The sequence below is a fragment of the Rana temporaria genome, chromosome 11, assembly GCF_905171775.1.
Source record: "Rana temporaria chromosome 11, aRanTem1.1, whole genome shotgun sequence".
Classification (NCBI taxonomy): domain Eukaryota; kingdom Metazoa; phylum Chordata; class Amphibia; order Anura; family Ranidae; genus Rana; species Rana temporaria.
In genome coordinates this window covers 40,192,182-40,264,270 of record NC_053499.1, presented here as the reverse complement: position 1 = coordinate 40,264,270, position 72,089 = coordinate 40,192,182, and the positions used below count along the sequence as shown (strand labels likewise).

Below are 72,089 nucleotides of genomic sequence, written 5' to 3'. Positions count from 1 at the left end.
ACAAGTTTGGGAGTTGTGTAGCCATGATCTTACAGTACTGTATATGACAAAAATGTTTCCCCAAAATAATCAGAGGGCATTCCCACCATAAATGTGTCATGTTCCATCTTGAGTTGTGACATTTCCAGCAAGCATTAGCGAGAGTAAGGCCTTGTACTCACGGCAGGACATGTCCGATGAAAACGGTCTGCAGACCGTTTCCATCGGACATGTCTGGCCGGGGACTGCCCGGGGACTTCTGTTCGATGGCTATACACACCATCGAACAGAAGTCCGCGCGTAAACAATACGCGGGGCGTGTCCGCGGTGTTGCCGCGTCGATGACGCGGTGTCGCCGCGACAATGACGCGGCGACGTGGGCGGCCTGCCTTTAAAATGCTTCCACGCATGCGTCAAAGTCATTCGACGCATGCGAGGGATGGCGGGCGGCAGGACATGTACGGTAGGTCTGTACAGACGACCGTACATGTCCGGCCGGACAGGTTTCCAGCGGACTGTTTTAAAGCAAGTCCAGGAAACAGTTGTCCGCTGGAAACCTGTCCGATCCGCCCGAAAATGGTCCGCTCGGGCCAACACACGGCCAAACATGTCTGCTGAAACTGGTCTGCGGACCAGTTTCAGCAGACATGTTTGGTCGTGAGTACGGGGCCTTAGATGGATACGATTAAGAAATTCAGGGCATGTGTATCATTTGGTTATCCATTTGAATTGCTTCTCCTGAAATTTATTGGCCACTGATGATTTATAGACGTGCATTCGTTTTCGTCCGAATGCATTTTTGTCTGAATTTCGGGTATTTTCCTTATCGTTTTAACAGACGAAAACGAACGTGCAGAATCCAAAATCCAAAAGATCCGACATAAAAAAATGCTTTATTTTCGTTTTCGTTGCTACAACAGTTCGATATACAGTACAGACCAAAAGTTTGGACACACCTTCTCATTCAAAGAGTTTTCTTTATTTTCATGACCATGAAAATTGTAGATTCACACTGAAGGCATCAAAACTATGAATTAACACATGAAACACACAAAAGGAAAACATGTAATTTAAAATTGCTTGTGGCTGTAATGTATTGCCAGCTCCTGGCAATATAGATGAAAAATCAAGGAAAAAAACGGCATAGGGTCCCCCCCAAAACCCATACCAGACCCTTATCCGAGCAAGCAGCGTGGAGGCCAGGAAGGGGGGCCACCCCCCTCCTGAACCATACCAGGCCACATGCCCTCAACTTGGGGAGGGTGTTGATCTCGCCCCCCCATGTGAATGAGTATGGGGTACATCGTACCCCTACCCATGCACCCAAAAAAGTAGAGTAATGTGAAAAAAGACAATAGCCAGTTTTTGACAATTTCTTTATTAAAATTGTCTTCATCCCCGCTTCTTCCTCCGGTCTTCTCCTTCCCAGCATTCTTCCTACAGCTTCTCCTTCCCCGCTTCTTTCTCCGTCTTCTCCATCTTCCTCCGATCTCCCTCCAGTCTTCTCCTTCCCTGCTTCTTCTTCTGGACTTCTTCATCTCCCTCCGATCTTCCTCCAGGTTCTTCCCCTGCTTAGTCCTCCGGTCTTCTTCTTCTTCCGTCGCCACTACCGCCGCCGCTCCCGCTGAAGATTTAAAAAACAAACCTCCTCCAATGACGCGATGGGGTGGATGATGTTTTTCAGAGACCCGGCCCCTTGTGACTTCCCCGCCCAACCATTATTGGTCTGTAATGTCACAAGGGGGCAGTGGGTCTCAGGATGATGCCTTATGGTGGCCACGCCCCATAGTTATAAATGACATGACATGACATGGAAGCAGATAGATTGGTGTGCTGAGCTTTTTAATAAGGGACTTGTCAAAAACTGGCTATTGTCCTTTGTCAGACTACACTACTTTATTTGGTGAATGGGTAGGGGAGGGGGCTGGAAACTGGGGGTGTCCTTAATAAAAGGGGATTCCAGATTCCAATAAGCCCCGCGCCTGCAGACCCTGACAACCAATGCCAATGGCTAGGGTTGTTAGAACAAGGCTCTTGTTCCCATGGGGACAAGGTGCTTTGGGCCTAGTATGGTTGTGCAGGTGGCCTGGTATGGTTCAGGAGGGGGCGCTCGCACGTCCCCCCTTTTCTTGACCTCTAGCCTGGATGCTCAGATAAGGGTCTGTTTTGGATTATGGGGGGACCCCACTTCAATTTAAGAAAAATATATATTTTTTTCCTGATTTTTGAATAGCCAGATTTTTGGAATTCCACACCATAATATTATTGAATAATTACATACCATTGCATGCATTTGAAGGGTTAAATTAATGGAAAGTGCATTGGCTAATTATGGTGCTGAGTACAATGCAAGTTTTCAGGAGGCGATACCATCAGTGGGATTTGAACCCATGGCTTGAACCTTTGAAGGTAGAAGGGCATACAAATATGGTACGGAGCTGAGAACAATCATACCTAGAAAATAAAATTTATTTTCATTCTATAAAATAATGTTTTGCATTTGAGGCATTATTTTATGGTACCAACCATGCTCATGTGGCATTGGTTGTTGGGCATTTGCATTGTGAGCATATGCTGACAGACTATCATGCTCCTGAAGAAGCGTTATGATACGCAAAACATGTCAATTTTTCTGCATACCGGACCCATGTTTAAGGCTATTCACTCCATATTTATATTGTTCAACCATTATTGTTTGTTGGTTGTGTATTTCTCTTATTTGAGTGTACTAATGTTACTGTCGTTTCTGCAAGTGATATTAGAGCATTATTCTGGGCCGTGTACTGATAATTACTACACAAAATATTTTTGATTGTATCATTGTATTTTTACAGATTTCTACAATAAAACCCCTAGATTTTTATATGAATTACCCATGTGCCGTTTTTAAGTCCAATTTCTTAGCGTCATTAGTGTTCATTTTCAAGTATCGGGACATTGGCACATTTATACCGGTGCATCCACAGTGTTACCCTGTGAGGATGCACATTTGAGCAATTCCTTTTAAAATGGTAAATATTCCAACCTGCACAGCCTATAGTAGAGTAATTCATCACATTCCCGTGTCAACATGAGGCACGTGGCATGACACTGCACAAGTTAATGCATAACCTCTGTCTGTAGTGTGAGACTTTGAAGTGGTGATTTAATGGAGTGAATAGAGCTTTTGTGCTTAAAATAGATTTTACCACAACTGTACTGATGGTGAGGCACTGCAGCAAATGAGCTACTTTCATGCACCAAGGAACTGCCTGTATTTCCCCATGACCTCCAGAGACAGGGAGGGCTGACATTTTACCTCAAGGTGCAGGCTGATAGGCATGGGTGGGTAGTGTACAAGGCAGAAAAGATGGGTGCCAGTTACTTTTATGATTAAAGGAGTTAATTACTCATAACAGCAAACAGGGAGAGAGGGGTAGGGCACAGGACACAGGTCAAATAAAGCAGCAGACTAGCAGACCGACAGACTCCTTAGATTAGGGTGACCAGACTTCCCTGATTTCCGGGGACAGTCCATAGACTGAGGACACTGTCCTCGGACCAAGACTGTCCCCGGTTTTGTTCTCAGCAGGGGCGTCGCCAGGCCTGGACAACTTTACAGAGAGAACTCAGCTCTGCTGAGAAAAAGACTGTTCAATAAGAATGAGTCTGGCAGTCTGCTCGGTTAAGCCCCTCAAGTTGATTAATAGATTGACTATGGCTGGTCTCTGCTTAATTGGCTTAATTAAAATTAATGTATGGCCCACTTAACCACTACGCAGTCCCTAAACATCCTTCCACAAACCTTTACATTTTTCCTTCCCAGATTCCTCCTCACCTGTACATAGTGACCACTGTCATACCCTCCACGCTTCTCTCCTATACATAGTGCCCATTGTCATACCCTCCACACGTCTCTCCTATACATAGTGCCCGCTGTCATACCCTCCACATTCCTCTACTGTACACACTGCCCACTGTCATATCCTGCACACTCCTCTCCTGTACATACTGCCCACTGTCATACCCTCCACACTCCTCTCCTGTACATACTGCCCACTGTCATACCCTCCACACTCTTCTCCTGTACATACTGCTCGCTGTGATACCCTCCACACTCCTCTCCTATACATAGTGCTCACTGTCATACCCTCCACACTCCTCTCCTATACACAGTGCCCACTGTTATACCCTCCACACTCCTCTCCTGTACATAGTGCCCACTGTTATAAGCTCCACATTCCTCTCCTGTACATAGTGCCCACTGTTATACCCTCCACACTCCTCTCCAGTTCTTTAAAATTATATTGAATAGGCTCAATGTTACCAACTCTAGAATAGGCACACTTTTGTTAGTTCAACGAAAGGAAGTCTTCTTACGATCGGAATTTCTGACAAGAAAAGTTGTGAAAAAAAGTCGGAAATTCCGACCATGTGTAGGCCCCATCAGACTTTTTCTGTTTTCTGAATTTCCAACATCAAAAATTTGAGAGCTGGTTCTCAAATTTTTCGATGGGAAAAGTTCTTATCAGAAATTCCGATCGTCTGTATGCAATTTCGAAGCGTAAAAATCCTAATCATGCTCAGAATCAATCATACGCATGCTCAGAATCATTGAACTTAATTTTTCTTGGCTCATCGTAGTGTTGTACGTCACCGCATTCTTGATGGTCGGAATTTGCAACAACATTTGTGTGACCGTGTGTATGCAACACAAGATTGAGCCCAAATTTTGTCAAAAAAAATAAATACAGATCGGTATTCTCTGATTTATGCGTTCCCTCCAGTTCCGCTTTTCCCACAATTGCTTCAGAGTCAAGAGGAAAGGAAAGCCGATGGTTTTGGTTACCTTGGCCCATGAGATCCTGGTATGCGGAAATAGTAAAGATGGCAGAGGGGAAACCTTGGGTTCTCCCACTACGCTCAGATCTACCCTCACAGGGTCCAATATTCCATCCTGCCTTACAAAGTCTAAAATTTGATGGTTTGGCTGTAGAGACCCACATTCTGAGAAAACGTGGACTCTCAGGGCCAGTCCTCTCCACTCTGGTTAATGCCAGAAAGCCGGCCTCCAGGCTTATCTACTATAGAATCTGGAGGGCATATGTTTAATGGTGTGAACCCAGGGGGTGGCATTCTAGGAAGTATGCCATTAACAGGATTCTTGCCTTTCTTCAGTCAGGCGTAGAAATTAAGTTGGCCTTGAGCACTATCAAGGGCCAGATCTCGGGCTTGTTTGTATTTTTTCAAAAACCGCTTGCCTCTCATTCCCTGATCTGGGCCTTTGTTCAAGGAGCACTGTGCTTGAATCCGCCGGTTAAGTCTCCCGTATGCCCATGGGACTTAAATTTGGTTTTATCTGTTTTACAGAAAAAAACCTTTTGAACCATTGCATCATGCTTCTTTAGTTCTTTTGACAAAGAAACTAGTTTTTCTTGTAGCCATATCCTCAGCAAGGAGGGTGTCGGAGTTGGCGGCTCTTTCATGTAAAGAGCCATATATGATTGATTATTCATGAGGACAAGGTGGTCTTGCGTCCTCACCCAGCTTTTTTTACCTAAAGTGGTTTCAGGATTCCATCTGAATCAAGATGTAATCCTACCGTCCTTTTTTCCAGATCCACAGTCCGCAGAGGAAGAGAATCTACATTCTCTAGATGTTGTAAGAGCAGTAAAAATGTATCTGCAAGCTACGGCTCAGTTAAGTAAGACTGATTGTCTATTTATTCTGCAACAGGGCCCAAGGAAGGACCAGGCAGCGTTGAAGTCCACTATTGCGAGTTGGATTCGACAAGTCATTATTCAGGCCTATGCTTTAGAAAAGAAGATTCCTCCTTTTCAAGTGAAAGCGCACTCGACTAGAGCGGCTGGTGCTTCATGGGCAGGCCTCCATGACTCAGATCTGCAAGGCTGCTACTTGGCCTTCGGTCCATACATTCACTAAATTCTACCAGGTAGATGCGAGAGGGCATGAGGATGCCACCTTTGGGTGTAGTGTACTGCAGGCAGCGGTATAGATCCTCTGACCCAAAGGCGGTCTATGTTTCTGATCTGTGTCTTCATCCCCTCAATTTAAGCATTGCTATGGCCTATGGGACATCCCACTAAGTAATTTTTTGTGATATGACACTGCGTTGCTTTAACCGACAATTGCGCGGTCGTGCAACGCTGTGCTCAAACAAAATTTATGTCCCTTTTTCCCCACAAATAGAGCTTTCTTTTGGTGGTATTTTATCACCTTTGCAGTTTTTTTTTGCGCTATAAACAAAAAAAAAAGCGATAATTTTTTTTTTTATAATTTTTTACTTTTTGCTATAATAAATTTCCCCCCCAAAAATGTTTTATTTTTTTTACTAGTAAAAGCCATTGGCTCCCACAGCTGTCAATAAAATTCAGTGACATGGCAGCGGTGGGTGCAGCAGCAGGACTCATGAGCGAGCCCGCACAGGTGCCCTTATGGAAAGCTGCAATAGAAGAGGTTCGGGGCTTCTCTGTGCAAAACCCTTGCACAGGGCAGGTAAGTATGACATGTTTGTTATTTAAAAAAAAAGAAAAAAAAAACCTTTACAATCACTTTAACCCTTTTAAGCCCTGGACCATTAGGCTGGCCAAAGACCAGCCCATTTTTTTCAATTCGGTACTGCGTCACTTTAGCTGACAATTGCAGGGGCGTGCGAAGTGGCTCCCAAACAAAATGTACATCCTTTTTATTTTGAAAAAAAATTCAATATATTTTTTACTTTTTGCTATAATAAATATCCCCAAAGAATATATATATACAAAAATGTTCTCAGTTTAGGCCGATACATATTTTTGGTAAAAAAAAAAAAATCGCAATAAGCGTTTATTGATTGGTTTGCGCACAAGTTATAGCGTCTACAAAATAGGGGATCGTTTTATGGCATTTTTATTAATAATTATTTTTATACTAGTAATGGCGGTGATCAGCGATTTTTTTTATCGTGACTGTGACATTATGACAGACACATCGGACACCATTTTGGGACCATTGTCATTTTTACAGTAATCAGTGCTATAAAAATGCACTGTTTACTGTAAAAATTACACTGGGGGTTAACCTGTAGGGGGCGCTGAAGGGGTTAAGTGTGACCTAGGGAGTGCTTCTAACTAATAGGGGGAGTGGCTTGCCATGACATGTCACTGATCGCTGTTCCCGATGACAGGGAGATGTTGTGTTTACATTAACATCTCCCCGTTCTTCAGCTCTGTGACCCGATCGCAGGACACCGGCAGACATCGAGTCCGCGGAAGTATATATACGCCCATTTGCCCAGCCGTGCCATCCTGTCTACGTAAATAGGCGCGGTGGTCCTTAAGCGGTTAAACTATTAAAAAGATTACTGTTGAGAATTTTGCTGTAATTTTCTTCAGTTTATGGATTAACAGAAAATTACAAGAGGCTTTTGGGGTGTGGTTTTTTTAAAAGAATGTTTTTTAACCTATGGTGGTTAATGTGGTTGAAAAGGACGCTAATATCTCATTAAAGAAAATTTTAACAATGCAAATTACTAGAGACCCTGACTTCAAATATGCTACTAAACTGGAAATACAAGGCGGGGACAGAAGTATGACTGGACAATAGACACTGCAGAAGACAAAGTGGCTATTCCAGTCACGCTTCTTCACCCCCATTGCTTGTAATGTACTTCTATCTTCACATTTACAACCATCTTGTTTGGAAATCCCTCCCTTTCACACTAGGGCGGGAGGCGCAGTGGCATAATTAACCCCCGTTAGTGGCCGATAAAGGGTTATTATTGACCGCAATGTGACTCTACAGAGGCGCATTGCGGGCGATATTGCCGCGGTTTCCCATTGTTTTAAATGGGAAGGAGCGGTATACATGCCACTCCTCTCACCGCTCCAAAGATGCTGCTGGCAGGAGATTTTTTTCTCTCCTACCAGCGCATCGCCTCAGTGTGAAAGCCCTCGGGCTTTCACATTGAGTATGCAGTGCAGGAGTTTTTCAGGCGGTATAGCAGCGCTATTTTTAGTCGATGTGGCAGTCGGTGCAACAGTGGAACCAGATGATCCAGGGCAGGATGTGTGAAATTAAAAATAATAATAAAGATGATCGAAGTGCTCTCCGTTACGAACGTTTTATTAAGAAGTGATCCACAATAAAAACTGTTAATGGCCATACATAAATAAGCGATATAAATAGCCATATTGAGGCCGAAAAAACTGGCACTGTAAAAGCAGCAGTAAAAACACGGCATGTTAGAGACGGCTGCGGGTGACGTCCGCCAGATAGCTCCTCCCCCTGTATGCTTTACGTCCGTATGGGACTTCGTCAGCGAGGGCGGGGCTATCACGTCACCCAGATGTTTATATACCCACCGGATCACCATGGAAAATGTGAGATCCGGAAGTTCTGGGATCGGAAATCCAAGAACTGGTACTTACTGTAAAGACAAACAAGCTCAATCTCCTATGGGGACACAGGTCAGCAAGTATAAAAAGTATATATGAATATAATAAAATCCTATAAATATTAGCTGAAAGGAAAACAGTTGCAAAATGCAAAACAACCTTAAAAGCAAGTGTAAAAATGTAAAGAAATTGAAAAAAATGGGACAAACAAAACCCATGGCCATCTCCTAACATAATACATCATGGTTATAAAATACATTAAAACAACCAAAACTGCTATTTACCTGATATAAAACAGTTTAAGTCAAACTCAACGTTTAAAGGGGTTGTAAAGGTTTGTTTTTTATTTTCTAAATAGGTTCCTTTAAGCTAGTGCATTGTTGGTTCACTTACCTTTTCCTTTGATTGCCCTTCTAAAGGTTTTTTTTCTTTGTCTGAATTTCTCACTTCCTGTTTCTCCTCAGTAAACTTTCCACCATCATCCGAGCGGTGGTTAGTCAGCCAGAACAGCTTACTGAACAGCTCACTGAGGAGGAACAGGCAAAGAAAACAAAGGAAAAAAACATTTAGAAGGGAAATCGAAGGAAAAGATAAGTGAACCAACAATGCACTAGCTTAAAGGAACCTATTTAGAAAATAAAAAACAAACCTTTACAACCCCTTTAACTCTCCTGGAACCAAAACTTGTGTCTCATGGATCCAGAAGGATTCTCGCTGACTCAAATGGCGTTTGAAGTTACCTCCTCTCCAATGTTTGTTAACCCTCTCTAAGCCCTAACATTTTAGGCATTTAGGATCTTTATTATGACAATTTCTTAAATGTTTAGAAACATTATAAGCTAGATTCAGCACAGGTTTACGTCGGCGTATCTATAGATACGCCGCGTAAGTAGAAAGATGCGCCGTCGTATCTATGCGTGCCATTCTGGTAGCTAGATACGCCTGAATTATAGCTTCCTCCGACCGACGTAAGTGTTAGTACGCCGTCGTATCTAGGGTGCATATTTACGGTGGCCGCTAGGGGCGCTTCCGTAGATTTACGCATAGAATATGTTAATGACCTAGATACGCCGATTCACGAACGTACTTGCTCCCACTACGCCGTTTACGTAAGGCTTACGTCCGGCATAACGTTACCCCTGCTATATGAGGCGCAGCCAATGTTAAAGTATGGACGTCGGAACAGCCGTCAAATTTTACGTCGTTTACGTAAGTGGTACGTGAATGGGGCTGTGCGTAGGTTACGCTCACGTCGAAAGCATTGAGCCGACGTATCTTAGGGAGTATATGCGACGTGACTCTGAGCATGCGCGCGCATGCGCCGTTCGTTTGTGAAAAATTTTACATGGGGTCACGGCTACTTTGTATACAACACGCCCACTACCTTACACATTTAAATTAGGCGGGCTTACGCCTGCCTATTTACCCTACGCCAGCGCAACATACGGCGCCAGATCTTGCTGAATACCGTTCTGGGCTCCCAGATTCACGCCGGCGTAGCGCATATGAGATGCGCTACGCCGGCCAAAAGGTACGCCGCTGTACCTGAATCTAGCTCTATGTGTTTTTAGGCCTTTTTTAATGTTGTTGACATGCTCGGCAATGCAAACACTTGGGGGTCTCAAAGTTCTTCCCACGTACTGGAGTCCGCAACCGCACTCCAGCAGCATGTACACAACCCCCATCGTGTTGCACGTGATAAGGTTTTTAATAGGGTAGGTTCTATTGGTGGCAGATGCCACAAAATCCATTCCTTACATCTTTTCACATTGTGCTTGCATTGCCTACACGGAGGATATTTACCACATGCGTAAAAGTCAGCCAAAAAATAAAAAATCCTTATTGTTCTTAATCACAGGGGGGTCTACAACACTTGGGGCTAAAATATCTCTCAAAGTTGGGGCCCTTCTGTAATTGAACCTTGGGCGGGGTAGCACTGTGCCTAAAACCCTGTCTTTCTTGAGAATTTCCCAATGTTTCATAATAATTGTTTCCAATTTTTTGTGTTGTATTTCAAAATAATTTTATATTCAAAATGTATCCCTCTGTTTGTTAGTATTTTTAGAATCAGCCACTAACAGTGTTGCATACAAATTGAAACTCGGACTACTTCCTGATGATGGCTTTGTGATTAGCCGAAACGTCAAGGTATTACCGCGTCATCACGTTACTTCCGCACAATTCAATATAAATATATATTCAATCGTGCACCAGGATGCCAAATAAAGGGGCTTTTTCGTTCCAGGGCCGATTACCCTTCATTTTATATATATATATACTCGCCAGCACACCAGGAATCATAACGTCCAAAGATTTAATGCATATCTATTATGTCAAAAAGAGCAACGTTTCGAGGCCACGCAGGACCTCTTCGTCAGGCAAAAAGATACAAATACAATAAAGCAAACAAATATATAAGAAGCTGTCACCAATGAAAATCTTTGAAAAATAAAACCCACCCACCCCAAACACCTCCTCCCTCTACCCACCCATCCAATCAGGAGTCTACATTAGGTATGTTATGCAAGCACCTATTAGTGATCAGTTAATCACAAACAGGCATGAGCAAAGAGTCACATGGGGTACATACCCCCAGCTGTGTTCACGATCAAAACAGTGATCGCATAGCTGCTCAGTTGTACATTGCCAGAAAAAATGTATAATGTGACAGCGCGACTTGTAAAACAAGCCGCTGTGATATGGTTCAATGGGAGGTACTAGAGAGGAAGCGTGCTATATTCACCCAGGATAAGATAATAAGTGAAGAAAAGAAGAAACTTTTTATAAAAAAAGGTAAAATGACTAATAATAAGCACCAATACAGAACCATACACCTACATAGATAGACAAAAAAGAAGAAAAAAAGGAGAAAAAGAATAAAGAAAAAAAGTAAAATTAAACAATAATAAACAACTAGAAAAAATGTAAGAAATAAAGAATATAAATAAAAATAAAAATAGATGTAAATTAACATAAATAAACATAAATAGAAAAAAATAAAAATAAATATAAATAAATATAAATAAAAATAAATATAAAAAATGAAAATAAATATAAAAAATAAAAATAAATAAATAAAAATAAAAATAAAAATAAATAAATAAAAATAAAAATAAAAATAAAAATAGAAAAATACAAATAAAAATAAAGATAAATAAAAATAAATATAAAACAAAAATAAAACAAAAATAAAACAAAACAAGGAGGGACGGGTTTACCCTTGGATATCAGGTGTCACTCGTGCTAGGAGGCGACTCCGCACACGTGGTGGTGGCACACGCAAATTTGGCCAACCACCAACATCTGAGAGTGACCGACCCACCGAGAATCCATCGAGCGACAGTGAGGCCGGAACCACTGCAGGCAACAAACACACGGGAAACGCCAGTAACGGAAACCTTTTTCCGGTTGCCGGCGGAAACGCAGATCCAGGAGGGGCGTCAAGAAATCCGGTCCCCCCCTTACCTCGCATGAACACGAGACGGGGAACCGGGCGTGCCCGGTGATTAACCTCTCTTCAAGACCAATCACTGAGGGTGAATTCAAATTGTTGTCCAAGGGTCTGTCATTTTGCCCCGCTAACAGATTAAATTTATTTGACTTTGAAGTAGAGATGTTCAAGTTTGAACGTACCTTGAAAATTAAACAATTCTTTCACAATCAACCTATGTCATTATCTAAAGTACCGTCTCCATTTAGACTAAAAAGTAAGTTTATTCCTCCAGGACAATTTCATTCGATCAAAAGCTACATCAGAACGATCAAACATGATGTCGTTCATAAAGCCTCCAAAAACGCACAGACCAATTTGGGACCTATGGACTTTTCAGCATTGAAATCCCTCAAGAATGACAGAAACATCATAATTAAGCCCGCCGATAAAGGCGGGGGGGTGGTTATCATGGACTATAGTGATTACAGGGAGGGAATGCTTTCCATGTTGGCTGACACGTCTAGTTATTTATTATTGGGGAGTGATCCCCTATTGAGTACCAAGAATAGTTTGGCGAGACTGATCGGTATCGGTCGGACCAATGGCTGGTTGACAGACGAGGTTGCTGATTTTTTGTACAACGAATTTCCTCGTACACCTGTTATATATGGACTGCCTAAGATCCTGTACTAGATGGTCTCGTAGCGTTTGTCCTGCGTGGCCTCGAAACGTTGCTCTTTTTGACATAATAGATATGCATTAAATCTTTGGACGTTATGATTCCTGGTGTGCTGGCGAGTATATATATATATGATTTGCTTTCCGGTTCCCAGCCGGTGATCGTTTCAGCACCCTTTTACTACTTGGCCATTTTGCCGGAAGGTGTGCAATCGGAATATTTTTGAGATTACCCTTCATTTTAATCGCCTGCTATACACGCCGGGTGCCAGGACTATCAGGCACTCAGCAATGTAAGTGTGATCTTTTTATGTTTGTGGAATAAATAATTATTTTATACGGCATTACGCAATGAGGCTCTCTTCCTGTTCTTATCATCCCCATCCATTCCTATGAGGCTCATCTCAACTTCCAGATGCCATTTCTAAGGAATTGATGTTGGGGTATTCCCACATGCTTACCAGACCATACTAGCGATAGGTGGTCAACACCCAGGGGTGAGTGTACATCTAAGTGGGGCACCCAGTCTGAGCACCACTCCATAGGATACATCTATTGAGCACAAGCACCATATGGGACTGTTAATGATCTAATTCCAATGATATATACGGTATATCTGTTTGATGATATTGTTTTGTCCAGTTCATATATTAGACTATTTCTAGCTCAATATTTTTCACTCACTGTTTATTGCTTTTTTTTAGCAAGTTTATTTTGCAGCCGATATTGTCACTTTAGTACTTATTTATATCCAAAGGTTTATTTATTCATTCAAGAATTTCAGATGACAGGCCGTCGAGCAACAATTCCCTTCCGAAATTCGCATTGTGTGTACATGCCTTTAGTGTGCTGGAGGGTGTGGTATCCTGAATCAGGGAACCTTTAGGGCACTTGCTTCAAAACAAGGCTTCAGACAGGCTTTGGTAAAGCTCTTTGAATGCCATTCAACGATCCTGTCACTAAATAAAATGGTTAGCTGACAGTCCTATTTACACCTGCTTTTACTTGGTGCTTCATTGAGGCTTTGTGGGGCTTCGATGAGGCTTCAATCGAGCTTTGCCATAGACTTCTATGGAGGCTTTGAAGATGCTTTGAAGCACCACTATAGCTACATGGGGTAATATTTTTGAAGCAAACCTGAAACAATGCAAAGCAAAAGCAAGGACTGTAAGCTAACTATTTTATTAAGTGAGAGGAGCTTTGACTAGTGTTCAGAGAGCTTTAGAAAGCCTGTCCGAAGCCTTGTTGAGGCCAAAGAAAGTGTAAATGAGCCCATACTATACATCAGCGGTTCCTCCAGAGGTATTTGCTACATTTAAGATTAGCTTTTTCTGAAGGCAAGGAAAGCAATGAGAGACAACAGATTCCTCTTAGTACAGGTTTTATTTTTAATAATCAAATCAGCAATTATGTGTAATAACTACTGGTGACAAGATTTTAAATGTTCTCTTAGTAGATGTTTTCTTTTTTAACAACCAGCAATTATGTGTATTAACTACTGATGACTAGAGTTAAAATGTACCAGTACTAATTTTAACAATTATTAACCACCACGTTCATTAAACAGTGGCTGCCTCCAGGTGCCTACAGCCAGCTTCTGCTATGTTCTACAGTAAAACAATGGAGCTGTATTCTACAAATGAAGACTGAAATTGGTTGGTGATGTGACGGGAAATAACAGATATGTACAAATAGAGGGGCACATAAGGTAAGAAAGGGCAGAGCTATGCCAAAAACACATTTAGAAAATTAAAACCTGCACATCAAAGTGCCCGGGGGTTAGAAAGCTCTCTTGGTCTCTTTATGAAGTTACAAAAGCCTCCAATAAACTTCTGGGATGCCTGCTCATTTGGCTGTTCTTCTCCTGGATCACAGTGTGCAGTTCGTTCTGTACTCCTGTTGACCATTTTCAGCAGAGAGCGAGGGGGGGAGGCAGAGCAGACAGCGGTGACTGGCAGTCACCAGCTTTCTGCTTGGAGAGCCCAGCGAACTGAGCGATTGGTGGAGTTTGATCGCTCAGTTCTCAGTGTTAGAGCCAGCAGAAGATCAATGATGCATCCACCTAGGCAAGTATAAAAAAAAAACCCACAAACACAATCTCTTTTAATGCAAACGTGCTAGGTAGAACGTGCTAGGAGTATATAGGTTTTCTTTAACCTTTTATCAGTTTATAGCCAACAATGAAAGTCACGGTTTTGGTTTTGTTAGTACACTTTGCATATCCCATTAGCCGTCCTAAAGATCTTTATGACAAATGTTGTAAACACTATACTGTATATATAGAAAAAAAAAGGTAGGTCACAAGCTGGACACAAATACTAATTCTTTGGCAGGTGAAGATACTTCTGTTAGTATTAAAGCGGTAGCAAACTCTCCTAATGATACAACACTGAGCCCAGGTTCACACTGGGCTGCGGGAGTGAAGCCATGCAAGTTCAGCTGAATTCGCACGATTTCACTCCCGCTGGCAGTCCCGATTTCGGCCGCGATTTCAGAGACATCTGTGCAGGTTGTCAATGTAAATCGCTGCCCGAAATCGCAAAAAGTAGTACAGGAACTACTTTTTGAAATCGGTGCAGCGCCGCAGATGCGGCGTCGCACCGATTAGGACGGTGCCATTGCCGACAATTGCCGGCAAGTGCCGCCGATTTGAGATGCCATTTGACATGCCAAATCGCATCTCAAATCGTACCAGTGTGAACCAGGCCTTACAGCCGGTTCACACTGGGGCGACACGACTTTGGGGGGCGACTCGTTGAGGCGATCTCAAGACGACTTCAGAGGCGACTTGCAAAATGACTTCTGTATAGAAGTCAATGCAAGTCCCCCCGAGTCGCCTCCAAAGTCGTACAAGAACCTTTTCCTAAGTCGGAAGCGACTTGAGTCGTTCCTATTAGAATGGTTCCATTGAATGGAGCGGAGCGGTACTTGTCAGGCGGCTGAGTCACCTGACGAGTCGCCCCTGTCTGAACCGTCTCTTAAACAAGATTCAACTCTAAAGCCTAATACACATGCTCGGTTTACTCGGCAAGAACCAGCAAGAAAACTACTGGCAGAGCTTTCTTGCCGAGTTTACCGAGCGTGTGTACGAGGCTTTCAGGTTTCTCGACAAGAAAACTGCCCAGAATCTAGACGAGAAAAATAGAGAACATGTTCTCTATTTTCCTCGTTGTGCGATTCTCTGCAATTTCCTTGCCGAGGAACCCGAGAGTGTGTATACTCACCTGTCGCCGTGGAAACCCGCGCATGCTCGAAATGACTGACGCATGCGCGGTAGCTTCCTAGGCATAGGTAGAGTGCAGCAAGATGGCGGCGATGGCATCTAATGTGACGAGCGCGTGCTCGTCGTACACAATGACGTCACCGCGTTCTTGCCTTTCAAGAGAACCGCGGTTCTTTTGAAAGGAGAGTCTGTACACTCGGGCGGTAAGAGATTCTTACCTGACGAGATTCTTGCCCGTGTGTACGAGGCTTTATTCGTTATTTGCAATGAATATGCCACCAACAGTATGCTCAAAAAGCTTTCTAAAGCCATGTACACGCGATCGGTTTGTCCGATGAAAAAAGACAGATGGACTGTTTTCATCAGGCAAACCGATCATGTGTGGGCCCCATCGCTCTTTTTTCCATCGGTGTAAAAAAAAACTAGAACATGTTTTTAAATTTTTCCTATGGATAAAAAACCGATAGGAAATTCCGATCGTCTGTGTGGAACTCCATCGGAGAAAAATCCACGCATGCTCAGAATCAAGTTGACGCATTCTTGGAAGCATTGAACTTCATGTTTTTCGGCTCGTCGTAGTGTTTTACGTCACCGCGTTTTGGCACGGTTGGAATTTAGACTGAAGGGGGCAGATCCACGTACCTGCACGTAATCTTCCGCCGGGCGCAGCGTATCTAAGATACACTACGCCGCCGCAACTTATTTTTTTTATTTCGAAGCCACAAAGAATTTGCGCCGTAAGTTACGGCGGCATAGTGTATCTTTGGCGGCGTAAGGGCGCAGAAATTCAAATGGATGTAATGGGGGCGTGTTTTATGTTAATACGTCGTGACCCGACGTAGACGATGTTTTCTTTTAACTGCGCATGCGCCGTCCGTGGGGGTATCCCAGTGCGCATGCTCGAAATTAACCTGGAACAAGCCAATGCTCACGACGGTGACGTCATTCTGCGCAAATCCCTATTCGCGAACGACGTAAAAAATTCAAAATTGTACGTGGGAACGCTGGCCATACTTAACATTGAGTCCGCCTCATAACAGCAGCTTTAACTATACGCCGGAAAAAGCCGAACGCAAACGACGTAAAAAAAATACGCCGGCTGGACGTACATTCGTGGATCGCCGTAACTAGCCAATTTACATACTCGATGCGGAATTCGACGGAAACACCACCTAGCGGCCGCCGAAAAATTGCATCTAAGATCCGACGGCGTACGAAGACATACGTCTGTCGGATCGATCCCAGATGCCGTCGTATTTTGTTTTGTGGATACAAAACAAAGATACGACGCGGGAAATTTAAAATTACGCCGGCGTATCAATAGATACGCCGGCGTAATCCTTTTGTGGATCTGCCCTATAGTGTGTATGCAAGACTGATGAAAGTCAGCTTTATCGGATATCCGACGAAAAAATCCATCGGATTTGATTCCATCAGAAATCCGATCGTGTGTACAGGGCTTTACTGTCATAAATCATTAGTTGGTAAACGCTCACGCTTGCTGTTTGCCCCCCCCCCCCCATAGGAACTGCAGTCTTCCGCGTCCATCTGTTAAATTATTTCTGCCCTCAGTAGCTTCCCATGGCCATAATCCCGCGCATGCGCATTCATAACCGTATCCAAGCCTCTTCTTCATTTCCGGTTACTACAGAAACTAAGTGCAGCGAATCGGAGCCGATCCTGTTGCTGTATTAGATAGGAGTATCACAGGATCTCGGGGGTTACGCCGACAATAGGAAATGACGTAGCCCCGACAAAGACCCTGCATTTTTCTGGCAGCACAAGCTTATAAATAAAATGATAGATTACTCGCAAAACAAGCAGGTAAGGATATATTCAAAATGCGCAAATAATAGTATAACCTGCAATTGTCCATTTAAAGGAAACTGCCAAGAATGGGGATACAATCGCTTTAACCCTTTTACTGCCACCAACGCATGTAGTACTAAAGTTTGTTGCCGTTTTAAGGCTTGAAATATTAGACATCTATTTACGTGGCATAACCTCATCTTTTATGTTTTACCAAATAAGTGAATAATGTTTTGCGAATATGTCCCAACATTCATTTTAGGGTATTTTTAACATAAATTTTGCATTTTGTCAACTGGTTTCGCTAATATCAGATGACAAAAAAATCGAACTTCCGCTATTCTATTCTCTAGGGTGTCTGTTTTCATAAAATATATAATGCTTGGGTGTTTTACGTAATCTTTAGACCTAACGTGTACAAAAACTGATCCGGCAGCAAAGCGGTTGAAGCATTTCTGACAATTTCTAGACACTGTGGGCCAGATCCACGCATCTTTCCGTCCGGCGTAGCGTATCTCTGATACACTATGCCGCCGTAACTTACAGCATATTTTCTGTATCCTGAAAGAATTTGCGCCGAAAGTTACGGCGGCGTAGTGTAACTTTGTCGGCGTAAGGGCGCGCAATTCAAATGGATGAGATGGGGGCGTGTTTTATGTTAATACGTCTTGACCCAACGTAAATGATGTTTTTTTTTTTAACGGCGCATGCGCCGTCCGTGGGGGTATCCCAGTGCGCATGCTCCAAATTAACCCGCAACAAGCCAATGCTTTCGACGTGAACGTAATTCTACGCAAAGCCCTATTCGCGAACGACTTACGCAAACGACGTAAAATTTTCAAAATTCGACGCGGGAACGACGTCCATACTTAACATTGAGTACGCCTCATATAGCAGGGGTAACTTTACGCCGAAAAAAGCCTTGCGGAAACAACGTAAAAAAATGCGCTGGCCGGACATACGTTTGTGGATTCGCGTATCTAGCTAATTTGCATACTCGACGCGGAAACCAACAGAAGCGCCACCTAGCGGCCAGCGTAAATATGCACCTTAGATCCGACGGCGTACTAAGACGTACGTCAGTCGGATCTAGCACAGCTTCAGGCGTATCTTGTTTTGTGGATACAAAACAAAGATACGCCGGAGCAACCTAGCAGTTACGCGGCGTATCAATAGATACGCCAGCGTAACTGCTTCGTGGATCTGGCCCTGTGTTGCCAGTAGTGTGCAGCTGATTCAACTTTCTTAATTTACTTGGCTTAGAAATGTAAAAAGAAGGATCTTTATTGGTTTCCACGGGGAACTAGTAGTTATAAATATATGTCTTAGAAACATAAAATAATAAATCCAAAATAATATCATATAAAGGTCAGTGCAAAGTTTTATTGTAATATGTAGATATTACCTGAGCAGATTTCAGTTTAGACACTTCATGACTCCAACACATCTTTTTAAAGTGGTGTTAAACCCCACAAAAACAAAATATTGCATATTACCAGTTCTTAAATATGGTGGCTACATGCGTTTTCTTTTTTTAGGCTTTTTTTCCCCCTCTTTTACCTAGTAATGCCGCCAGTAACACATTTCATTTTTTTTTTTATGTCACAATGTAGAAAAAAAGATTTCCTATCATCTGTGCCCAGTCTTTCCACACAGAGTTAATCCAGCTCTGAGTAATCCTCTTTTATGGTTCAGTGAAATAAAACAGACTTACAGAGAAAACCCTGTCTAAATAAAAAGTCCTTCCTGCCAGTCAGAGCTGGCCAGAGTAGAAGCTTGAGTGATCTTCTTCTTATTATTATTGTTCTATTGCAATGTGGTGTGTCTGAGATCACCTGATCACATATGAAACATTCCTATATTACCAGGATGTGTTATGTGGGGGAGGGGTGGATTTCTCACTTTTTATACTTACACCCAGTAAGGCCCCTTTCAGACTGGGGCGGGAGCCGTGGTGGCGGTATAGTGCCGCTAAAAATAGCGGCGCTATACCGTCGGATTTGTCGCAGGATTCGGCCGCTATCGGGGCGGTATTAACCCCCGCTAGTGGCCAATAAAGGGTTAATACCGCCCGCAATGCGCCTCTGCAGATGCGCATTGCGGGCGGTATTGCCACGGTTCCCATTGTTTTAAATGGGAAGGAGCGGTATACATGCCGCTCCTATCACCGCTCCAAAGATGCTGCTGACAGGAGATTTTTGTGTCTCCCGCCAGCGCATCGCCTTAGTGTGAAAGCCCTCGGGCTTTCACATTGAGTAGGCAGTGAAGGAGTTTTTCAGGCGGTATAGCAGAGCTATTTTTAGCGCTGTACCGCCTGAAAAACTCCTCAGTGTGAAAGGGGTCTAAGGCCGAATGAACTTAGGCTCCATTCACACTAATGCTTTTTTTGATGCATTTTGCAGAAATGCAGGGAAATTTTTTAACATGGTTTCCTATGGAACATGTTCACATCAATGCTTTTTTGTGCCTCTGCGTTTTTGGAAAGGGTCAGGGACTGTTGTTCAGATCACATGCGATGTCTGTGCAATGCGATTTCAGCCATACAAACTGTATGGCTGAAATCGCATCTCATTTGGACCAAACACGCACAGGGCCCTTTTTTTGGTCCACACCAGAATCGCATGGGTGTTCACACATATGCGATCCGATTCATGTCCAAACTGTCAGTTGGCAGTGAGCTGAAATGGGGGTGTCACAATGTTGTTTGACACTCCCCAGCAGTTCGCATATGGCAGTGTGAACTGCCGTGCGAGTCAGGTGCGATGTGGGAACCCACAGTGGATTCGCAGGGTTCCCGAATCGCACCAGTGTGAACCCAGCCTCAAAGCATACAGCCTACAAATGTCACCAAGGCTCGGTTCACACTGGTGCGATTCGGGAACCCTGCGAATCCACTGCGGGTTCCCACATCGCACCTGACTTGCACGGCAGTTCACACTGCCATATACAAACTGCTAGGGAGTGTCATACAATGGTAATGACTCCCCCATTTCAGCTTGCATATCGCACTGCAAACTGACAGTTAGGACATGAATCGGATTGCATGGGTGTGAACACCTATGCGATTCTGATGTGAACCAAAAAAAGGGTCCTGTGCGTGTTTGGTCCAAATGAGATGCGATTTCAGCCATACAGTTTGTATGGCTGAAATCGCATCGCACAGACATCGCATGTGATCTGAACAGCAGTGCGGGGCAAATCACTTGCGATCTCGCACAGCGCACTAATGTGAACCAGCCCTAAGGCTCGATTCACACCTATGCATGTTGCTTTTGAGTGTTTTTGCAGTGCTTTTTGCGGTGCTTGCTACGTTTTTTGATGTGCGTTTTTACCGCGATTTGCGTTTTTTTTATTTCTTTCTTTTAGCCAGCATTTTTTTTTTCACATTTCCTTTAACAACCAGCTTATAGCAGGTTAAAAAAAAAAACGCAAATCGCGGCAAAAATGCGGTACTTACGTTTTGGATGCAGGTCCATTGAATTCTATTACATGCAAAACACTGCTTTTTGCAGGAAAAAAAGTCCCTGGCCCTTTCCAAAAACGCAGAGGCACAAAAAAGCATTTATGTGAACATGTTCCATATGAAACCATGTTAAATTTCCCTGCATTTCTGCAAAATGCATAAAAAAAAGCATTAGTGTGAATGGAGCCTAAGTTCATTCAGCCTTACTGGGTGCAAGTATAAAAAGTGAGAAATCCACCCCTCCCCCACATAACACATCCTGGTAATATAGGAATGTTTCATATGTGATCAGGTGACCTCAGACACACCACATTGCAATAGAACAGGGGTCTCCAAACTGCGGCCCTGGGGCCGAATGCGGCCCTTTGCTTGCCTTTATCTGACCCTTGGGGCACTATTCATCCAACTGACACTATCAAAAGGGTACAATTCCTTCTATTGGCACCAACAATGGAGCACTAATCCTCCCACTGACACCAAAGATATGGTATTGTATACTCCCACTGGACATTTTCTACTCCCAATGGCCTTAGTCCGGCCCTTCTAAAGTCTGAAAGACTGGCCCTTTGTTTAGAAAGTTTGGAGACCCCTGCAATAGAACAATAATAATAATAAGATCACTCAAGCTTCTACTCTGCCCAGCTCTGACTATATACATCTCCCCTAATCAATTGTCTATGTGAATTGGGAACTTTTTACAGAGGCTGTGCATGTGTCCAAGCTAGTGCACTAGATATGTAAATAACCTGTCACTCAAAGCAAGGAGAGAGGAAAGGACTTTTTATTTAGACAGGGTTTTCTCCGTAAGTCTGTTTTATTTCACTGAACCATAAAAGAGGATTGCTCAGAGCTGCATTAACTCTGTGTGGCAAGACTGGGCACAGATGATAGGAAATCTTATTCTCTACATTGTGACATCAAATTGTGCACACTTGGCCCACACACGGCCCAGATTCTCGTCAGGAAAAAAACTTTTGCCAGCTGAGTGTACAGACGTACGATTCAAAAGAACCGTCGTTCTTATGAATGGCACGAACGCGGTGACGTCATCGACTACATTCGATGCCGTCGCCGCCATCTTGCTTCACCCTACCTATGCCTTGGAAGCTACCGCACATGCGTCAAAGTCATTTCGAGCATGCGCAGGTTTCCACGGCGACAGGTAAGTATACCGACGCTCGGGTTTCTCGGCAGGAAAACACGGCCGAGAATCACGATGAGAAAATAGAGAGCAGGTTCTCTATTTTTCTCGTCTAGATTCTGGGCAGTTTTCTTGACAAGAAACCTCAAAGCCTCGTACACACGCTCGGTTTACTCGGCAAGAAAGCTCTGCCAGCAGTTTTCTTGCCGTTTCCTGCCGAGAAAGCCGGCTTTATGCCGCGTACACACGAAAGAAAACCGTGGATTTTTTTCCCAACAAAATTTGGGCTCAAACTTGTGTTGTATACACACAGTCACACAAAATTTCCGACCGCCAAGAACGCTGTGACGTACAACATTACAACGAGCATGCATCAAATTGATTCTGAGCATGCGTGTTTTTTTGCGCGTCGAAATTGCATACAGACGATTGGCATCTTCCGAAAATTTGAGAACCAGCTCTCAAATTTTTGCTGTCAGAAATTCCGACAGAAAAAGTCTGATGGGACCTACACACGGTCGGACATCAAACTTTTCTTGTCGGAAATTCCGACCGTGTGTACGCGGCATGAGGGCGTCTCCGTTCTGGAAGGAAGAGCAATGGAGGCACCTTTGTACAGCAGCATTGTCAGTCTTAAGGGAGAGTAGTTTCAGACCAGTTTCAGCGGACATGTTCGGTCGTCTGTACGTCCGACCGGACAATTTTACGGCGGATCAGACAGGTTTCCAGCGGACAAATGTTTCTTAGCATGCTAAGAAACATGTCCGCTGGAAGCCTGTCCGTCGGACATGTTCGGTCGTCTGTACAGACTCACCGGACATGTCCGCTTGGCCGAAAGCCCTCGCATGCGTCAAAGTGATTTGACGCATGCGTGGAAGCATTGAACTTCCAGGGCCGCGCACGTCGCCGCGTCATCGTCGCAGCGACAGCGCAGCCACGTCACCGCGTATCGTGTCTGCGCAGATTTCTGTCTGATGGTGTGTACAACACATGTCCGTGTGTACGAGGCCTTAGATGCACTAGCAGATTTAGATGGACCTACAGTTTGTTATGTATTACTATTGGGATAAAATGTTTATAAAAATGTTTATAAAAATGAACAAAAGCTGACCGTTGTAAGCACTACTGTCAGTTTTAAACGATTTGGTTTAACAGTCAAATTATCCGTTTTCCTGGACAGTGTGGTCTGTTAAAGGAAGTTGAGGACTAACAGAATTACTGGCAGAATTAAAGGAGAAAAGCTGGAAGAGAAACACTACTGCTGCCAATAAATCTTATGCCTGGTACACACGATCAATTTTTTTTCCGACAGGCCCCGTACACACGACCGAGAAACTCGATGGGCAAAACACATCGTTTTGCTCGTCGAGTTCCTTGTTCGGCTGTCAGAAAACTCGTCGAGCCAAATGTTCCCATTGCCCAACGAGGAAATAGAGAACATGCTCTCTTTTTGGCTCGACGAGTTTCCCGACAGGTTTCTCGGCGAAAAGTGTACACACGACCGGTTTTCTCGGCAGAATACGTCTCCCATCGAGTTTCTTGCTGAATTCTGCCGAGAAAACCGGTCGTGTGTACGGGGCCTGAGGCATAAGGACTGGTAAGCAGCCATACATTACATTTTTTTGGGCTTAAAGGGGTTGTAAAGGTTCGTCTTTTATTTTTTAAATAGGTTCCTTTAAGCTAGTGCATTGTTGGTTCACTAACCTTTTCCCTTCTAAATGTTTTTTTTTCTTTGTTTGAATTTCTTACTTCCTGTTTGTCCTCAGTAAGCTTTCCACCATCATCCGAGCGGTGACAAGTCATTTAGAACAGCTTACTATACACCTTACTGAGGAGGAACAGGAAGTGAGAAATTCAGACAAAGAAAAAAAAGAAATCGAAATCGAAGGAAAAGGTAAGTAAACCAACAATGCACTAGCTTTAAAGCGGGAGTTCACCCACAAAAAATTTTTTACCCGTAGATTGATGCTCATTTTGTCTAGGGGAATCGGCTAGTTGTTTTAAAATCCGAGCAGTACTTACCGTTGTAGAGAGCGATCTTCTCCGCCGCTTCCGGGTATGGTATTCGGGACTGGGCGTTCCTTCTTGATTGACAATCAGTCGGTGCGGCTTTATACGGCGCCTGCGCACTGACGTTCGGCTACTTTCGGAAAATCGTGACGCAATGGATGCGACCGTCGGAAGCCTGTCAATCAAAATAGGAACGCCCAGTCCCGCAGCCCATACCCGGAAGCAGTGGAGAAGATCGCTCTCTACAACGGTAAGTACAGCTTTGATTTTAAAACAACTAGCCGATTCCCCTAGACAAAATGAGCAGGAATCTAAGGGTAAAAAATGCTATTTCCGGGTGAACCTCCACTTTAAGGAACCTATTTAAAAAAATAAAAAATTAACCTTTACAACCCCTTTAATACTGCCTTAAAAGAAGTTCACCTTTAAAAAAATAAAAGCACATTTATTTGCAGGTGTAATGCCAGGCTCCTGCAGACTGTCTGTGTAGTTGTCTGCCTGTACCTCCGATATGGGCAGTTACTGACTGACAGGAACATCAATTAATTACCTAGGAGCGCTCATCAGTGCCCAGGCAGTTAATTGAGCACTATAAACCATCAGCCGCAAAGGCCGTCGATACTTGCAATTTATTCACAGAACTCTGTGAATGAATGACGCGGCCATGTGGGCAGAGCATCGCACGGCCACACTCTTTTTGAATAGTGACAGCGGGAGCAGGGAGAAAATCTGCAGCCCACTGTCACGGGGGGGATCAGGAGGAGAGGAGACAGATGCTGAACTAGTTACAGTATATGTTACAGCCTAAATATGGGTGTAACATATTCAGAGAGGTGAATTTAGATCCTTACACACAGTGCCCTAAGAATGTTAATAAAAGATGCAGGAGAGTGCACAAGTGTGCGTTTTTGTGCACATTCTTTACTCTCAGACCCCGCTTGCAAACTGTCAACTTGACTTTAACTTTTACCACCGATTTACCCGATGTGGATAATATTGGTCTGGGCATCTAAGCTTTAAATGACACTTGGTAACGAAAGGATCAATATATTTACATCAGCTATGGGCCACTGTACTTTCCGCTTTACACGTTATGCTTTCCTATTGAATCAGTTGAGTCAGTTTTCCTATTGAATCAGTTGAGTCAGTTTTCCTATTGAATCAGTTGAGTCAGTTTTCCTATTGAATCAGTTGAGTCAGTTTGGTTCTTTCATTGAGTTAGGAAAATTTTTTCCCAGCGAGAACAAGTTTGCTTGTCATGTGAACCATTTGCCAAGACTTGACGCGGTTCTATACGAAGGGGCATTATGTAGTCCCACACATGCTTTGCAGTAATGCACAATCCAAGAAAATTCTGTCACTGGACTCAGTTTTGATCTCCATTTGAAGTATTCCTGGTATTTCTGATCATTTTTGTCCAGTTCGAGGAGATAGGAAGCCAGCTCTTTTGCACTGGGGAAGTCGTCCACATGAATGAATGAATCAGATGGAATAAGTCTCTCATAGTTTTCTCGGGGTGGACCGAGAACCACGGGGACACATCCTGACGCAAATGCATTATGCCAGAGTTTTTCTGTTATATAGTCTGTGTGTATTGAGTTCTCGAAGGAGAAGTAAAACTTGTACTTAGAGACAACTGAAACGGTTTGCTCAGTGGCTAAAGATATATGTTGTCGACCGTAAATGTCTATTGGTATATAATTCTTCAAGTCCTCATAAAGCTGGACTCGTCTGGTATGGGGGTTCCAGTTACTGACGATCCAAGCCACCAGCTTAGACTTTTCTGGGATTGTATAGTTAATAGCAACTTCATTCTGCTCTAACCATCCATAAGGAGTAAAGATATCAGAGTCAATGCGGAAGGACATAGTGAGGTTGATGAGTTTGTCCATGAAGTGCAGATTTGGACTGTGACTTGGAGATTCCAAATTAAACCACACCCAATATTGTCCTTCAGGCCTTGGCACCTGGGGCATTTGGTCTTTGGATCCACATACATCCCTGTGATGAAGAACAACTGCATTTGCTGTGTTGTACAAACTACGGTTGGCTGTGAGGATGCACCGGGGACTATCAAAGGGTTTTGGACACTTATCTAATGAAAATTGAGTCCCAAAAGGCCATGTCCATAACAAGACAACAACATTCTTGGAAAGAGGTGGGGAATTCGTGCAGTTCGTCGCGATGGAAGCCTTGTTTATGATGCGGTTATTACTAATATGATTATAACCGAATAACACAAGGGCAACTAAAGTTTGGATGAGGAATATAGCAAAATAATGACACCGCAGTGCTGGTTGTTGTGCCGACTTCATTGCATACCTAAAAAAAAAATCAAGAACAAAGAGACAAAATCAGTGTTCAAATTAAATCATTTCAAGTATCAAAACATAAAAAAAAATAAAAGGAAGAAGTCCGAGTATATCAAATTTTCAGCTAAAAAAAATATTTCGGTTTTTGAACCTTTGTTGACAAGTTGATTTGCATTCTGGGACTTCACTGACCAGATTTTTCAGGTATGTTCAACTACAGTTACAAATTACAAAGATTTGTGATGGCTTCCATCTCTGGGTCTGTATCCCTTTAGCCCTGATCAGGGCCGGCCTTAGGTGTTCAGGTACCCTGTGCAAGCTAATCTTGTGTCACGCCCCCCCCCATCTTCACCCCTTTGCCCCCTGGTCACCTAAACATACACAAAGAGGCTGTCCGGGGCCCCTCTATCCTCTGCCGGGAGCCTGGGGAGCAACAATGAGAAAAAGGTGAGGCAAGAGTCAGCGCCGCCCCTAGGTGGCAGTGCGCCCTAGGTGGCTGCCTTCCTAATCCGCCTAGTGGTAGCGCTGGCCGGGCCCTGCTGCGACTCACATTCTGCGAGCTGTGATGGCCGCACGGCGCCCATGGCGCCCATGGCGCCCTGTGCGGCTGCACAGCTCGCACACCCCAAAGGCCGGCCCTGGCCCTGGTTCACACTGATGCGGTGTGGGATTCCCGTACTGCATTACAATTGCTTTCCGTTCATGAGAACAGCTGCGGGTGTCTATGTTAAGGTAACTACACCCCAAAAATGGTTCGGGAAACAGTACTATTGGCTGAATCAAATCACATGGGTGTAAACACCTATGTAATCCGATTCCAGTGCGGGGAAAAATGGCGCCTGCATCTTTCGTGCAATTTGTGGAGCGATTCCTGTCCACATCACATGCGGTTTTCTGCACCTCAATAGTGTGAAGCGGGGCTTAGATGTGATTTCCCTTGGAGTGGGATTTTTGTTTCAGGGGATCAGGGCCGATCCCACGTAGGGTGCACAGGGTGCATTGCACCCAGGCGCCTGCATAGGTGGGGGCGCCAATCATCTAAAAGACCCTCTAACAGAAGCCCTTCCTGTGTCCATAACAGAGGCCCTTTTCCAGGTCCCAATAAAGTACTCTGCTTCTCTTCCTGTATTTTGTTTATTTTTAGGAGATTATGTAAGGATTCCAGGTTAATGAAAACTTTGTGGGGGAGCATCTCTGTGGTTGAGACATTGCCAGAGAAACATTTGTAAAGGGGAGGAGTTAGTAAAATGACGACGCCCATGTGGGGGCATCAGAAATATTTCTGCAACCAGGCGCCTGTGACCCTAGGATCGGCCCTGCAGGGGATGCTCAAAATCTGATTTGTACCTTGGTGCAGACTTCTTGGAAAGTTAGTAAGCCAATCACACAAGCAGGAAATTACATTTCTTGGGGGCATTCTGTACACCATCATTGTACAGAACACCTCAAGGTTGTCATATTGCATTTTATAGAAAATTACAGAGCTGCAGATTGAAAAGGAAAGGTCATTTTAATAACATTCAGTTACAATATGACTTGTGTCACAATTGTATATGCTATATTATTTTTTTTATTTGTTTTCTTACAAAAGTAGAGTTTTCCTTGAACTGAAATCAAACAAACAGAAAATCACTCTGCAGACTGCCCCTAAGGCCCCTTTCACTTGTGCGGAACATATGTCCGCTTTTTCATCCTTACATTTAGGGATGAAATAAGGACATACATTAATCCCTATGAGATAGCCCTGTCAGTTGATGAAAATCTGCCGACACCTGATCTCATCCGGGTCCTCTTTGCTCCGATTCTGCAGACGGAGGAAAATCCTATTTTTCCATCCGTCTGCAGAGCGCATCAGGTGAACATGGACAGACGGTCTTGTGTTCATCCGATCCCCCCATAGGGTAGAGTGAAGAAAAGACAGGGCGGTCCCTGCACAGTGTGCAGGGACCACCCTGTCAGCTGCCGACTCAGCGGGGATGAACGGAGCGATCCCCGCTGAGCAAGCGGATACACATGTACGGATCCTCACAGTATCCGTACATGTGAAAGGGGCCTTAAAGTGGATGTAAACACAAAATGTTTTTTTTTATTTTTTATGTCACAATGTAGAGTATAAGATTTCCTATCATCTGTGCCCAGTCTTGCCACACAGAGTTAATCCAGCTCTGAGCAATCCTCTTTTATTGTTCAGTGAAAATTAACAGACTTCCAGATAAAAACCTGTCTAAATACAAAGTCCTTTCCTCTCTCCTTGCTTTGAGTGACAGGTTATTTACATATCTAGCTTGGACAGGTTTATCATATGTTATGTTAATCATAATATGAGGTGATCTACAGGTCATTGTATATTACCAGGATGTGTTATGTGGGGGAGGGGTGGATTTCTCACTTTTTATACTTTGAATCACCTCATATTATGATAAACATAACATAACATATGATAAACATGTCCAAGCTAGATATGTAAATAATCTGTCACTCAAAGCAAGGAGAGAGGAAAGGACTTTGTATTTAGACAGGGTTTTATCTGGAAGTCTGTTAATTTTCACTGAACAATAAAAGAGGATTGCTCAGAGCTGGATTAACTCGGTGTGGCAAGACTGGGCACAGATGATAGGAAATCTTATACTCTACATTGTGACATCAAAAAAAAAAAATGGGTTTACATCCACTTTAATTGTATGTAAGCCCCAAATTATTATTATTATTTTTTTTATCAAAACCTTTTTATTGACAAAAATAGTAAGTGATTGTATAGTACAAAAAAAAGGTATGCAGATCCATCAGAATATAGTCATTATACATATATAGAAAGAGAAAAAAAGGCAGTGATCTGTTATTTATCACATATCACATATAGGGTTTTGTGCAAAAACATAAAAAACAAAACAAAAAAACTAACAAAACCACCTGGGCTTGTTAATGGACATCTGCACAGAATGTCAAACTATCTACAAATATCTACAGTCCCAAGCTCAGGCAAACACCAGTAGAGCTTTTGGTGGGTTTAAAATCGTAACAATCTATCCATCCCCAAATTTATTTTAACCATGTTTGCCTTACCGTTTTTAGTTTTTGTAAGAAAATAATTATTCTGTGAGTAGCAAAATTTCTTACCTGGAGATTCTACCAGCACATCACTTCTTGTGGTAGATCGACAATGCCAAGCTGCTGCTTCACAATTATCAGCAGTGTTGTCAGCCTGCTGTGCCTGATTCTTAAGGATGACAATTGGGCCAACTGAAGAAGCATACACATCAAATGGACAATCCTGCTGTTAATTAATCACTTGCCTACTGGGCACTTAAACCCCCATCCTGCCCAGGCCAATTATCAGTTTTCAGCGCTGTCACACTTTGAATGACATTTGCGCGGTCATGCAACATTAGACCCAAATACATTTTTTTTTCACAGAGCTTTCTTTTGGTGGCATTTAATCACTGCTGGGTTTTTATCTTTTGCTAAAAACAAAGAAAGAAAAAAGACAAAAAAAAAAAAAACTGTTTCATAGTTTGTTCTAAAATGTTGAAAACAGGTGATTTTTCCTTCTTTGATGTGTGCTGATGAGGCGGCACTGATGGGCACTGATAGGTGACACTGATTGGACAGCACTGATGGGCATTGATTGGCAGCACTGGTGGGTGGCACTAGTAGGTGGCACTGTGGGGCACAGATAAGGCAGTGGCAGCTCTCTGTGTGAGGACCGATGTCCCTCTGACAGAAGCCGGTGATCGTTTTATTTCCCCCCTCACTCGATTAGCGTCAGAGGCGTCTCTAGGGGGGGGCCAGAGGGGGCCCTGACCCCCCCAACATTATGCTGTGCCCCACCATGTGCCCCCCCAAAAAAAAAAAAATTTTTTTTTTTTTTTTGCTTTTTTTTTTTTTTTTTTGGGCCGCCGCTGGAGTAACAGTCTCTCCTGAGAGGGAGAGCGTCCCCAGTCAGCTCTGCGGGGCATTCCTCCCCCCTCCCTCTGCTCGCTGACACTGCATAATGCAAGCGTTCACACAACCACAGCCGCCCGATCTGCTCCTTCCCCTGCATCCTCATTGGCACGGAGAAGAGCGAGTTGCAGAAAGGACTCCATGAGCACTGTGGGGGAGGGGGGCCCAAGCCTTCATCTCAGTTACTAAAAAAAACAGACTGATTTCTCCCGTCCTTAGGACAGGAGAACCAGCCTGTAAATTCCGAGAGTGGTGACTGCAAGCTGAGCCAAGTGTCAGTCTATGACACTCTTTTACAGCCCAGCGAGTCTAGCCACCCCCCCCACTCTCCTCACATACGAGCAGGGAGGAATAAAGCTCCTCCTCCTTCTCCTTTCAGTCCCGCCCACACTATCTCGGTGTGCTGTATCTGAAGAGAGGGGATGTGTGTTCAGGAAATATGAAAATCAGCAGCATGTGTGTGAATGATGCCTGAGATTCTAGCCTGGACCGTGGGTATGTGTGTGCACTGCAGACTGCAGTACACTGTAATCACTGAACTGAATTATCTCCATCCCTTCTGTCCCCCCCATCTGTCTCCATCCCCCTCTCCTGTTCTTTCAAGACATTCACAATTTACTTTCTGTAACGGTCACCACCGTTTACGATATTCCAATCCATCGCCCCACGACAGGTTATCCGACAGTCCGACAGACATCAGACACGACCCATTTCATTTCCCAGAATAAACGAGACAAAACAAGCTCTGGTACTGGCTCCAAAATGAATGAATGAATCCTTTAATGGTAACTTAGCTTTGTTATATACAGTACAAGCATGTTACAGTTAATCACAGGGACAAAGACACACTCCACCCACACATCACACAATGGGGGGCTTCATACACATTCTTTTAGATAATAACATTCCGATGAGTTAATTACTACTTATTACCCAGACGGTCTGGCTCCGCATTTAGAGGGGTTAATTACTACAGCTTGACAAGTCACATTCCACATCTTAACATTGTCATTAGCATACACAATGAACAGGTCTTAGGAGAAGACCTAATTAGCACAATGGACACAAAACAGTATTAGCATCACACAAAGGAATGTCTAGGAGCAGGCTCAATTAACACCTCAAAAGCATGTGTCCCCCCATTGGGGCAGAGGGGCAATTACAGAAGGATGCCCTGTGCGTCTCTCCAGCAGCTGGAAGCCAGTTTCTCCCAATCCTGACGATTTTCAGCTGCTGCAGGGAGAGACACAGACACGGGGCATCGTTCCTGTAATTGCTTGCCCGACACCGATCCCCCTCCCTTTTCTGCCTACGTCTGATCCCCTCCCCCATGTGCCCCCCTGTCACTGTGATGACAATTAAAAAAGGGCTAATTCACACAGGTTCTCTGTTATGTTTGTGTCCACTAATAATGATTTTAGTGTATTTTTTGTGAAAATATGGTCTTGATATATTCGGGGGAGGGGCCCTGCCAGGTAGGCTGTACAGGGCCCTGTGATTTCTAACAGCAGCCCTGGATGGATCACAGAGCACCTTTCTGTTTTATGAATGAACGATTAGCTCTGCCCAGCAGTGTCATACTTGCCATCATTCTGCTCATGCTCATTTTTCATTAATAGAAGTGAAAGATCACACAGCACTGCAACATTGTGTCATCCATTAGTCAGGCTGTGTATGTATAAAAGCAGCCGGCAGATAAACACACACAGCCACAGCACTCGGTCATCTGTCACTATTCTGAATGAACAATCAGCGCCACCTGTTCATTCATGATAGAAAAAGAGTGACTTTGAGTACTTGCAGTAAATTGAAGTAACTTGGAGTATTGGGAGTAGCTGGGTAATTTGGAACGACTTGGAGTAATGTGCGTGACTGTAAAGGAACTTGGGAGTAACTTGGCATGGTTTGGAGTACTGGGGTAACTTGAAGTAGCGTAGAGTACCGGGAGTGAATTTTTGGGATTATACCTATTAGAGTAGAAGGTAAAATGTGGAAAAGGAGTTGACCCAGTGCACATCTTGCGCCATATATACGTTCCATAAAAAAACACTTGAGGTCAAACCTTGCTGTGCGAGATGTGAGCTAGTTTTTTCTCTGGAAGCTCAGATCCTGGATCTAGAGAATCAGGTGGCAACACTGCGACACATCAAAAACCTGGAAAGGTGCTCTGACATTACCCAGCAGGTGCTGGCGGGGGCCAGTATAGAGGGGGGTGGGGATATGGATGTACAGGAGCTAGAGGTAGGTAGCTGGGTGACAGAAGGAGGGGGTGGAGAGAAAAACCTTAGTAAAAGTTTGTACATCCCAGCAAATATGCCAAGTTGCATGATGTTGGGGATATCAGCCCAGGGGTGGCATTGCTGGATAAGCCTCCCTTCTCTAGCTGCCAGGGGAATGTTTCCTCTGGTAAGGAGGGGGGGCAAGGATACAGGCAAGGTTAGGCATGTACTAGTGGTAGGGGACTCTTCTTCCTCTACGGCCTCTTCCTCTGCAGATTTGTCCTCTGAACCAGCAGTGCTCCATAGGCATTCAAGTCAGGCTCAGACGTGGTTGACGGCACACGAGCTTCAGCCAGGAATGGTTGTAAGCGACAATGGCACCAACCTTCTCTCCGCCCTCCGACAGGGAAACTTGACCCATGTTCCATGTTTGGCTCATGTCCCGAATTTGGTGGTGCAGCGGTTCTTGAGCAGGTACCCAGGCTTACAGGATCTCCTGAGGCAGGCCAGAAAAGTCTGTGGTAATTTCTGCCGGTCATACAATGCCAGTGCTCGGCTGGCTGACATTCAAAGGGAATGCCACCTGCCCACCAACCGCCTCAATTGTAACATGCCCACCAGGTGGAACGCAACGTTGGCAATGCTGCAGCGGCTGCACATGCAGCAGAGGGCCATTAATTAGAACCTGTGTGAGTATGGCACCAGGACAGGGTCAGGAGGTGACCCAGGTGACAGCGGTGTCTGTAGCCCACAGCAGCAGTCGGCCATGTTGGAGTCAGAGGAGTCCACGGAGCGCTGGGTGCCTGAAGTCGCGAGGACTGAGGAAGTCTCGTCGGAAGCTGCGGAGGGGCGGAGGACGAGCAAGAGGAAGCGCGTGCAGAAATTAATTGACAGCCCTGCTCCGCCCATGCTGGGCAGTGCGGGGCACGGTGAGCCTTTTATTTCTTACAGGACTCAGCGCGGTGACGCTATGCCTGCCGTAGGAGGAAGGGGACAGTCTGCCCGTGGAGCTTCAACAGCAGGAGTAGCGAGAGGGTTTTCTTCTCCCCAGCCAGGTGGGTCAGGCATGCAGCGGGGTCCGCCACGGGGCAAGGGAAGAGGAAGGAAGGAGCCAGTTGTGTCCCCGCAGCCAGCGGTTCAGCCTGCAGCCAGCGCCATCCCTGTAAGGTGTACATCTCCTTCAGCAGCCCCCAGAGCAAGCCGTGCCCAGGGGTTGGCAGGCGAGTCCATTACAGGAGCTCAGCTATCAGCCTTGTCTACTTCTTTAGAGCAACTTATAGCTTTAATCCGTGTACAAGCCGACTCTCAGCAAGAGAGGTCGGGTGTGTTACCCCCCCAGCATTGCAGGTGCTTGGTCAGCAATTTCTGCTGACAGCAAACTTATGCCTCCTTCTCCCTCAATTGCTGTGCAGAGTGCTCCTGATACTGTAAATACGCCAGACAAAATGTATGCCTTGTCTGCTTTCCCCCCTTGGCTTTCATGTAGCCAGTACATTAAAAGAAAAGATTTGGAGGGGGGAATTTATTGACTCTTCTTCTTCCTACCAGGGATGTTTATAAGTATGAAAAAAAAGAGGAAAAAGTGGAGGATGAACGCTGCAAACCTATGATTAAGTCTTTTTACAGTTGGTTGCAAGCCTTTATGGTTTATGCCAGTATCCTGTGTGAGAAGTTCCCGGAGAACAGTTGTTTACTATTCCAACATGTGGACATAATCTTGGAAGCTTATAGGAGCTTTACTGGATTTGCGTGGCTGACATATGATGAGGCCTTTAGGCAGAAGCTGGCTGTACAGCCATCCCTCTGATGGGGAGCAAAGGATGCGAGCTTGTGGTTAAATTTATTCTTACCCCAAAGGCAGCCAATTTCCCGCCCAAAGTTGCATCCACTTCAGGTTACAGAAAAGGTTTATGCTTTGCATATAATGATTCTCAATGTAAGTGGATGAATTCTTGCAAGTATAAGCATGAATGCGCTTTTTGTGCTGGTGCTCACCCGGTATCCAAGTGCTTTCGTAGACTTCAAGCACACCCAAAAGATGGTTTTTCAAAAGGCAACTTCACCGGTGATGCTTCCAAGAATGCTTCCATGGCTGCAAGTCTACCCAAACAAGCGGATGGCTTGCCTATTAACTGAAGGTTTTTCGTCAGGTTTTCAGTTACCAGCTTTTACTGGGTCGGGATGTTGTTTAGTAGAAAATTTACAGTCAGTCAAAGCTGCACCTCACCAGGTAAGAGCTAAATTATTAAAGGAAGTGAAAGCTGGAAGAATGGAGGGTCCTTTTGAGCACCCCCCCTTTAAAGATTTTAGGATCTCTCTGCTTGGTCTAGTTCCTAAGAAAGAACCGAATGAGTTTAGGTTAATACACCACCTGTCATTCCCTGTGAGTGCTTCCCTGAATGACCAGATTGATTCCACCGTGTCATCAGTATCTTATACCTCTTTTGACTCTGCGGTGGAGAAGATTTGTCGTCTAGGGAATCATGCGCTCTTAGCGAAAGCGGATATTTAATCCGCTTTCCGGCTTCTCCCTCTGAATCCAGGTTGTTTCAATTCCTTAGGGATTCAGTTTGAGAATCAATTTTATTTTGACACAGCCTTACCAATGGGCTGTTCGGTATCTTGCTTTTATTTTGAAGCCTTTTCAACTTTTTTGAAATGGGTGGTGAGTACGGTGGCCGTTTCGGATTGCCTAATCCACTATTTGGATGATTTTTTATTTAAGGGTCCAGCGGATTCTGGCGATTGTTTGAAGTTATTGGAAACTTTCCAGTTGGTCTGTGAGTATTTTGGGGTTCCTCTTGCTAAGGACAAGACAATTCTTCCTACCACTTGTATAAATTTCCTGGGAATAACGCTAGATACTTTAGCCATGGAATTTAGATTACCTGAGGACAAGATTTTTGGTCTGTCTCAACTTCTCCAGCTGTTCATGAGGAAGAGTAAAGTGACTCTGCTGGAAATGCAATCATTGCTGGGTCAATTGGCATTTGCTACTCGGATACTACCCATGGGCAGGGTTTTTTCTAGGCGTCTTTACTCATCTATTTCAGGCTTAAAAAATCTGGCTGCTCATGTCAGGGTATCGGTGGAAATCAAAAAAGATTTGTTAGTCTGGATTCAATTTTTAGAGCATTACAATGGGAAAACGATGTGGCAACAAGATTTTGTCCTAGATAGCGATTTCCTCTTACAGACTGATGCAGCCGGTTCAGTCGGTTTTGGAGCAGTATGGGGGGTCCAATGGTGCGCTGCTGTTTGGCAGGACAGGTGGGTTGCGAACGGTTTTTGTAAAAATATAGTTAGAGCTATTTCCTGTGGTCGTGTCTTTAGAGATATGGGGTCCTTTGTTTGCCAACAAAAGGCTTCTAGTAAGTACAGACAATAAAGGCGTGGCATTTGCTGTGAATAGTCTTTTATCTAAATCTCCTTTAGTAGTAGTTTACTTAACGCATTTAGTTTTCCTTTGCTTAAAGTGGAACATTTGGAATAAGGCGAGGTATGTTCCGGGAAAAAATAACGAGATTGCCGATTCTCTGTCTCGCCGACAGATGGACCGCTTTTTCAAGCTGCTACTGGTGGCAGAGAGGGTCAGGGTGCCTCTCCCTTTGCACCTATGGGATCTAATTTGATTTGTCAAAGCATTCAGAACTCGGTGGCCCTATCTACTTGGAGGAATTATGTTTCTTCATGGCTCTCGTGGGCAACGTTTTTAGGTTTAATGCAATTATCTGTGTCTGATCATTCAGAACAGCTAATTCTTTCATTTTTACACTCGTTAATTTTGAAGCGTTTTTCTTGGTCCCACATTAGTAAGACTTTATCAGGTATATCCTTTTTCCTGCACCTATACAACCTGCCAGCTTGTCATAATTGTTTCTCTGTTAGGCAGGTCTTAAAGGGGTACAGAAGAAGTTGGGCTACTCAAGACGTTAGGTCACCCATCACTCCGGGCATTCTGTCATGGATTTGTGGGGCAACCTCTTCGGTATGTTCATCTGGTTATGAAGCAAGTTTATTCAACTCAGTTTTTTCTTTAGCATTTTTTGGAGCTTTTCGGATCTCGGAAGTTCTTCCTTCCTCTGGAACTAGTGGTTCGGGAATACTATTTTCCGAGGCTATGGTTTCTCAGGACGGGATTAGAGTGTTTCTGAAGTTTAGCAAGACAGATCCTTTGGGCTTGGGGACATGGGTCCAATTAAAAAGATGCCAGGACAGTAGCATTTTCATAAGGATGGAGTCCCTGTGACGGTGTACCAATTTTCTGCTGTTCTGAAAAAAATCCTTGTGTTTCTTCAGTTAGGGCATTTAAAAATCACTACCCACTCATTTAGGATCTGTTCTACGTCCACAGAACAGAGGGGAAATCTTCCATTGTGTGCACTAGTTTTGGTGACCTGGGGGGGGTCCCCAAGAGATTCCCTTAATTTGCAGGATTTTCCTCTGGCTTCCTGTTTTGGCTATCGGACAGGAAGTTAAGACAAATCTCCCCAATGGGACAAATATGGCCATTATAAACCCTACAGGAGGTTATAACCCCCCTCCCTCCCTTTCGCTTTTCAAAATAAAATAAAAATAAAAAAAGCGTAGCACTACCCCCTGAGGAGCTGCTGGATTTTTGGGCGGCATATCACCTCATGGCTCCTCCGAAATTCCCAGGGGTGACTGATGCGTATTGCATATAGTAGAAGTAAAGGAATGTCCACGACAGGTGCTCTTTGCAGTGCTCTTTATTACCCTGCCGGGTAAAAACAGTAAACTTATGGTGAGGAAAGTAAAGTTGAAGAAGAAAGGAGAATAGCGGATTCAGGCGTAATAATATGAAACAGTCCTGCTCCCAAACAAAACCCTTCTATGCGCCACTCTTTAGCGTACCCGGACAGGCCTCTCTCACTGACCTGGCAGCCGGAGTATCACTCTGACAATTGTAGGATAAAGTCTCTGCCACACACCCTCCTTAGTGGACTTGAACTTGAGAAAGAGCCCCTGCCACAGACTCCCCTCGTGAGCCTCAGAAAGGTACCTCTGCCACAGGCCCTCTCTGGATTGAGTTTGTGTAGATATCCCTCTTTGGATAGGTTACGCCTGGATCTCCTTCAACTTGTCGCCCAGGTGCCGACTGACAGGTGATCAATCCCTTAGTGTGCTGCTACCCCGATCCCCGGTGGCGCTCCTCAGACCAACTCCCCACCGAACAGCAGTACAGCTTGGGATCTTCAGAAGTGGGAGCCCAGTCACCAGGCCAGCATGGTCCCGGAACCAGGAACACCGCGTGGCATGCACGCCCTGGCCAGGTAGGCCATAGCGCCGGGGCGCCGTGGTGTGGCCACCCTAAAGGTGGGTGCCACACTGGACGAAGAAGAACCAGACCAAATGGCGTCTGCCCCATAAATACCCTTCCCCAGCATGCACAGCAAGGACAAACCCTCCTGATTGACTGCTGGGAAAGAGCACCCAAACCTTGACTCCACTGCTGACACCTGCAGCACCGGGGCTGGAAGAACACCCCAGTACAACAGAATAGCCCGCAGCACAACCAAGCTGAGACAGAGACCCTGTTTTGCATTTAACAATCTGGATCAGAGTCCAACTACACTCTGATCTACCCTTAAATTTAACTAGCACCAGTACTATAAAGTACATAGGTGCTATAAAAGTTTTCAGTAGAGTCTTACTTTCATTTATGTGCACTGTTTACAATCATTAAGTTTTACCTGGCTTGTGATGTGTGTGTGCGCATATAATCCTTTTGCCACAGGACATGCTCACCTCTATCATTAAGCCCAATGTGGGTAAAACATGTAAGAGGGGCGTGACCGGTAGGCTGGGAGTTGTAGGCCGTTATTCATTTGCTTTACATAGAAGTTGAATACAGTGTGCAGCAGTGTCTGCATGCCATATTATATTTTGGAGCGAGATGTTCTCTTTCTGTGCCACCAGCTGAAAACAGAGCCTAAACCTGAGCGACTGATACTGCAGTCATAGGTGTGCACCCCAAAGCTCAAAAACACACTACCGATCACTCACTGTGTTCATTCAGAAAGTGAAGGGGTCAGTAAATTACATATTTACCAACTCCATCCCCACATTCATCCTAAAACATCCCTGCAGCAGCCGCCGGGAGAGGAGGGAAGCCAGCAGTGGTGCGGGAGGAAGGGGGGCTAGGTTAGTAGGGGAAATCTATGCCACACAGAGTGATTAGGGTGTGCCTGGGCATACCCTGTGCGCACGCCTATGACGGCGGGCTTGGAACAGCGCTGATCTGATAAGGTGTTAACGTGCAATTTTCAAAAAAATTATTAAAAAGAATATACAGTATGTGTCAAGGCCTGAGCTCGAATCTGGGATCTCTTCTATATCTGGCATTGATTCTTCTCACTGAACTATCTGGGATGCTGGACTTTTCCCTGCCTGATCCATTGGAAACCCCTCCCTTGTGTCTGAGATTTCTGTTGAATCTTAAACTCCTTGCTCCTTCCATGAACTTCCTATATAAGCCTTGCCTCTGCACTTCCTGTCGCCAGATTATTGTGGTCTGATCCTGTTAACTACTTGAGCTACTTCTATTGCTGTTTGGAAACTACTTTGGCTTGTGACCCCGACTATGAAACTCTCCTCCTGCATCGACCTTGGCTTGTGACATGTTGTGAGGATGCTTTTCTTCAGAAGAGACAAGGAAGCTGGTCAGAGGTGATGGGAAGATGGATGGAGTCAAATACAGGGCAATCGTAGAAGAAAACCTGTTAGGCCTCGTACACACGACCGGACATGTCCGCTGAAACTGGTCCGCGGACCAGTTTCAGAGGACAGATCCGATCGTGTGTACAGGCTAGCGGACAGATATCCAGCGGACAAAAGTTTCTTAGCATGCTAAGAAACTTGTCCGCTGGAGAGCTGTCCGTCGGACATGTCCGCTGGTTAGTACGTCTAACCAGCGGACCGAAATCCCGCGCATGCGTTGAATTGATTCGACGCATGCGTAAAAGCATTGAACTCGCGCGATAGAGAACGTCGGTGTCGTCTACGTCACCGCGTTCTCTGTCCGCGGGGATTTTGGTTTGATAGTGTGTACAGCCATCAGACCGAAATCTCCGAGCGGACATGTCCGATGAAAACGGTCCGCGGACCGTTTTCATCGGACATGTCCCCTCGTGTGTACGGAGCCTTAGAGTCTGCAAAAGACTTGAGCCTGGGGCGGAGGTTCACCTTCCAGCAGGACAACGACCCTAAACATACAGTCAGAGCTACAATGGAATGGTTTAGAACAAAGCATATTCATGTGTTAGAATGGCTCAGTCAAAGTCCAGACCTAAATCCAATTGAGAATCTGTGGCAAGACTTGAAAAATGCTGATCACAGACGCTCTCCATACAATCTGAATGTGTTTGAGCTATTTTGCAAAGAAGAATGGGCAAAAATGTCACTCTCTAGATGTGCAAAGCTGAGGGGGGCTGAATACAAAATGTATGCCACACTTTTTAGATGTTTATTTGTAAAATATTGTGAAAACCATTTATCATTTTCCGTCCACTTCACAGCTATGTGCTACTTTGTGTTGGTCTATGACAGTGATGGCGAACCTTGGCACCCCAGATGTTTTTGAACTACATTTCCCATGATGCTTATGCACTCTGCAGTGTAGTTGAGCATCATGGGAAATGTAGTTCCAAAACATCTGGGGTGCCAAGGTTCGCCATCACTGGTCTATGACAAAAAATCCCAAAAAAAAACATTTATGTTTTTGGTTGTAACATGACAAAATGTGGAACAATCCTGCTCCTGACACTGATACCGATACCCAACAACACACAAATTCTAGTTAGCATTGATCTCCACAAATGCTTGGGAGATGAACTCTTTCAAATTTGTCCACTTTGTGGGGGTCTCAAAAATCGTATCCTTTATTATGCCCCAAAAAGAAGCCCATAGGTGTCAGGTTAGGTGAACGTGGTGGCCAGTCAATGCCGCCATATCCCCCGATCCAGCGCTGTGACACCCGTCGAAATCTGAGTCTATCCACAAAAAAACAGACAGATGTGGTTCCCCATCCATCTGGCGAATTTGATGGCAGTCGGGGGTAAATGGACAGGTGGTCTACTTACATCTGACCGCCCATAGAGGAGAGCGGGGCTGTGTATGTGTTCTCTCTGCATAAGTGGAGTGGAATGGACACAGATCAGCCATCTGCCTGCTCAGCAGGGATCAGTGAACAGATTCCTCACTGAGCAGGCGGACCCCAACAGAACACACCCAGGCCCAGATTCACAAAGACTTACGACGGCGTATCTCCAGATACGCCGTCGTAAGTCCGAATGGCCGCCGTCATATCTATGCGCCTGATTCATAGAATCAGTTATGCATAGATTTGGCCATGATACGAGCGGCGTAAGTCTCCTACGCCGTCGTATCTTGGGTTGCAATAATTACGCTGGCCGCTAGGTGGCGCTTCCTTGATTTCCGCGTCGAATATGTAAATGAGCAAGATACGCTGATTCACGAACGTACGTACGTACGTACGTACGTACGTACGTACGCCCATCGCAATTAGTTACGCCGTTTACGTAAGACATACGCCGGCGTAAAGATAAAGCTGGTCTCTAGGTGGCGCAGCCCATGCAAAGTATGGACGTCGGAACAAGCGTATCTTTTTACGTCGTTTGCGTAAGTCGTACGCGAATAGGGCTATACGTAAGTTACGTTCACGTCACAGGCATTGAGCCAACGTATCTTTGGACGTAAATACGACGTGATACTGAGCATGCGCGAGCATGCGCCGTTCGTTCGGCCATGCATCTACATGGGGTCAAGCCTCATTTAAATACAACACGCCCCCTACCAGCCTACTTTGAATTACGCGCGCTTACGCCGGCCCATTTACGCTACGCCACCGTAACTTAGGACGCAAGTGCTTTGTGAATACAGCACTTGCCTCTCTAAGTTGCGGCGACGTAGCGTAAATATGATACGCTACGCCCGCGCAACGTAGAACGGCCGTACGTGAATCTAGACCCCAGTGCCTACTTCAGCGGTGGGGACAAATGAATGCTCCTTCTTCGGCGCTACACATCTGACACTGATACTCAGCAACACACAAATTCTAGTTCGCATCGATCTCCACAAATGCCTGAGAGATCGCAGCACAGAAGGTTTTTCACCTTAATGCACAGAATACATTAAGGTGAAAAACCATGAGACTTTACAACTCCTTTAGGAGAGGCATGCTTCATGTGATCTCATCTGTAAGAACTACATTTTTATAATTGTGTTTGCAGTTAACCGCGCCTTGCTGTCAAAGGGGAGTCTGAAGAGGAATGAGGCATAATTGTTTTAACAGTTTAAGTTGAATAAAGACATTTTAAAAGGTACACTGGTTTTGCCTCCCTGTTTGTAATTGGTATCTGTAAATAACCATCAGCTGCGCCTTTTTTGACCTCTCCTACCAAGCATGAGCTTCCAAATGTATACATTTACAGGGATGAGACAAACCGCTTAAAACTGGCAGGGGTACTTACAACAATCAACTTTTATTTATGTAAAACCTTTATCTCCAAACGAAAAAAACAATCCATCCACCCGTCGCCAATACCACCCCCACCCCCCGGTAGAGTCAATGGGTCATGGACAGCCGGGTCATGGATTGCACCCCCCCCCCCCCCCCCACGGGTCAGTGGGTCAGCGTGGCGGGCGGCAGCTTTTCTCCGGGCTGCTTGCTTGCTGCTCTGTTCCCCTACGTGTGTCTTCTCCCTCCTCTCCGCCATTAATCTCCTGCTGGCCAATCCGATCGGATCTCCTTTCGGCCAATTGGGTGACGGTCTCATGACACGCTTCCTGATTGGCCGGGAGGAGATTCAGTGTCAAAATAGAAAATTTTCATTCACTATTGTAACACAACTCCCCCCAGACTGACAATGCTGCTGTCCAAAGTTGCCATCTGTGCTCCTTCATCCAGAGTGGGGGCACTCTCATACAAGAGGTGTGTTACTGGCCAGAACACCAGGTGAAAACAGAGTAAAAAACCTTAAGGCCAGGTTCACACCTATGCAAATTGAGTGCGGCTTAAACCGCATCCAATTCGCAGAACATAAAATACATCGTTTTCAATGAGGCTGGTTCACATATGTGCGATGCATTTGCACTGTGCTTTGCCGCCAAACCGTGTACGTCTTTTTAGGCATTGCGTTGCGGCTCAGGTGCGAATTCAAGCCCATTATCTTCTATGGGTACGCAGCTGAATTCGCAGATGTGTTCAGTTCTCTTCAGGAATTTCTCTCATTCAGCTCAATACACTTCTCCCCCACTCTCCTCTCACCTGTAACTTCTCCCAGGTCTCCAAATTCGCATCTAAAAAACTTTGCTAATCTGCTGAACACTTCTCTTATCTCTCTGCAGAGATCAGAGAGCTGAAATTCGCACCACACTAGTGTGATTCCGGCCTTAAAGGGGTTTTCCACCTTTTCTTTACATTTAGGGTCCTTTCACACGGAGCGGACCGTTTCTGGGTCCGCTCCGTGTGTCCGCGGGGATCCCTGCTCAGCTGTCGGCGGATAGGGCGGTCCCCGCACACAGTGCAGGGACCGCCCTGTCTCTGCTCCGCTGTCCCCTATGGGGGACCGGATGCAGACGGACCGTCTGTCCGTCTGCATCCGGTCCGTTCCGCCGAACGGAAGAAAAATAGGGTTTCTTCCGTTCGGAAAAGTGGATCCCGACTGACTGATTAAGCTAATCGCCTTTCCAGCCCCTCGGCGGAAGGAGGAAGTGGGACAGGAAGTCCCCTTCTCCTGAAGCCCCCACTCCCCCCCCCCCAAAAAATTACATGCCAAATGTGGCATGTAAGGGGGCGAGGAGTGGGTTAAGCGGAAGTTCCATTTTTAGGTGGAACTCCGCTTTAAACAAAAAAAAATAACTGAGGCAGTCACTGCATGTAATGATTAGTAAGCTGCGATATTGCATTTTTGGTTGTGGGCTAGTACTGCTTTAACCAGGTTGATTGAGGGTTGTTTTGATTGATTCTTAGGCCTGGTTCACACCTACGCATTTCTTAGTGCGTTTTCAATTTTGCAGAAACACACAACAGTCCATTTAACATGGTTTACTATGGGTCACGTTCACATCTGTGCATTTTATGGAAAGGGCCAGGGACCAGCAGGTTGTGTTTTTCATTCCATAGATGGATTCAATGAATCAAAAATACGTACAGTATTGAAAAACGCAAAATGCACCTGGAATATGCGTCAACTGCCACCTGCATTGGTGTGAACTAGTCCTTACACTTAATTGATGATAAATCTACACAGTACAGACAGATTGTAATGCATCCTTGCCAACTGTTTCTCATTTGGAACCAAATCCCCCTGTCCACCTCATTTGTCTCTCTTTTTTTTTTTGTTTATATAGAATATGATGCCTCGTACACACAACCAGTTTTCCAGTTGGGAAAACTGCCGGGAATCGTGGCAGGAAAAATTAGAACATGTTCTCTTTTTTTCGGCAGTTTCCCTATGGGAAACACTGCAGTGGAGCATACACACGGCCGGGATTCCCGGCCAAAGCTTTCACAGCAGTTTTCTAGATGGGAAAACCTCTGGTGTGTACATGGGGAAAGTGACCGAGCAGGTTCTCCGTTTTCCCCCCGGGATTCCCGGCGGACTTTTTCACCAGGAATCCCGATCGTGTGTATGGGGCATAATAAAAATGTACTATTTTCTTTGTTTAGAGATAGGACATTATAAACAGTGTCATCTTAAGAGCATTATAGGCCCCCGGGCAATACAGTGCACAGGGGCCCTGTCTACACAATCACGCACGAGAATTTACTGACAAAAATCATAAAATTTACTGGCAGAACCACATTTTTTACTGCCAGTGCAAAAAAAGTACCTAAAATTACAGTTTTCAGTGCCGAACAATGCAAATGTCAGTATTTAAACTATAAACATACACAGTAGCTAGTGCTATTAGCAATGTGTTTAAGTTAAAAAAAAATGTCTTCATTGACATGAAGGTCAGGTTACTATAACCCAGCCAGCACAGAGTTTCCTCTTACATCAGAGTCTGCAGGATTCCCTCTTACAGTGAAAGGGAACTCTTATGTAAAGGGGAACGCTGCAGATCATGATCTAAGGAAGGAACTCTGATGTGGAGGGGGGCTCTGGTGACCAGAGACCACCTTATATCAGAGTCCACTGCTTTCTCTTTCCCACTTACATCAGGGTCCGCAGACTGAGTTCCCCCTTGCATTGTAAGGGGGAATCCTGCAGACTCTGATGTAAAGGGGAACTCTGATGTGGGGGGCACTCTGGTGAGTAAATACACTAAGGTAAGGGGGGTCACTAATATAGGAGGGGGAACCTTTATATCAGTGCCCCCTTACATTTTTTTACATCAGCAACCCCCCGCACTCGTGGAGGACCGGATCTTCTCTGTGATTTCCGCAAACTGGGCATGGGCAGTTCTAACCCGTCACTCTCCACAATTTTTTACTGGAGATGCTGGGCAGCCGGTGGGGCCCCCCAGGCAAGCGGGGCCCCCGGGCAACTTCCCAGCGTGCCCAATGGAAAAGATGGCCCTGATTATAAACAGAAGGTATTTAACACATCCTCACTTCCAGCACAAAACCCCAAAACAAGGAACTCAGTCTCTGCTTATGAGCGAGTGTGCGGAATCCCCAAAATAATTTTTACCCCTTTTAAACATCTTCGCATCTGGAACTGTTGGTGTATAGCACAAATTAAGTCTTAATTTTGTGTTTGAAATGTGTAATTTTGAAAAGCTAGTGTAATAGGGCACCATAAATCACACCGTATGCATTTCTTCTCCTAATGCATTTTCTGTTGAAATCAAAAGAAAATAATGTTTAGGCTCTTTCATTTACTGTACCTAAAAGGTTTAGTGAGATTTCTCGTAATTTCCCCCAAAAGACGGCTACAAATTTTTCCGGGGCATGGGAGGATTGTGTCTTTGGTCTACATACTTGTGCTAAAAATATTCACTCTTTCATCTCTGAAAGCTGGGGAGGTATGGAAATGGGTCATAAGATAACAAGGACATAATTAAAGTAGAGTAAACTAAACCCTCCTATCTGCTAAGGAAGGTCCCATCTTACTCCTTAAAGCGGGGGTTCACCCGCACATGACACTATTTCCCCCTAGATGGATGCTCGTTTTGTCTAGGGGAATCGGCTAGATGTTTTAAAATATGAGCTGTACTTACCGTTTACGAGATGCATCTTCTCCACCGCTTCCGGGTATGGGCTGCGGGACTGGGCGTTCCTATTTTGATTGACAGTCTTCCGACGGTCGCATCCATCGCGTCACGATTTTCCGAAAGAAGCCGAACGTCGGTGCGCAGGCGCAGTATAGAGCCGCACTGACGTTCGGCTTCTTTCGGCTACTAGTGACGCGATGAATGCGACCGTCGGAAACCCCTCGGAAGACTGTCAATCAAGAAGGAACGCCCAGTCCCGAAGACCCATACCCGGAAGCGACGGAGAAGATGCATCTCGAAAACGGTAAGTACGGCTCATATTTTAAAACAACTAGCCGATTCCCCTAGACAAAACGAGCATCCATCTAAGGGGAAAAGAGAAAAAAAAATCATCATTGGGTGAACTCCCGCTTTAAGTCGGCCATAAACTGTTTAAATTGATTCACATCATGTATGGGCAGGCGGAATGCACCAAATTGATCAATCAACTTGGGTACAACCAGTCTGCTGGATTTTACATGAGATTATTGCAAGTGGCTGTAATCACTGGCCCAGATTCAAGAAGCACTTGCGCCCACGCAACCATAGGTTAAGCAGTGCAAGTGCTTACTTGCTCCGGTGTAATGAGTGCTCCTGATTCAGGAACCTCGTTACACCGACTGCAGGCTAAAATCTGCGCGGCATAAGGCTCTTATGCCTCGCAGATTTTAGGCTGCATTCTTGCGGGGGCCGCTAGGGGGCGCTCCCATTGTGTATCAGCGTGTAGTATGCAAATTGCATACTACCACTCATTCACAAGCTTGCGCGGGCCCCGCGCAAGCCAGGTACGGAGTTTCCGTACGGCTACTTTTAGCGCAAGGCTGCCCCTTCTAATAGTAGGGGCAGCCAATGCTAAAGTATAGCCGGCCTTCCCGCGCCGTAAAATTTGAATTTCACGGCGTTTGCGTAAGTGAAACGTGAATGGCGCTGGACGCCATTCACGTTCACTTAGAAGCAAATGACGTCCTTGCGACGTCATTTGCCGCAATGCACGTCGGGAAAGTTTCCCGACAGAGCATGCGCTGTACGCTCGGCGCGGGAGCACGCCTAATTTAAATGATTCCCGCCCCCGGCGGGACCATTTAACTTGCGCGCGCTTACGCCGGGCAAATTTGCGGCGCGCCCTCGCAAATCGTTGCCCTGCTCCCCCGCAAATATCGCGCAATTCTACTTGAATCTGGGCCACTGTGTTCTCCCGGCAGGGACAGCTTCCCCAACTGGGAGAACACAATGGCTCAGCAGGAGGGTTTGTAGGGAAAAAAAATTAGCTGCGTCTATGACAGGTGTTTAGATCTGCAATTGTCACGGTGCTGCATACGTGTCCAGTTATGACACCAGCCTTTTGATGATGTAAAAAAAAAAGAAGGTTGACAAACAATGGAAATGGATAGTTATCACAAGATGTATGCCTTGAATGTAGCACACACACTGCACATGTGCTAATAGAGAGAATGTAAAGGAATCATTGCAGAAAAGATTGGCATGTTTGATTAAGAGTTTATTACCATTTAAAGGATAAGTTCACCTTTTGTAATGGGTTACATCCATATTCAGGGTGTAACATAATATGCAGGGCCGCCATCAGGGGGGTACAGGCAGTACACCTGTATGGGGTCCGATGGTCCCCAGGGGCCCGGCCGGAACCCCCCTTTTTTTGTTTTAATTATTATTAGTTTTTTTTATGTCAGCTCCCCAAGCCTCCCCCTCCAACCTCAATTCGCGGCTGCAGAGGACCCCCCCCCCCGCTTCTCAATTCGCGGCACCCCCCCTGCTTTTCAAGGGGCCTTCAAATTCCTGATGGCGGTCTTGTAATGAACGGACCAGGCAAGACGATACACTAACAGTGTGCATGAGACCTGCATGGCATTGGCTATCTGCTGGTATAACGCTTTACAGGCTCCTGCAACAAAAAATTATAAATGCACATTTTTTACCTGCAGAGTTTTTTTGTTTTTTTTTAAAGTGAACTTATCCTTTAATGAGAATTTCAAACTTGACTTTTCTTTTGGAAAACTGTTAAATTGGTGTGTTTTCACTTTAAGCTGTCCATAGTAACTAATTAAAATATTTTTTTCCTATATAATTAAACATGATTGGTTGGTACACTTTTTTTTTTTTTTTAACTGACCGCTAAGGCTTCATGTACACGGGACGTTGTTCAACCTCTCCTGAATGATTTAACTCGGCAGCTAGAAACCAGTGTCTAAAAACGACCATTTAGCTGAGTTTACATGCTGCATTTGCATCCAGAGGCATTTGAAAAAAAATATTTGTTTTGGTTAAAATTAAAAACATCTGTAAACGAAACGCTGCTAAACGCGAGTTGCCACGTTTAGCCGCGTTTGGCGCTTCAACTGCCTCTACACACAGCTTCTGAACGCATTTTCTTGGGTTCAAGAAAAAGCCTATAAACAAAACTGCCTAGAAACGACTATAAACAACTCTGTGTACATGTACATATAAGATAACATAGAGGAGAGTTCAGGAGCAGTTGAAAAAAATGCCCAACTGCTCCTAAATGTCCGTTTACCAGCAGCAGTGTACATGAGGCCTTAATTTCAGAAGTGAGCATGTTACCATGCACACGAGAAGCAAATGCAAACACATGTAAACTCAAGTTTTCAAAGGCAAAAACCGGCATTTAAAACGCCCGTTTTTGCAGCGAACTATGCAGCGTTTTACCGCGTTTGCGGCTATCAGCGTTCATAACAAAGACATTGTAGACCCTCCCAAAGCTTTGAAACGCAAAAACGTTTGCGTCTGAACCCAAAATGTTGCGTCTGAAAAAACGAGCCTAAACCCAACTGCTTTAAAACGCAAAAAAACGTGAATGTGTGCATGGACACATAGGATAACATTAAATGTGTTCAGGGGCAGTTGAAAAAAATGCCCAAATGCCTCTGAACTCGAGTTTACCAGCGTCTCGTGTGCATGGGGCCTTACTGTCAAGTTAATTGGCTTCTTATCCACCCTGACACTTACGCCATTATTTCTCATATATATCCATGCGTTTTTGGACAAACATTATCAATTCCTTTTAGCAAGTGTGCCTGGACCATCCCTTCTAGACCCTATAACTCCTGGGCCCTCCCAGTCACACCCTCTTCTAAACCAATCAGGTACGACCTTAACTGACCATATTACTTTAAAATATTAACCCCTAACAGCCCGGTTCTCCTTCTCACCCTGTCATGTATGCCCTACACTTATTCCGTTCCTCCCTTTGCTCCGGGCATTTCTTTCCCTACCTTTGTATTGATACTGAAAAAGAATGCAAAAGGCATAGGAGCAGCTGTTTATTTGCATTGTTTCTGTACAAGAATGACTCCATCAGACACCAACTGTCTACGAAAAAATCTTCCCTTCCCTTGTGAAGTGACAGGCTGTTACAGATCTTTGATAGGTTGTACCACCCCCTCTGGTTTACTGCAGGATCATAGCTGGACCCAATGAGCAACCCTGGGTCCTAGACTCCTGTCAAGGTTGCCTTGTAGATGATCCTGGTTTGCGTTGAGCTGTTCTGTTTGTGTATATATGCACGTACAATACAATCATGCAAGAATATGATATCATAAACATAAAAATGCCTTTTCTTTACAGTTTACATCAAGACAAACATACAGAGCACTAGTTATGACACAATTACCAATATAGCTAACCTGAATAACTTAAAGGGCATAAGCAAGATCTATGGAGAATAAGACATCTCAGGAGTCCAAGCAACGATGACTCAGGACTGTGAAATATTTAATATGTCTGTAACTCCGTCTGATATATTCTAATATGATTTTTAATATTTTTTAGTTAGCTGCAACAGATTTGCTGTTTTTTGTGTATATCATATATTTATTTATAAATATTCGGAGTATCACACTATTTAAAACATTCCATCAAAGTGTATGACCCAGCCCATACATTTTTTAGGTTATGGGTAGAACAGGTAAGGATTAGAAGCTCTGTTGGATTTTTGGCTAGATCTTAAAATAAATCTGTAAAAAGATATATGGGCTGCTTAAAGCGGTGTTCTGCCCCCCCCCCCCAAAAAAAAAAAACCACATACACATACTGCAGCTGCTGGCTTTTATTAACCCTACTGGCGGTGTTCCCGAGTCTGACTCGGGGTTAGATTTTCATGCTGCGATCGGTAACCCCGAGTCAGACTTGGGCTTGCCTCGCTGAATCCACAGGCTTGGTTTACTTACCTTGTCCCTGGATCCAGCGATGCCACCGCGCTGTGTGAGCGAGCGGGACCTCGCTCGATTCACACAGCGTCCTCCTGTGCCGCCAATCTCCGTTCCCTGCGACGTTACGACGCACGGGAGCGGAGATCTGCGCCAAATTCAAAAACGTAAACAAACACTATATATACAGTATACTGTAATCTTATAGGCTACAGTACTGTATGTAAAAAATACACACCCCCTTGTCCCTAGTGGTCTGCCCAGTGCCCTACATGTACTTTTATATAATAAAAACTGTTCTTTTTCCCTGCAAACTGTATATTGTCCATAGCAACCAAAAGTGTCTTTTTATGTCAAAAATGGTTTTAGAGCAGCTAGAAAACAGCGATAATAAATTATAATCACTTGCAGAATTGTGCGATAGCGATTTGTGGGGAAATTCGTCATAAGAAAAAAAAGTAATGACAGCGACAATTCTGCAACTGAGAAAATTTCAGTGATTTTGAGTTGATTACATTATTGAATAATTTTTATTATAATTATATTATTATTTGTTATAATTATTTATTATATTATAATTTATAATTTTGTTTTTAAAAAAATTTCATACCCGGGATCCCTACAACTCTTGTTTGGTCAGATTTAAGTGAGTTATTCCTAAGAATTACAGGCCTACAGTATAAAACTCCAAATTTCCTTGCAAATAATGGTACCGCTTTCAGCACCTTTTTTCTGAAAGAATCATACCGCCAGGGAGGTTAAATGGAGTCCAGCGATGTTGGCACCCGCAGCTGATGTTTCCATCAGCTGTCGGGTGCTGCCTTTGTGGGTAAGGCTACCTGGCATTGTAGCCTTTTGGCTTCACGCCGGGAACCCTACTGCGCAGGCACAAGGCTCGCTCCTCTCTCCTACTGGCCCAGTGAGGGAGGAGGGAGCCGCGGCCCAGACTCCCGAAGTGGGAAAGAATACCTGTCAAAGACAGGTATCCTGTCCCCCCTCCCCCCGAAAGGTGCCAATTGTGGCACCGGAGGGGGGAGGAATCAGATGAGCCTAAGTTCCACTTTTGGGTGAATGAATGAATGAAAACTTATATAGCGCAGCACATGCGAACTTAATCGCCTCTGGGCGCTTGTTGTTCCTGTCTCCTTTGGTATCAAAAGAGATGAGTCTTGATCTTTCTCCTGAACGTCAAGTGGTTCTCCTCCAACCGAATGCTGGTTGGTAAAGCGTTCCATAGTCTAGGCCCTTGGACCGCGAATCTCCTTTCTCCTTTGGACTTGTATCTGGCTTTGGGTATCTGGAGGAGATTTTGATTGGTGGAACTCTGCTTTGATAAAAACGCCTTTATTGACTTTCAACTCAATAAAACCAACTTGGAACAAGCAGCATGCGACTTCTGATCTGCAGATCAGTGGCCAAAGCTGGTTATACACACCGAGTTTGTTATTTTCATTCAACCAGTGGTTTGAATAAAAAAAATAATAAAAAAACAAACAAAAAAAAAAACGTCAGATTTCCGCATTCACACAAACAATGCAGGTATCTCCCTCGCTGTGCTATTGTATCCTGACAGTGGGGACTCCCCCCTCCCGGTCAAATCATTGGCTGCAGCAGCTGATCAAATGCTTGTTTTGCAGCAGAACCGTTGGACTAGGATACTTACCTGGCAGGGGAGACACCATGATCATGAAGGTGGTTCTCCCAGGGCGAGGCTCGGCCATTGCACTCTGGCCGTGCTGACCGTGGTGTCTTCCCTGTCGCTTCTCTGCCTTTTGGCTAGGACTAGGTGTGGTATCTGTTCTTATCAGTTGTCAGCGGAGCGCTGAAGCACCTTCTACATGGGGAGGGTGGATGCAATCCAATGACGTCATTGCACCTGGAAGGATGGTTTCAGCAGGGACTACGCCGTGCTGCCCAACAGATACTGGGGGCCGGCCCATGGTTGAGTCTGAGCCATCCGGAAGGGTGCTCCTGGTGAGGATGGGTGCTGCGCTTGGTCTTGGTCTTTTTGCCGAGTTCTAGTCTGGCCTTCTGGCTGGCTGGTGTAAGTGCTATCTCTGTCAGCGATCCGGTTGGAGGAGCTGGTAATGTCCTGGGGTGGAACAGGGTAGGACCATGCAAATCCGCCGGGTTGACGGAGGTTCTGGAGGGGCTAGTATTGGTGGAGGCTGCTAACTGGCCTGGCAGTTCTCCCCAAGAAAACCTTGAAGGGGCTCTCTAGCTGGCAGGGGTGGAGGGCTGCAATGGCCGGTCGGGGGGTCGGATATGGAATGAAAAGCCTATGGTGCATGTGCCCCTGGAGTGGCAGTCCAGGGGTATCTGAAGATCACTGTGTGTGAGGGACACATTGATTTAAGATACCACGGTCACTGCACCAGATACACGCTTTTTTTAGCACCTGCCTCCTGGGCCGGGCCTTTTGGCTAGGACCGGAGGAATTTTTTATTCCTGGCCGGAGGGCCTGGTCATTGTTGATCACAATGACCACTTCTTTTCACTCTCCTCTTCACTATCCCTTTCCCCCACTTTATTTCATTTAAGACTATGTTTGTCACGTTTTTTGTCTTATTTTTGTTTGTGCACGTTTTGTTCACTGTGAGATTATTAGGGTGCCGGTCCTCGGGCCAGCCCTGAACGTCTTTGGAGTAGGTGGACATGGCCTTCTGGCTTAGTTCACTTGCTCTCATGGGGTCTCCCTTCAGGGGAGCCCCACCTAGTACTGGGAGGGTTCTGTTTCGGCAGTCCTTCCGAAGAAGTTGGGTCCGTGTCGGCTTCGGTTGCTCGGACCACAGTACCTCAGTCCCCGTCTGGAACCTAACGCCCAGGGTTTGGGTCCCTCTTCACAGGAGAACCACTTGACGTTGCACCCGTCTGCACGTTTTTGTGAACACTCTTTATGTGTGTGCACATTTTTTTCTGCACCGGGTGGAGTTTTTGGATGTGTTCACACGCCATAGGCTTTTAAAAAAAAAAAAACGTTGGACTAGGATTGCCTTATGATCCCTTTAATCCAGGACACACATTAATTACACAGGTTCTGTGGCCGATTAAGGTAGTAATTAAATTCACTTGGTGCCTTATCTGCATTAAATCAGCCTCAGAACTTGTGTAATTACTGTGTCCTGGATTAAAAGGGATGATGTGGCAACCCAACGTTCATATTTATACAGTGACCAGTGCTATAAATATGCATTGATTACTGCATAAATGTGACTGGCAGGGAAGGGGTTAACCACTAGGGGGCAGGGAAGGGGTTAAATGTGTAGCCTAGTCAGTGTTCTAACTGTAGGGGGGTGACTGGGGGAGGTGACCGATCTGTGTCCCTATGTACAAGGGACACAGCATCGGTCTCCTCTCCCTGACAGGACGTGGATCTCTGGGTTTACACACAGAGATCCACGGTCCTGCTCAGTTACTGGGCAATTGCGGGCGCCGGGCACATGCATTGTGTTCCCAGTAACGCGATGGGTGCGTGCGCGCGCCCCCTAGCGGCTTTAAATGACAGGACGTTATATGACGTCCTGTCAGAACAATAGGGGATTCCGCCCGCCGTCATTTGACGGCGGGCGGGTGTTAAGTGGTTAAGTACCCTCAACAGGCCATGTTTGCAGGTTTTCCTTTATCTTGCACAGGTGCTTTACATCAGAGGCAATGGCTTGGTATTTTTCCCAAAACATGTCTTGTTGGGGGTACTTGAGGACAGGGTTGATAACCACTGTTCTACCATGTTTAACCTTTTTTCAGTCAAGGCACCCTGTAAAATTATGCACACTCTCAGGGCACCCCATTCTACAATGCAAGAAACTAAACCAATAGTTTTACATAATGCAACAGCATCCACACACATAGGACACCCAACCAGGGCTCTAGTCCTGCGGGAACGCGTGGGAACGGAGTTCCTGCACTTTTTTCACAGCAGGAACGCAGTTCCCTTTGCAGGACTAGAGCAGCCGAGCCACCCGAGCCAATCCTTCACTAAGCGACGATGCCCAGCTCGAGTCACTGTCAGGGGAAGGCGAACCTTAGTAATCCTTTATGTTACTGGCCGCTTCCTGTATATGGATTCATCGGGTAGTGTGCGGGTATTCCATCACTTCCTCGATGCCACAATGTCTCCTGGGAGCTTTTGTCATTGTTCCCAGGAGACATTGCGGAGGTGTGCCGCGAGTTATCGCAGGATTTAGAAAGAATTTGCTTAAAAAAACATGCGGTTTAGTAATTATGCATATGAGCGTATCATTTTTTTTTTTTTGGTGGGGGAGTGGATCTTGGGTGGGAGTTCCCACACTTTTTTCCCCAGGACTTGACCCCTGCACCCAACTAGGGATGAGCTCTAATGTGCTTGCTAATCACAGGCAGGGAAACATTGTCCCGATGGTCGGCTGCAGAGATCAGAAAACGTCTCCCTGCCTGTGATTAGCGCAGCGCCGTGCCGACTTCCTGGCGGGCTCTGCACGTGGAATATGCAAACACGCCAGAGCTCATCCCTACACCCAACAATAGAAGTGATTTATTCCTCCAAAACAAATACAGCTTTGCACACTGGTACTAGCTAGTATTCCAGTGTTTGTCTTCTGCCTCAGTTTCTCTCCCTCCCTCAGCTAATGTGCCTCCAGCATTGATGGAGAGGGGGAAACAAGAACACCATGTAATGGTGCAAAATGAAAACCTGTGGCTTTGTGCAACTAAGAGACAGGCTTGATCCACTCACTGGCATGTAACAATTTTGGGACAATTTGTAGGGATTTTGCCAAGGCTCTTCTGAAAAAGCCTGAAGGCACCCTGGTTGAAAAAGACTGGTCTAGTATACCGTTGTGTAAGTGAAACGTTGAGATAGCTTCTCTAATAACCTAACATTCAAATGACGTTTCTAGCCCCAAAAATTACAAAAGAAAAAAAGGTCTAAACATTACTACATCAAGCACCTTTCCAATAAGGTTAACATTCTCAGCTTGCCTGTTCCAAGAATACAAAATGTACTTGAGTTAGTAAAGTGGTGTACAGGGTCACAGGTTGTCTTTGTATGTCCCTTTCAAATAAATCAGAGCAAGGTATCCCATCTTAATTATAAGAGGTGAGCAAGCTTACAACCTTAGGCTGCATTCACACCTGAGCGTCGGTCATCCGGCGTTTTGTCGCGCGTATTCATGCTTATTTGTGCGTTTGCATACAGCGTTGTCCGACGTTTTTGTACTTTGACGTTTTTATTTTAGCCAATAGGAAAAACTATCATCTTTTCATTACTTGTTGCTATGTTGGTAGATTTTTTTTAATCTTCTGCATGGGCGACAAGTTCTATTGATTAAAGCGACGAAACGCCCGTAGCAAACGCCCGTTGTCGCGCAAGTCGCTTGAATCGAGCGTTTCCATTACTTTCTATGGGAAATGGAAACGCTCAAATAAGCCCAAACCGCCCGATACGCGCGAAAAAAAAGGGTCCGGAACTTTTTATGGCTACAGGCGATGGGCGTCAGCCTAGGTGTGAATGGGCTCTAAACTTGGTGCATGATGAAGCCCTGCTCAACATTGTTCTGTTTTTAATACTGTTTTTAATACTTTAATACTTAGGCCCCATACTCAAGACCAAACATGTCTGCTGAAACTGGTCCGCGGGCCAGTTTCAGCAGACATGTTCGGTCGTGTGTGGGCGCGAGCGGGCCGAATTCCAGCAAACATTTGCCCGCCGGGCCTTTTCCCAGCAGACAAATATTCCTGGACGTGTTTTAAAACCGTCCGCTGGAATCCTGCCCGCTCGGACATGTACGGTCGTCAGTACAGACCTACCGTACAGGCGCCCGCCGTCCCTCGCATGCGTCGAATGACTTCGACGCATGCGTGGAAGCATTTTAAAGGCGGGCCGCCCACGTCGCTGCGTCATTGTCGCGGCGACACCGCGTCATCGATGCGGCGACACCGCGGACACGCCCCGCGTATTGTTTACGCGCGGACTTCTGTACATGTTTGTTCGTGTGTACCCGGCCTTACAGATCAATTTATACCTATAATTATATTTATTTCCTTTAACAAAGGATTTAAACATTTCTTTAAAATGGATTCAAATGGCAAAAAGTGTTAATCTTTGGTAAAAGTTATGGGAATCTTTGTATTAAAATACTTTTAAATAGATTACTTAGTATAGCTAGATAAGTGAATATTTGCAGGGCATTGATTTTTGGCAATTAGTGTTTGGTAATTATTGAATTTATTTATTTTATTTTTAAACGCCTCATTAGCAACTTTTAACTGTTAGTCTCAGTTCACATATATGCAAATTTGATGCTTTTTTAACCACATCCAATTAGCATAACATTTGAATCAGACCGGCTTTCAGATGGAGACAGTTCACACACGTGCGGGGGAGGCTTTAAAAAGGGTCCTGTGTGATTTTGGGTCTGTTTCAGGTAAAAATTTTAACAGAACCGCACTGGAATGCTGCACTAAAACCGCGTCCGCATATGTGCGATCCCAGCCCTAAACAGATCCATCCTCAGCAAAAAAAAATAAAAAATCTAAACCGTTGCATACAAATATTCATTATTCGAATGATATATAAATGTTATTTTTATCGGGAACAGTTTTACCTTAACTGCAGGGTGTGTTCACCGCAACAATTATTTTATGCACGGTGTGCTTGCCAAAACAAAGTAATAAGTCTTATATATATATAAAAAAAAAAGCCTTAAAGATGCACAGCAGCACAAACACCAAAGCAATGAACCTGCCCTGACACACAGGATTACTCTAAAGTTACTGATAGTATTTTGCTGTCTTTACTTTTATTTTTTGGAGATGGAATACAAATGCATGTCTATGCTCATATTATGGAATTTTGAAAAAACAAAACAAAAAAAAACCAGCACTTTAAGCATTCTTATAAATCAGGTGAGTGAAATTAAATGAATGAAAAGCTTACCTCTAAAGCATCAGCACTGCTTAGACTGCCTCCAGTATATGCTGTTGAGGATGTGTGAAGGTAAGGTGCACTGGCTGTAAGGACTGGATGGACAAGTGTATTAGATGGGCGGAGGGAGGCTACACCTGGATAAAGTCACAAATTTTATTGACTTGAGACACAACTGCATAGGAGACTTTTAAACAAAGCCTTACAGAAATTCTATTATATCTGTACTATAAATACAAATAGCTATATAAAATTGCTTGTTCTGCGTCAGTGACTCCAGAAAAAACAAGGTGATTAGCTTTTTTTTTTTTTTTTGGTGAAATGGTCAGAAATGATAGCAAACATATTTTTCTCAGTACAGATCTTCTTTAAAGTGTAACTCTAGCTAAATCTTCCTATATATTTTTTTGTTTTGTATTGATGTTAGAACTAGTGGACCTACTGCTGGGTTTTAATCACTTCATTACTGGGCACTTAAACCCCCTTCGTGCCCAGCCCAATTTTGACGCATTTTGAATGACAATTGCACGGTCATACAACACTGTACCCAAATTATATTTTTATCATTTTTTTTCCCACAAAGAGAGCTTTCTTTTGGTGGTATTTGATCATCTATGCGATTTTTTTTTTTTTTTTTTTTTGCGCTATAAACATAAAAATACAGGATATTTTTTACTTTTTATTATAATAATATCCCATTTTTTTTTTTTTTTTATTAAAATTTCCCTCTGGACAACCACTAGTTGGACCCTAGGGAGTCAAGAATACATCTCATTAGCTTCACTCTTATTTTATTTTTTATTTTTCTATTTCTTTACCATTCCATGAATGGTCAAACGACTGAAGAGGGGAAAGATATGGTAAAAAGGGGACATTGAGTTTTTCCTTGATTATTCTCATGTCATATGGTTATATTAATGGGCTTTCCCGTTATCTGCATTTTTTGTTGAGTCTCTTTTTTTTATCTATAGGTTTTATGTTTGCGATTATTTGTATAAGCAATATAATCTGACAGAGCTCGATTGTTTTTTCTGTCTTTGTCACTTGTGCCTTATACAACTTTGTTTATTTTCAATAAAAAAATATTGAAATATAAAAAAAAAAAAAATTTCCCTCGGTTTAGGCCGATACGTATTCTTCTACATATTTTTGTTAAAAAAAAACGCAATAAGCGTATATTGATTGGTTTGCGCAAAAGTTATAGCGCCTACAAAATAGGGGATAGATTTATGATTTTTTTTTTATTACTAGTATTGGCGGCGATCTGCGATTTTTTTTTTTTTTTTTTTTTTTAAATTCTTTTTTGTCAGGCCTGCGATATTGTGGCGGACGTATCGAAACACTTTTGACACAATTTTGTATTTTGCAGTGAAGGGGTTAACACTAGGGACTGAGGAAGGGGTTAAATGTGTATCCTGGGTGTGTTCTAACTGTGTGGGGGGAGGGGACTGACTGGGGGAGGTGACCGATGCTGTGTCCCTATGTACAAGGGACACAGATCGGTCTCCTCTCTCCCTGACAGGACGTGGAGCTCTGTGTTTACACACAGAGCTCCACGTCCCTGCTGTTACCGCCGATCGCCGGCACCTGGCGGACATCGCGGCCGCCAGGCACACGCATCGGCTTCCCAGCGTTGTGCCGGGCACGTTGTTTCCCCGCTGCGCGCCCCCTGGGGAATGTCAACAGCAGGACGTCCAAAGACGTCCACTCGGCACTTGAGAGCCGCGCTGTGGACGTCTTTCGTCCATAGTGCGGATCCCAAGTGGTTAATCACTTTTCAGGACATCATTACAAAGATTTCTTCTCGCCAAAGCTGGCAGTAGATGGGTAGAATTTTTAATGAAACTTTGTAGGAAAAGAATGTTCCAAGAAAGTTTGCTTGTTTTGCAAGATAACTGAAATACATTACAGGTGATATCATTTGCTGCTCAGTGATTGCAGTATTCTAGTCTGCATCTCCCCAAGGTAATACATAAAACCTGGCCTGTTAGTGGGCCCTGAGGACAGGGTTGATGACCACTGGCTTAGTATACAAAAAAAAAAAATCGTGCTAACTTTAGTGTTTTTTATATATATATATATATATATATATATATATATATATATATATATATATATATATATATATATATATATATATATATATATATATATATATATGTTTGGGGGTTCTGAGTAATTTTCTAGCAAAAAACAAATGATGATTTTTACATGTAGGAGAGAAGTGTCAGAATCGGCCTGGGTGGCAAGGGGTTAGTTACCATAAGTAATATACAAATAATTATTATAAGCACTGTGATCTCATCCTCTCAGAGTGTGTCGATCTCGGAGTGTGTCGATCTTTTTTTTTTTTTTTTTGAGAAAGGGGCCTGGAGCTGCAGCTCCAATAGCCCCTATGTTAATCCGGTCCTGAGCGAGTTATGAGACGGGAGCGCTCGTTCTGGTAAGACTATACAAAAAACAACTGTCACTGCCCTTACCTATGACTGGTCTTCACAGCAAGGAGCATTGGAAGGGCAGACGCATGTCAACAAACACACAAAATAACCAAGCTTATAAAACTAGCGTTCATAATGGAGATAGCACATTCGTCACGCTGTAACGGACTGAAAAGCACGAAGACTAAAAAGCGTGAATCGTCTCTCACCAAACTTTTACTAACACGCGGTAACACGAAAGCAGCCCAAAGGGTGGCGCCATTCTAATGGAACTTCCCCTTTATAGTGCCGTTGTACGTCACCGTGCTTTGCTCGAGCATTTTTTTTTTCACGATCGTGTGTATGCAAGGCATGCTTGAGAGGAATCACGTCGAAAAAAACATTGTTTTTTTTCAATGGCATGAATAACGGTCGTGTGTACGCGGCATAAGTGAGTGAAATACATTTTTATTTTTGAGTGACCAGAAAATTCGAAGGAGCAGAATGGAAAAATTTTCTCAAACAAATTAGATTCTGTGTATGTGGTTTGCGTTTTGGTAAAGTGTTTTAATTTCAAAATCAAATGTTAAAAGCAAAAAAAAAAGATTTCAATGTTCTGATGCCACGTACACACGATCATTTTTCAGCATGAAAAAAAACTTTGTCCAAAAAATGACGTTTTTCCAACTTCATCATTGAGCCCTGGTTCACACTGGGTACGATTTGGAACGATTTGAGATGCGATTTGACATGTCAAATCGCATCTCAAATCGGCGGCAATTGTCGGCAATGGCAATGTCCTAATCAGTGCGACGCCGCATCTGCGATTTCAAAAAGTAGTTCCTGTACTACTTTTTGCGATTTCGGGCCACGATTTACATTAAATTGCGGCCAAAATCGCAGCCGCAAAATCGCGCATTTTACCGCGATTTTGAATTCGCGGCAGTGTGAATCTAGGCTAAAACGACATTGCCTACACACCATCGTTTTTTAAAAAATTATCTAGTAAAGCGTGGTGACGTACAACACGTACGACGGCACTATAAAGGGGAAGTTCCATTCGCCTTTGGCCTGCTTTAGCTGATTCCGTGTAAGTAAAAGACGATTCGCGCTTTTCTGTCTGTTACAGCGTGACGAATGTGCTTACTCCATCGGTAGTTTTACCAGAACGAGCGCTCCCGTCTCATAACTTGTTTCTGAGCATGCGCGGGTTTTTTACGTAGTTTTAGCCCACACACGATCATTTTTTTACAACCCGAAAAACTACATAGTTTAAAACGACGTTTAAAAATGCAGCATGTTCGAATTTTTTTTTTTTTGTTGTTTTTCAGAACCTGAAAAATTATGTATAGCCCACACACGGTCATTTTAAATGACGTTTTTGAAAAACAACGTTTTTTTCATGCCGAAAAATAATCGTGTGTGTACGCGGCATAAGAATCTGCATACAAATTTTCCTACGACTTTTTTTTCCTAGGAATTTTTATTTAAAATTCTATCCATCTATAGCCAGCTATAGGCTAGGTTCATACTTATGCGTTTGCGCGGGCAACATACCCTGCGGCTGCGTTTGCGCGGGCACAATAGCTTATTAATTTGAATGGGCTGCTGTACCTTTTGGGAAATGCAAGGAAAAGGTCCCACGCCATTTTCCAAAACTGAAGATCCATGGAAACGGCACAGCGTGGTGTCTCTGCGTGTTTACTCACATGGTAAACACGCTGCATTTTCCAATGCATGGGGTCCATCAAGAATTGATGGCGCATCTGCTAAACAGCACTGTGTCTTTGGTGCGGGAATGTGTGCAATTTGCATCCTTTACAAAAAAATGCACTGGTGGAAAATGCACAGATGTGAACGTGACCCATAGGAAACCATGTTAAATGGACTGTAGTGCATTTCTGCAAAACTGTGAACCAGGCCTTTAGTAAATCAATCCCACAGTGGCAATTGTTTTACCAGAAGTGAAGGAAAATCCTTATCAGGGACATATAAAGCAACCCCCCCCCCCCCCCCCCCCCCCCCTATTGAAATGAAAATAACACATTCTTATTCCTGTGTTCTTTTCTGTTTTTAACAAAGAGGGACCTACTTGAAAGACTGGTCATGGGTGTGGGTTAAAGGTGTGTGCTCCTCAGCCTGCAGGTATTCCGCACTTCCATACATATCAAATATTTGCTTTTCCTGCCACATGCATTGGTTGCTCCCATTGACTTGTATGTCACTACAAGACAAAGGGGCCATTTAGAGAAACCACAGCATGTGGTGCTAGGAGCAGATAATAAACACACACGGAAGTGTGGAATACCTGCAATGTCCAAGGTTACTATAGTAGGCACTGCTACTACAGTAATCGCTGTTAGCTTCTGAGTCCCATGCCAAGAGGCTGCCCTACTGCTTAGTGAACACAGGAGGTTGCCTACTCAGCATGGGTGCCAATGGGAGAACACCAGGGCCATCTTTTCCATTGGGCACGTTGGGAAGTTTCCCGGGGGCCCCTCTTGCCTGGGGGGCCCCACCGGCTGCCCAGCAACCCCAGTAAAAAATTGTGGAGAGTGATGGGTTAGAACTGCCCATGCCCAGTTTGCGGAAATCACAGAGAAGATCCAATCCTCCACGAGTGCGGGGGGTTGCTGATGTAAGGGGGGAGTGAATGCAAAAATGTAAGGGGGCACTGATATAAAGGTTTCCCCTCCTATATTAGTGACCCCCCTTACCTTAGTGTATTTACTCAATGGAAGGTGGTCTCTGGTCACCAGAGTGCCCCCCACATCAGAGTTCCCCTTTACATCAGAGTCTGCAGGATTCCCCCTTACAATGCAAGGGGGAACTCAGTCTGCGGACCCTGATGTAAGTGGGAAAGAGAAAGCAGTGGGCTCTCATATAAGGTGGTCTCTGGTCACCAGAGCCCCCCTCCACATCAGAGTTCCCCCCTTAGATCATGATCTGCAGCGTTCCCCTTTACATAAGAGTTCCCTTTCACTGTAAGGGGGAATCCTGCAGACTCTGAGTCTGAGAGGAAACTCTGTGCTGGCTGGGTTATAGTAACCTGACCTTCATGTCAATGAAGACATTTTTTTACTTTTGTTTAACTTAAACACATTGCTAATAGCACTAGCTATATGTTTATAGTTTAAATACTGACATTTGCATTTTTCGGCACTGAAAACTGTAATTTTAGGTACTTTTTTTGCGGTGGCAGTAAAAAATGTGGTTCTGCCAGTAAATTTTATGATTTTTGTCAGTAAATTCTCGAGCGTGATTGTGTAGACAGGGCCCCAGTGCACTGTATTGCCCGGGGCCTATAATGCTCTTAAGATGACACTGGAGAACACTGAATTATCTTAACCACATTCTGACCGCCGCACGCAGATGTACGTCGACCAGGGCTTTTTTTCAGCGGGAACGCGGGGGGACGCAGTTCCGGCACCTCCTGGACTGACTGTAATGGCAAGGGGTGCTGGGGTATGCTGCAGGGTGTTGATGCTCACTGCTGGGGATCTATTTTTGCAGCGGGGGTCTATTGTTGCTGTGGGGGACCTATCGTTGCTGGGGGTCTTATGTTGCTAAGGGGGTCCGTTGTTGCTGAAAGAGATATACTGTTGGGAGAGGGGTCTATTGTTGATGGCAGCCAGAGAGTCTATTAATGCTGGCTGTGCAGAGATCTGTTGATGCTGCCAGGAGTCTATTGTTGCTGGGGGGACATTTTGTTATGGGTGGTCCATTGTTATGGGGATCTATTGTTGCTGACTGCAGGAGATCCATTTTACTGTTTTTCTTGATATCATTACCAAATTCCATACAAAGTATTTGGCACCACAAAATGATACTTGGTTCTATATTGTCTAAAAGGGGCGGTCCTGGGAGGTGGGTAGAGGCGCAGAAAAGGGGTGACTTGGAAAGGGGGCGTTCCTGCACCTATTGTCTGAGAAAAAAAAGCCCTGACGTCGACACAATGGTACGGGCAGGCACATTGGCGTACCTGTACGTCCCCTCAAATTTTCCTCCCAGCGCCCACCGCGTGCCTCATGTGCGTGCTCACGGATCCCGGGAACTCGATGTTCCCTGGCGGCCCGTGATTACATAGTTACATAGTTAGTCAGGTTGAAAAAAGACACAAGTCCATCCAGTTCAACCACAAAAAAATAAACAAACAAAATAAAAAACACAGTAAAATCCCATACACCCAACTCCATACCCGCAGTTGATCCAGAGGAAGGCAAAAAAAACCAGCAGAGCATGATCCAATTTACTACAGCAGGGGAAAAAATTCCTTCCTGATCCCCCGAGTGCCCCCTTGTCCTCAGTGATGACCGTAAAGTGAATAACTCAACACCAAGTTCACTGTATGGACCTCCTATATATTTGTACATGTTGATCAAATCCCCCCTAATTCTCCTCTTCTCAAGAGTGAATAGATTTAGTTCTTCTAATCTTTCTTCATAGCTGAGCTCCTCCATGCCTCTTATCCATGCGGTCGGCAAAGGCAGAACAGGGGGATGCCTTTTGTAAACAAGGCATTCCCCTATTTTGCCTAGTAAACAATGCCACTGATGGCTGTTCCCTGTGATCGGGAACGGTCATCAGTGATATGTCACGTGTAGCCACGCCACTGACAGTAAGAGTCACGCCCTAGTACTGACTTAACCCCTGCAGCGCCACCTAGTGGTTAATCCCTTCACTGCCAGTGTAATTTTTACAGTAAATAGTGCATTTTTATAGCACTGTTCGCTGTAAAAATTACAATGGTCCCAAAAATGTGTCAAAAGTGTCTGAGGAGTCCGCCATAAAGTCGCAGTCACAATAAAAATCACTGATCGCTGCTATTACTAGTAAAAAAAAAAAAAAAAATTATTAATAAAAATGCCATAAAACTATCCCCTATTTTTGTAGCTGCTATAACGCTTATTGCGTTTTTTTTTTTTTTTACCAAAAATATATAGAAGAATAGGTATCGGCCTAGACTGAGGAAAAATACTTTTTTGAAAAAATATTTTTGGGGGATATTTATTACAGCAACAAGTAAAAAAATATAGCATTTTTTCCAAAATTGTTGATCAAATGCCACCAAAAGAAAGCTCTATCTGTGGGGGAAAAAAATAAGTTAATTTTGTTTTGGAGCCAAGCCGCACGACCGCGCAATTGTCAGTTAAAGCGATGCAGTGCCGAATCGCAAAAAGTGCCCTGGTATTTGACCAGAAAAATGGTCCGGGGCTGAAGTGGTTAATTGATGCAAAATGTTCTCTGATTGAGCCCTTGTTCACATTGGAGAGGCTTGCCATGTGATTTGACAGGTCAAATTGCATGACAAGTCGCACCCTATTCATGGCAATCACACTGTTAAAATCGATGCAATGCCAACTTTGAGGTGCCACATTTGAAAAAGTAGTTCCTGCGCTACTTTTGCCGACTTCGGATGTGACTTGCAGTGACATCCTTTTTTCTGAATGGTGCCTGTGCTGAGTGCAGGTCCTGTGCAGGGGTGGCTTTTGGTTTTGTGCTGCCCTAGGAGATCTGGGAGTCTTTAAGATCGGAAATCCCTCCTCTGCACTTAAAAGCATTCAAAACACAGGGATTGGAGTTTTTAAAAAATGTTAAGCTTTCGAAATTGCTTGTAATAGCAACTGAGCAGCTAGTAAGCTGCTCTGATTGCTGTTACAAGAGAGCGGACAACTGGCTCTAAAAAAAAATATACAAGTACAAATGCTTTTTTTTTTTTTTCTATTCTTTTCTTTCTGTTCTTGTCAATTCTATTCTTTTATTTTCTACTCTATTAAAATTTACTCTATTCGAATTTAGGGAAATGGTTATATTCTTTCTATTCTATTGTTTTTTAACATTCTATTCTTTTATGTTCTATTCTATTACATTCTGTACTTTTACGAAAACGAACCTCACATGTCTACTCTCCTCCTGCCTTCCCTTATACCCCCCCCCCCCCCCCCCAACTCAACAAATGTAACTCCTCTTGCTGAAACTAGGTCTGGGTGGGACAGGCGCAACTCCATCTATAATCATGGGCTGAGTTTAGGTCCTACCGCCTCTGATTACAACAAGGGCTACAGAACCAAAACATAGCGGCAAAAACCACTGGCCCCCAGGAATTGCCTGAAAATGTCAATCCTACAATTCAGGACTGCTGGGTGGTAGGGAAAAACTGTTAACACACAACAGAAAGTGGGGGAGATCTCTCTCTGTATCGCCAAAAAAAACTGTCCTAATCCTTCTCTATTCGATCCAAAACTAAAAAATAAATAAAAAGTTAAATGTACATTTTACTTGCTTTTGACATGCGATCCTCATTTTAACTGAAATGCATTTCTTATGTAATACACAGCCTCATCTGAAAGGCTGTGATTCATGAACCTAATAATAAAATTTTATGATGCTCATTTAAACACATAAACTTGTGATTAAAATGCTTTGAGGTTATTTTGTATGAATATTGGCAGTGAGTCCATTAAAAGATTCCGATGATGTGTAAAAATAGCATACCTCCCAACCTTTTGAGATGGAAATGAGGGAGACCTATCGGCAAAAGTATGCAGGCATAGGACACACCCCCTTGCCACGCCCCCTTAAAGGGGAATTGTACAAAAAAGATTGGTAAAACCCACAACTGCTTTTTTTTTTTTTTTTACCACTACTATTACTTTATATTGGCTTTTGGAATTTACAAATGCAGCAATTTAGAAATCAGATGAAAAGTTTAGGGCTGGAAAACACTTTTTGATAGATCCAAAGTGCATTTTATATACATCTATATAGACCAGACCAAAATGAGGGACAAATGAGGAGGAATGAGGGACATTGCTCCAAATCAGGGACAGTTGGGAGCTATGAAATAGCGCTATAAGAAACACAATTCTTGTTGCCCATAGCAACCACTCGGCTTTCAAATAAAAAAAATATTCTATTTTTTGCAACCTGATTTCTATGGATAAAATTGTTCCTGCTTGAATGTTTTCATACAGCAGCCCACAGAGATTGTGTAAAGATGAAGGCTGCGCAGGGGGGAGCATCTCAGCACAAGTCTTGACCATTGGAGGACAGGCAGGCTGTTGTCCCAGCACAGCCATAAAACTGACTATGCTGGGATAAATGCGTTTCAATGCCTACTGTGTTCAGTTTGAAATAGGGAAGCAGTGTGAATGGCAGGATCACCAGGTATGCCACAAAAAGGGAACCAGATGTATTTTAACACAAGTACTGTACATGGTTCCGCAGGCACATATCGGGAACACTTTTTTTTTGGGGGGGAGCAGATGCCTCTCAAAACAAGGAACCCGCTCCCACTTCTGGGTAAGATCATCGCATCGCAGCAAGCCCCCCACACCACTGCCTTGTGGGAGACACACAAGTTCTAGAAGACAGCAGGACCCATCAGAAAGCTCAGTGCGACTCGCCCATGTGCAGTAGGAAACGGGCTGTGAAGCCGCAAGTCTTTAAAAATCTGTTTGTAAGGACTCATCTCTTCACCTTGCATTCGAAGGGACCCAGAAGATATTAACCATTTAAGGACCAAGCTACAAAGACTGGCTTAACTTTGAGGCGGCGTATCGCATATACGCTACGCCGCCGTAAGTCAGAGAGGCAAGTGCTGTATTCACAAAGCACTTGCCTCCTAAGTTACGGCGGCGTAGCGTAAATGGGCCGGTGTAAGCGCGCCTAATTTAAATGAGAAACGGGGGCGTGTTTTATGTTAATGACTCGTGACGGCGCATGCACCGTCCATGGACATATCCCAGTGTGCTTTGCTCCAAAGTACGCCGCAAGCACGTATTGGTTTCGACGTGAACGTAAATTACGTCCAGCCCTATTCACGTACGACTTACGCAAACGACATAAAAAGATAGGCTTGTTCCGACGTCTATACCTTGCATGGGCTGCGCCACCTAGGGAGCAGCTTTATCTTTACGCCGGCGTATCTCTTACGTAAACGGCGTAACTAATTGCGACGGGCGCACGTACATTCGTGAATCGGCGTATCTTGCTCGTTTGCATATTCAACGCGGAAAACAACGGAAGCGCCACCTAGCGGCCAGCGTAAATATGCACCCTAAGATACGACGGCGTAGGAGACTTGCGCCGCTCGTATCTTAGCCTAATTTAAGCGTATCTGGTTTCCAAAATACGCTAAAATTTACGACGGCGTAGATTCAGAGTTACGACAGCGTATCTACTGATGCGCTATAAACAAAAATAGAGCGACAATTTTGAAAAAAAAAATATGTTTTACTTGTTGCTATAATAAATAGCTCAATTTTGAAAAAAAAAAAATGTTTCCCTCAGTCTAGGCCGATACGTATTCTACATATTTTTAGTAAAAAAAAAAAAAAATCGCACTAAGCGACTGGTTTGCGCAAAAGTTATAGCGCCTACAAAATAAGGGACAGAATCATTATTTTTTATTATTTTTTTTTTTACTAATAATGGCGGCAATCTGCGATTTTTATTGCAACTGCGACATTATGGCGGACACATCGGACACTTTTGACACATTTTTGGCGCCATTCACATTTATACTGCAATCAGTGCTATAAATATGCACGAATTACTGTATAAATGTGACTGGCAGGGAAGGGGTTAACACTAGGGGTGAGGAAGGGGTTAAATGTATTCCCTATATAGTGTTCTAACTGTGGGGGAAGGGGGGTGACTGGGGGAGGTGACCGATCTGTGTCTCTATGTACAAGGGACACAGATCGGTCTCCTCTCTCCCTGACAGGACGCTGTCTCTGTGAGAGCCGGCAATGAGAAATGATCTCATATGTTTACATATGAGATCATCTCTCATTGGCCGCACAGATCGCCTACGAAACGGTCACTCCGATTGGCCGTTCACGGCGATCTGTGATTGGCTGTGTCCAAGGGACACGGCCAGCACAGAAGTTCCCCGCTGCACGCTCAAGAGCGCGCGCGGGGAACGAGGAAAGGGGCGGCCGTAAAAAGACGCCGCCCCAGAGAAGTAGAACCACCCTGCGGCTGTATATAGTCGTACGGCCGTCGGGAAGTGGTTAAAAACGATCGTGTGTGGGCTCCAGAGCATTTTTCACGATGTAAAAAATGGGCATTAAAAATTTCGAACATGCTCTAATTTTTCACTACGTTTTTAACGTTGTAAAAAATGGTCGTGCGTGGGCTTTAACGACGTGAAAAAACGCGCATGCTCTGAAGCAAGTTATGAGACGGGAGCACTTGTTCTGGTAAAATTAGCGTTCGTAATGGAGTAAGCACATTCATCACGCTGTAACAGACTGAAAAGCGCAAATCGTCTTTTACCAACACAAACTCAGCAAAAGCAGCCCAAAGGGTGGCGTCATCCGAATGGACCTTCCCCTTTATAGTGCCGTCGTACGTGTTGTACGTCACCGCGCTTTGCTAGAGCATTTTTGTTTCACGATGGTGTGTAGGCAAGGCCGTTTTAACGATCGGGTTGAAAAAAACGTTGTTTTTCTAGACCATTAAAAATGACATTTTTTACAACCCAAAAAACGGTCGTGTGTACGCGGCATAACACTCTCACTCTAAGTTTTCATATGCGGGCGCTGCTCACATATGTGTGCGTTTTTTGTGCGCAAGCTCGTTGGGACGGGGCGCTTTAGAAAAAAAAAATCGTATTTTACTTAATTTTTTTATTTTGACATCGTTTTTGAAAAAAAAAATTGTCACTTTTATTCCTATTACAAGGAATGTAAACATCCCTTGTAATAGGAAAAAGCATGGCAAATATGAGGTCTGGAGTCAAAAAGACCTCAGATCTCATATTTAGACTAAAAAGCAAAAAAACATAAAAAAAAAATTAAAGTTTTTTTATGTCATTAACCACTTCAATACTGGACACTTTCACCCCCTTCCTTCCCAGGCCAATTTTCAGCTTCCAGCGCTTTCGACAATTGCGCAGTCATGCAACACTATACCCAAATGAAATTCTTTTCATTTTGTGGTATTTATTCATGACTTTAAGCAAAACTTTATTTATTCATGACTTTAAGCAAAAAAAGAGCGAAAATTTGGCAAAAAGAAAAATGTCTTTCTATTTTTATAGAAATCCAATAACATAAAATTTTGGCATAAATTTAAGCCAAACTGTATTCTGCTACATGTCTTTGGTAAAAAAAATCCCGTTAAGTGTATAATTGGTTTGTGTGATCATGTACAGATGTTTGCAGGTAATCACAAACATATGTGTGCAGATGATCAATGGGGCATGTGATTTTACTGTGTGGGGACGTGTGTGTGTGTAGACAGTGTTTTAGGGATACTATTTTGGGGACTTTGTGTGTTTACATGTGTGTGTGTTTACACTGTGGGGACTAGACATGTGCACAGCAAAAATTTTCGTTTATTTCTGTTTCGTTTCTGTTCGTTTATCATGATTCGTAACGAGTCGTAATTTCGTAAGACGTTAGTTATCGTATTCGTACTCTTTAGTATTTTCGTCACACTCTTTTTTCCGTTTCCGTTTTTTTCTGTTAGTTTATTTTTCGTTGAATCGAGATTCGTATTTTCGTTATATTTTGTATTCTGCCGCGTTCGTATTTTTAAAATGATTTTATTCGTTCCTTCGTTTTTACGTTAGTTTAATTTTCGTTGTTTTGTTATTCGTATTTACATTATATTTTCCATCATGCCGCATTCGTATTTTCGTAAAGAAATATATTTTCGTTGCTTTATGATCATTCGTATTTTCATGTCTAATTTCCTTTGATTGTAAAAACGTACTTTTGTAGATTTTATTACATTCGTAATTCTGTTAGAATACATTTTACGTTTATTCGACACACTACTCGTCGTAATTTTGTAATTCGTACTTTACTGTGATTGACTTGACTGTCTTAGTTAGCACACACACCCTGTCTAGAATGAAGTCTGACGTAGAAGAAAACTAAAATATGTCAGATATTACAAATACAAATCTAGAAATTAGATGCACTGCAGTCTAACACAGAAAAAGACACAAGGAGCCAGGAGGTAATGAGAAAGAAGCTCATTGGGGGAAGGAACAAACCTCTTCAGAGGAAAGGGACAGCGCTCAGTGGCTATTGGTCAATGTCCAGAAATATTTCAGTACTAACGAAAGCTAATTTACATTATTTTGTATTTTCGTTGTTTTCATTTCAGTTTTCCGAAGATTCGTAATTAATTTTTCGTTAGTTTTGATTTTCGTTTTTTAGTCTTTGTTCGGCATTTCGTTTTCTTTTCGGTCTTCGAATATTAGTAAGTTTGCATTTTCGTTCATTTTGTTTTTCGTAATTATTTTTTTTTTTGGGTTCGGTATTTTCGTTGTTTCTATGTTTTCGTTTCTTTCATCTTTCGTATCTTCGTTGTTTTTCATATTCGTTATTTTGAAAATATCGTTATTCGTTATCAATTGCGCTAAACCATTCGTTCATTCGTATGTTAACGAATCAACTAAAATAACGAAAATTGACGGAAAACGTATTCGTAACTTAAAAAATTGCACATGCCTAGTGGGGACACTAGGCTGGTCATCAGTGTGTAAAAAGCTGTAAAAAACATACTCACTGATCCCCATCCGGCTGCAGCGATCCCTCTCCTCTCCTCAATGACCACTTCTGTGTGAGGAGAGCCGATTGCCTAGCAACCGGATCGCGTGCGCCTGCGATGCCCCTTTTTCTGAGGGTTGTTCCTGAACGTCCACTCAGGAGGAAGCACCCAACCGGCCATATATATGCAGTGGCCGGGTGGGATGTGGTTTGTGCGGCTTGTGCTTAATATGGTTAATTGTATTGCAGTGGCAGCTTGTGCTCTATATTTTTTGTGGGAGATGGACGTGGTGATAAGTGCACCCCCCCCCCTCCCCGGCGAGACAGACGGCAGCGATCAGTGGCCTTACCTTAGTAGGTAGATGCTGCTCCTTGCTTCAGCTTGCCAAGGGAAGAGCCCGGGCCGTTGCTTCTCCTCCCGGCTGAACAGGAAGTGGGTCCTGAGTTGTAAGACTCCCTAGCCAATCGGGTCTCAGGACCTTCCTTCTGATTGGCCAGGAGGAGAGACTGGAAGACAATAGTGAATGTTAATTTTCTGTTGTCACACAACTGGGTGGCATACCTCCAAACATTTTGAGATGGGAATGAGGGATTCCTACTTGCAAACATATGTAGGGATGGGACACGCCCCCTTAAAGGAGAATTAACCAAAAAAGTTAATCAAAGCCACAAGAACTTTTTTTTACCCCTCCCATTCCTTTATATTGGCTTTAAATTTTACAAATGCAGCAATTTAGAATTTGGATGAAAGGTTTAGCACTGGGAAACAGTCTTTTTTTTAAAGATAAAACTATGTACTGTAGATCAGACCAAAATGTGGAACAGAGGGACATTGCTCCAAATCAGGGACAGTTGGGAGCTATGGGGTGGGCTTAGGGGGCAAGGCTCTAATCATGTGCTTCCAAAAAAAACATTAAAATCCATGTGTCCGGGGACCTGCATGTAGATTAGGGACAGGGCGCATGGATTAGGATCCCCCAATGGACGTGCGCCACTTGGGTCCCCTCAAAAACCTGGCTAAAACATTCCTAGTTAGCAACCCCCATGTCCTGACATGTTGCTAGGATGCAAAAACAGTTGTGGTTTTTTTTTTGGTTAACAAAACTGCAAAGATTTTTATCATATATTTGGGCCCCCTTGAATGCATAGGCTTTTTTTCTGAAAAAGGTGAACTTAGTCATTACCCAATTCAATGTCGCTATATGTACAATACTGTGAAAAAGTATTTGCCCCCTTTTCTGATTTTGTTTGTTTATT

At 44.1% G+C, this 72,089-nt stretch overlaps 1 protein-coding gene and 1 pseudogene across 1 annotated transcript; one reads left to right on the top strand and one right to left on the bottom strand.

Moving 5' to 3' along the window:
* Nucleotides 1–25,009: 25,009 nt before the first annotated feature.
* Nucleotides 25,010–57,163, bottom strand: LOC120917242 (3-galactosyl-N-acetylglucosaminide 4-alpha-L-fucosyltransferase FUT3-like). Its single transcript, XM_040328390.1, has 2 exons — nucleotides 56,918–57,163; nucleotides 25,010–26,430 (listed from the first exon to the last, which is right to left on the bottom strand). The coding sequence occupies exon 2, from the start codon at nucleotides 26,421–26,423 to the stop codon at nucleotides 25,365–25,367; it is 1,059 nt and encodes a 352-aa protein (XP_040184324.1). The 5' UTR covers nucleotides 26,424–26,430; nucleotides 56,918–57,163; the 3' UTR covers nucleotides 25,010–25,364.
* LOC120918145 lies at nucleotides 51,660–51,809 on the top strand (annotated as a pseudogene).
* Nucleotides 57,164–72,089: the final 14,926 nt, after the last annotated feature.

Coding starts and splice junctions, on each gene's coding strand:
- LOC120917242 (XM_040328390.1), bottom strand. CDS start 26,423: ATGAAGTCGGCACAACAACCAGCACTGCGGTGTCATTATTTTGCTATA.